Source organism: Melospiza melodia, chromosome 3 (assembly GCF_035770615.1).
Source record: "Melospiza melodia melodia isolate bMelMel2 chromosome 3, bMelMel2.pri, whole genome shotgun sequence".
Taxonomy (NCBI): Eukaryota; Metazoa; Chordata; class Aves; order Passeriformes; family Passerellidae; genus Melospiza; species Melospiza melodia.
The window spans coordinates 16,164,884-16,236,972 of record NC_086196.1 but is presented as its reverse complement, the minus strand read 5'-3'; positions in this window follow the sequence as shown (position 1 = coordinate 16,236,972).

The window sequence follows — 72,089 nt, the reverse complement described above, 5'->3', positions numbered from 1 at the left end:
GAGGCCAAATGTGATTAACCATGGTACATTTATGGTTACAAATGTACTGACATTTGTGCTACAAAACTTTTTGAGGTCCTGCTGCTGAACTGAGTTTGAATTGAAATTCAGGAACATGGAGTCCCTTCACAGATTTTTTATGGCATTTAACTTTTTATATTTCAGCTAATCATTATTTTCTATACCATTTAAATTACCATAAATTTTTTTTATTGTTTCATTTATTAGTACAATGCCTTCTGAATGTTGGACTGACCAAAATCCACATGCGTATTTATTTAGGTTTACATACTCGTATAACTAGTACTCTATTTTGCAAACCAGACCACTATTCCATTTGCTTGTATTAAAATACAGTTTGAAAAGATTGTTTCTATCTCAAACAGAAGAAAATTAGAAGTACCAACACACAGTACTTGAAAACTAACAGATTTTGTAAGAAATCTCTAACCTTGGGATTTGAGTTTTGATTTCTAAATTGTGAATGTGGAAGGCTGGCTGGGGGTAACATAAGAGAAAAACGAGAAGATATATTCACATCATAATAGAAGTTATAATGGTACAGAAATTATGTGGTAAAATACTGTTTTTACTCCCTGGACGGAATGTGATCACTGCACTGGAAACCTATTCCAGGATGATTCCGCACACCCACAATCTGCAGCCACAGCCCCTGCTAAAGGGGATGGAACAGAGCAGGGAGCAGAGCTCAAATCCCTCTCCTCAAATGGACTTGGTTCATTATAACCTAATTGTAACATTAACACACACCTCCAACCCAAAGGTACCACACCTCCAAGGCACAGCCACTCCTCACTGGTCAGGTGCTCTGAATTTTATTGACTGTAAAATCAAAGCAAGAGAATTCTGTACCAATCAGTAACAAAGGTATGCATGCCTGGAGTCACACAGGCTCCAGCTAAACACAAAGAAATAGTATAAAAGTAAGTTGAGAATGGGGAGAATTTAGGGGAGGCTCCCTTATTACTGCTGGGATCAGTCAAAGGGCTGAACCTGTTTTCTCCTCCATAGGGACACCTGTTGGGTAAGAACCATTTCTATGCGCTGCATGCTTTTAGTGGGGATCACACTTTGTCTGTGTTGCTTTAGATATGTTTTTGCAGTCAGATACTGTCACTGATAGTCCTTGAGCCTTAACCTATCACAATTTTATATTAATTTTATACACTCATCTAACCAGTCACCATCTGCTTCTGAAGATGTGTTTTTCTGTATCTCCACTATAACCCTTTCCTAATAAAATGGGAAATAGATGATATCTGAACAATGAAGAAAGGAAGCTCCAAAGAGATACTCCCTTTTTCCAGAGATACTACCTTTTCTCATTACACCAAAGGATCCCTAATGTAGAATGCAACTCTTGGTTCTTAAAGTGTAGCTGCCACCAGGACCCCTTGCAGGGCAAGCTGCTACAGAATGCAAATATATTGTTTCAGTGATTATTCTAGATTTTCTCACTCTAGACAAATTTGTGTTAACTGAAAAAAGACTTTGTTAAGAATTTCTCATCAACTAAAATACTAGAATTTTTTAAAATGTAGCTGTATTTTACCAACTGTATTTTAATAAAGAGTATTTTTCCCTGGGATTCTTGGATGTGGCAAATGTCAGTCTCCATGCATTCTGAGGAGGTTTTGTCCAAATTCACACAACAGACATTTTTGACATCAAAGCTGTACTTATGTTTTCACTTGTCGACACGTTCCGAGTTCTGAAGTACCATAAGACTCTCAGACAAAGCAGAAAACCTTGTGAAGATATGGAAATGCATGACTACGGTGACACTGAAATAATAGAGTCTTAATAGACAGTGTACTGTATGTTGCCTCTCAAACAGATTTTATATAAAGTGAGAGAACTTAACGTGCTCATTTAGATGACCATGGAAAAGGTGTTTCTCAACCCTAATTGGATACACATACCAGTCTGCAACCTCTAAAGTGAACATGTAAAGTAGCTACAGAAACATCAATACTACATAGCCAATTTTTGGGAATTGTCTGTTTTTTTTCTTTAAGCATATAAAGGAAGGTTCTAAAACAAAAATTAAACCATTTTTTTTTACTTTAAAAGAAAGCACTTTAAGTACCTTTTTGCATTTTTTTAAAGTTTATGAATATAGGAATTTTGCAAGTCTTGCTTCTTGCAGACTTGACAGCAAAAAAAGAATATGCAACATTTACAATACAAAAATAAGTATTATTGATGTTCAGGACAATTAGGCCTTGAAAACGAATAAAGAAAAGGAAACCCACTTATTTTAAGGCTCAATAAATTTTTCATCTAGAAAAAAATAAATGCTGCCCTTGCTCCTTATATCAAATAATTTAGTTTCTCAGGTCAGCTTACATGTTTATATAAAATATGTTATTAATAAGGATAGATTATTTTCTTTGAATGCAAGACTGACCTCTTTAGACTACTCATTTATATTCTAATTAGCTGATTAGAATTGCAGGCATTAACTCCTCAGCTTGGAAGCAGTGGAAGGAAGGGGGGGACCACGTCCAGCCTTCCCTCTTGCCTCCACTTTTGAGATTTAGTACTGATGGCAGAGAATATGAACTCAGAGGAATGAATAAGCAAAGATTATCTGTTATTGTATTTTCAGATATATTCCTTCTTGTTTCTCGTTTGTCTAATTATGCTTTAAATATCATAACCAAGACAACTAAACAGGGCTTGTGCACAGGTTTGACATTGGTAGATTTATCCGAGTTGTAAGTTTGTCAGCATGGTTCTTGATGAGACTTTAACTGCTGCTAGACACAGTTCAAGCCCATGGGGATAGCATAGACCATTCCCACAAAGTAATTTAAATTTAACTAGTCTGGTACTCAGGGATGAGGTGAGAAAGTTAAGTGTAGAGAAACAAATAGCTGATGAGAAAAAATTAGTTAAATGTGGTGGAATTGTTTTTTAGATTTATTCTGGAGAGTAGGAAACCTTGGAAGTCTTGGTTTTATTGCACTTCTCCCAGACTTAAATCATATTTGGTCTTTCTTACATATCTCTGACTCTTCAGCCATCTTCAATTCCTCATTTTATTAGGAAAATATTATAATGGAGATAGAGAAAAACATATCTCCTGAGGCAGATGGTGACTGGTTAGGTTGCATTAGAAAAGTGCTATTTGATTGTGTTATTGTAAAAATAAGTTTAGACAAGAATATCTGCTTGTTTTGTAAGCTTTTCCCCTTTAAAATTAAGAAACAGAACAGAACGTATCCAGCTGATATTTATTATCAAAGTTTGGAAAGGACCTTTAAAGGTTATCTGGTCCAAGCCTCTGATGAGAGCAGTGCCAAGTTTGCAGTTAGATCAAGCTTTAAAGTTAGATGGGATTGCCCAGGGAATAGTGAAATTGAGTTTTGAGTATCGCTGAAGATGGAGATACCTGAAAAAGCTGCTCTTCCTCCTTTTTCCTCTAAAACAAATGTTCAAGAGTGTTCTACAGGATCACAGTGATCTTCTGAAGAAAAGGCTGCAGGCATTTGGTTTATTGCCACTGAGGCTACAACATTTGCTGCCTGAAGAGGAGTATTTTGATATTCTGATACTTCCACACAAAGTTTTGCTTGTCTTGTGACTGTGGTAGGCAAAGACCACAAGAGAGGGAAGGTTTGAACAAAGAGGGCATCAAATAGGTCACCTGATGGACCTGGAGGGGAAAAAAAAAAGATGCAAATACAAAAATGCTTCTCATAGTTTTAACGAGCTCAAGAAAACCCAGTTTTACTGATATGGGAATATGTCAGCCAATACATGTATTCTGGTAAAGTTTGAAAGCATAGAAGAAAAACCCAATTGAGAAAATCTCACTAAAACCAGCAGTTATTTAAAAATAAACTAACATAAATTAAAAAAAATAGTCCTAAGTGCAATATCCTATCACCCAAAAACTGTGTGATTTATCAAGTAAGAAGCCTCCATGTATAGAAATGCACAAGTTTTCCAGTGTACCTTCAGTGTCCTACCAAGAACACTTCAGAAATGAGACCATCTGAAATGGAAATGCATCTTGGCATAGTAAAAAATGATTGATGTCCTGTGCATTTTCAGGTTATTTAATAGTAAAAGACTGAATCTACACTGTTTAGAATAAGTTTCAATGATTCATCCCTTAATAAAATGTCACATGAACTCCTGTAGACTTCTATGAAGGACTCAGTAAAGGGTGAACTGAATTTTGCAAAGCTCTTACATTTCAGATACACTTTTTCTCTGTGTGTACTATATGTATAGAGAAGGAAAAAAAAATCTTCATATAAATTGTTGATAAGCTAAAGTTATGTATTTCTGTTTTTCTTAAATAGTTCTGAGAATTGTTTTGAGCTTTATTCCTACTAATAAACTCTTACATGCCTGTGAAATGAAGTTTGGCTTGTGGCTTTGTTGATAACGTCAATAGGAAAATAGGGATGTACCCACACCAGCCATCAGTAACAAACTCTAGTTGGTTCAAGTAAGGTCAAAGAGTAACCATATATTATATTTTCATTTAACCATTTACCAATTTATTTTATGCTTTTTTTCTTCCCCTGTATTGAGAACTGAAATTAATAGGAGGTTGGTTTATTTTTTCTCCAATGTCATCCAATATCCAGTTCTTCCCTCTCTGGTAGGCTTTTCTCATAAAATAAAATTTGACCCAAATTTATGTTTGGATCCCAGTGGATGACTTCAAGTTCCTGCAATTTAAATCAATTTTGTCTTGACTACATATTTTCTTGAAGTTATGCAAACTTTTGAGTCACAAACTACAAGTGATAGAAGATTTACCTACAACCTTCAGTATCTCAAAATGTGCAACATCCTATTTCCATATGTGCTGGAACTGGCAGACCAAATCCTGACATTAATGATATCATGCAGTCAGAAGAAAAGAATAAGCCAAGACTCATTAACAATTTTTTAAATGTTAACCTAATTCCTTCCAAAAAAACCCCCTCTGAATTTGTGAGAACTTTCAATGTGATATGTGCTGCATTTCTGTATTCAAATGAAAGGTTGACATAGCATTAGAACAGCCAAATTGGTGCAAAAAAGTAGGACAGATGAAAAATTGCCTTTTTGGCTGCACTGCTGTCCTTTTATCATCTCTAAAAAACAAAAATAAAAATTAAGTAAAATAACCTAGTCTTCTTTAAAAAAAAGTGAATTTTTCTTGATTGCCAATTGAATTTTAAAAAATACATCAAAGTGATAAAATTTATATTGGTATTTTCTACGCATATTTTCTGGATAACCCCCTTTGTCCAAATGGTGATATTGTTTTGGAGTGACTGTGCTGTTCAGTGATGTGAAATCACTCTGATGCATTTGAGGGTGAAAAGTAATTTCAAGGGATACTTCTAGAGACTGAAAGGAGAACAAACCCCCAGTTTGATGCAGGGAAATTAGTCAGTAATTACATGGAAGGGCTAAATGCTAGACAGGTATCTTACATTATTCACAGGTGTGCAGATGTCACATTAGAGATAGTCTTGCCAGCATCCAGGGAAGATTTTTCTCATCTGGTCTAGATGTCTACCTTTTAAAGTGATGAACCATATTTGGAGTTATGCACTCTTTGAAATGTCTGTTGTTATTTTTTATGACTTAATGGAGTCAGTGGAACAAAGCCAACGTGAAGATGGGTGTCCCATCCCTGGCAGTGTTCAAGGCCAGGCTGGATGGGGTTTCAAGAACCTGGACTAGTGGAAGGTGTCCCAGCCCACAGAAGGAGGATTGGAATGAGATAATCTTTAAGGTCCGTTCCCACCCAAAACATTCTATGAACTCCTTAGGCAGGTATCAGACCTGTGACCTGTGTTGTATCTGCCACCTGTGAAAGGATGTTTTCAGGCCTGTAAAACTATGGGAATAGCAAAGAAGAGTTGACATTAAAATGTGGATAAGTGGATCAAGTACATTGAGTGAGGATGTGATCTAGTTAACTAAGCAGGTCTCCAGGTGATTTTGTGTTACCTGGTGTAATTTACCCTGCCTGCAGCTCCCATTTGAGAAACACATGGAATTCTTGGGAAAACAAATTGCTGCAGCATGTCATCAAAAAGGGTGATGAAGCAGTGAAGGATCTAGAGAACATACCTTATGACAAGCAGCTGAAAGAGCTGGGGTTGTGTAGGATGGGGGAAAGGAGGCTCAGGAGAAACATTATCACTCCCTACAGCTACCTGAAGGGTGGTTGCAGCAAGATTTCAATCTTTCTTTCCAAGTACCAACCCATACAATAGAGAGGAAACAGCCTCAAGTTCTGCCAGGGGAAATTTAGATTGGGTATTAGGAAAAAAGTCTTCACTGAGAAGGTTTTCAAGCATTGAAACAGGATGCCCAGGGAGGTAGTTAATCACCACCCAGGCAGGTATTCAAAAGATGTGTAGATGTGGTACTTAGGGCAATAGTTTAGTGCTGGCCTAGCATGGCAATGCTGGGTTAATGGTTGGGGTCAGTGATCTTTAGGGTCTTTTCCAATCTAAAAGACTTTATGATTCTTAAAAGTAGCTTGACAAATCTGTCAGACCTTTGTGTACATTTGGATATATGTTACAAATGACACAATCCACAAAGTAAAATGAACACCAGTAATTTCATAAAGTTTTTCTTTTTTTTCCTTAATTTTCCAAAGGGATATTGCTGTAGCATGACAGTCAATACACACATTCTATGACACTCCCCTCATTTACTCTGGCAGTCATAACAGGTTTTTATAAATTACCATGCTTAGCTGTGCTTAGCTGAGTTTAGTTGTCCTGATATCACCTGGATCAGGTTTTCTAGAAGTGTGTAGAGACCATTTCAGCTGTAAGGGACTGTGCCTGTGTGATCCCTCTCTCCCTTTTCTGCTTAAGTGAGAGCCGCCAGTGATTGTCACAATGGCTGCATCTGGCTCACAGATAACAACGTGAGAGTTAAGGGTCATAAGTCTTGGTCAGCAGCTAAGGGCTCGTTGAGCACGTGCCAACCCAAAATAAGTCAATTGTCTTACTCAGTGGCCAGCACGGGGCCTTGAGCTCCCCTGCAGGGCAGTGTTCTGCACACTGGGATCTGCCCTTGGGCAGAGAGGCCTCTCCAGTTACTCCTTGAGGATGAGCAGTTCCTTGCTGTGGCAGATTCTCTGAAAGTGCCCAACAGCCCACAAGGACGCTGAAGCCTTAGCAGGATGGTGTAAAGGATTGGTTGTGCCCACATAATTCTTCAGCTATAAACTGTTAACCAAGTCTAGGACTAAGCCTGGATCCAGCCACACCTAAATCCCCCTAGGAAAAGAGTTTGGAAAACAGCGTCCTTTCTGAATCTCATGACTCAGCAGGAGGGTCTCCCTTTCAATTTTGTCTGACCCTGTCCTCTTTGTAGACAATAATCAAGTTGCTGTCACAAGGGGTAGAAAAAACAGTTTGGTCTTGGTGATGTCCCTGCTGTGTGCAAGTCCTAGGAAACATGGGCTGCTGTGCCAAGAGGGAAGTGTGGGTTTCCCAGTAACCTCTGCCACACGTGTAAATAACTTCTCAGAAGCAATAATTACTATTTCTGCTCCTCTTAGTGTAAGAAGTGCCCAGACTTCATCTTCAAGGTGTCAAAGCTCAATTATTCTTGCAGAGTTGAGAAAACAGAGGTAGTTTAGGACAATTCATAGAAAACCAAGCAAAATAACTCCTTACTAGAAAGATTTTTCTCTTAACACACTTTCTGTGTACCATCTTTGCTGTGCTCCTCTAAGTGAACCAATCTGCTTTGTGGGAAAGTGCAGAGTGGAAATAAATATATGAGAAATGGGCAAAATGGTACCAAAATCCAAAGTGAAGTGAAAAGTTCCTTATACTGAGTGTTACTTTTTTTTTTTATTGTTTTGCCTTATCAAGAAAAGAATTATTTTGCTGCTACAGTTATTTCACCTCCTTAGCAAGTTTCCAGAGCAACTAAAATTTCAAGGGATATAGTATTGTAATGATGTATTTTCCAATAAAAATGGTGTGGAAAATAGCAGGATTTTTACAATTATAGCTACAAGTTATGAAGTTAATATTTCAGGTTATATAGAAGAGTTGTGAAATCTTGTCCATGAGAATGATTTATAAAATCTGTGACAAAACAATTTTTTTGAATATTTGAACTCCACAATAATATTTTAATAAGATTGCTTAGAAAACTAATGTTTTCCCATATGATTTAGCTTTCTAGCTTTATGATACCAAGATTTTGTTATATTAAACCATTTTTCTGAGGAAACTGTACATCTGGTTTGAAATGCTTAGAAGCCCCATTTCCAAGGGAGACAACCTTGTGCAGATGGCCAATGTCCAGAACAATGTGTCAGTGAATCCTTACAAAAAATTAACATAAAGAAGTTGATGAAAAGCATTGCAAAAATGTTGATGCTATTTACTTATAGCATTACCTCAATTGTGTTACAGATGCCATAGATTCTACAGTACCTAGTGGTAGGAAAAAGCTACAGAAATGGGCACTTGTAAGTGATTCTGGAGGACTGTAGCAGGACCACAGTTCTGCATTCAGATCTGTGCTACTGTTTGCCATGAGGCTGTTCCGTTTTAAATAGAGTCTTTTAAGATCACTTAATTTTGAAAATTCTCTGTAACCCTAGGTAATAAGCCATTTCCAACTGATCCATTTGAGTCAATGCCAGGCGCTGGTCTCTGTTATAAGCAGAGCAACTGCATAGCGATGGTGCCTGGTTCTGTCATCAAAGGATGTTTTGAATGTTGTAAATCTCCCAGTAGAGTAAAAAGCTGTGGACCTTGGCTGTTTCATAAGAAAAGGATTTTCTTCACCCCTACTAAGACTAGTGTATGGCCATTAGAATACAAAAGACCCCAAATGCTCTTTAAATTAAAACTCTTTACTCTTGCTTTAGGGATGGCAGAACTGACATCAGATAAAGGGATCTGTGGTAACATGCAGAAACAATGCTGGGAGGTTGAGATTCATCTTAAGATGAGATAGATAAGAATTACACATCTACATTAAACCCTTAGCTCCTCCTGTCATCAGTGGAAAGAGCTGGAGGCTCTGGAGAGTAATTCATCTCAGCTGTCCTTGACGTATGTCGTGGTGACATGAACTGCATTGTGAAGGTGCCTGTTCTCTCCTGTGACGACAAATGAATCAAAATGTGGCTAAATCAGACTTAAAATCTTAGACTTAAAACTTATTTTTTGATACCTAACTGGGATGAATCCCACTTCAAGTGTCATTTTGTTTTAAGACTTTTTAAACATAAAGAAAATAAACCATATCAATCCAATCTTTAGCCTAGATATAAGCCTTTTCTGTGACATAATATATATTTTCTGTGGTTTCCATCAGACCTTGGACTTGATGTTAGCGGTATTTTCCGATCTGAAAAATTCTATGATTCTGTAAAGGAAAATTAATACAAAGAATAAAGCTTGTAAATGATTAATAGCTGTGCATTTGCAGCATAATGTAGCATAATCTATTTCCTGCTGTGCTCGTGGTAAAATTCATCACATTTAACTTCATCAAAGCTAAAATTTGCCTGACAAGTAGAAGTAGAACCCTCTAAGATAAACTATATATGTAGACCCTAGTGAGAGTCACTGTTGAAATAAAAGCATCTCCAGGTGATTTATCCTGCCATAATAACATACCTATCCATTGCAGGCAGAAAAAATTAAACTCCAGAGAGAGTTTAAAAACTAGGTTAGGATGGATTATCAGGAAGAGGAAGCAGCTGGAGCTTTTTTGAGGTAACTGAAGAGAACCTCATAACCCCAGACCTTGATACTTGTTGGCATTTTTAACCACACCAACACCTACAGGAAGAGAAAAGAAGTCTGAGCACAAACAATGCAGAGGATATTTGAAATACAGTAAAACAATTTCTTGATAAACATGATCAATGAACTGGGTAGTGAGGGTGCTCAGGAGGACCCTGCTTGTCAGGAAGGCTGGACCAGGTGGTTTCCAGTGGTGCCTCCCAGCATCATTACTCATTCTGTGATTCTGTGTAGCCAGCAGTGATCCAATCAGGGCAACAGAACCAACTCAGCCGTGCCTTGACATTGGTGTGTGTGGGCCCACTCCCACAGCATGTGACACCACATATTGCATGCATAATACCCACAAAGGCGCTATCCAAGAGCAAGAGCTAGAAGAGCATTACTGTTGTGATTAGAGATTCAGGTAAGTGAAATAAATAAACAAAATCCCATTAGGAAATAAGCTAAAAAAGGCCTGGACAACAATTAGAGATCTTCAGAAATTTATACTCATGAATTATTGTTTTAGAATATCACTTCAGTGAAAATATAACTGTGTTAACACAGAAAAGACTTTGATGATCTTTCTTCTACTTAGATTGGCACAAATATCCTATTTAGGCATTTTTATGACTTTTTAGGATTAGTGCCAAAATGAACCCAAAGTGTAATTGAATTAAATTTGAATTAAATTTACAATGCTGAAATTTTGAACAGATATTCCAGCCACAGGTTCAAAGTAAGTTCAAACTTTAGAAAAACTATGGAAAAAAATAGGTAATAAATAAATAAAGGGCCTGAAACATTTTTTAAGAATCTCTTTGCAAGTTTGGACACCTCCCAAAAAAACAGTCCTACAATGGGATTGCTTATTGTAAAATCAGGTGACTCCAGCTCTAGGAATGATTGCAATCTAACTCCATGGCTTTGGAATGCTGAACATTTGCTTTATTAAAACTATATTATATTACATTATACTACAATAAAGAGATACATACTATGCTACATCATACTTACTTTTAACTAACTACTGAAATGGTTGTGACTCTCTACCCGAGGGTCCCAACCCACACATGTGGATCCAACAGTCAGTGAATTAAAACACCATCACCAGAATCTAATCCAGCAATCCCTTCAGGTAAATAATCTTCCAACACATTCCACATGTTCAAAAACACAGGAGCAGCAAATGAGATAAGCATTGTTTTGATCATTCTTTTCTCTGCCTCTCTCAGAGCTTCACTCTGTTCAGAGGGCATGTGACCATCACAATCACTTCACTTTTAAAATTTTTATCTTGTTTGCTTTCAAATATGGGATGACATGGAATCTACTTTCCAGTCTTTTCATGTAAGCCAACATAATTTTAGGGAAACCTTCAGTAATTTCTGACCATATAGGCTATGGACTCTTTCCCCCAGTTCTTTCCCACTGGTGATCAGTGTCAGAAGTCCAGCTTTTACTCCTTTCTAGAGCATTCTCTCTAGAATTTTTGCTTTTCCTAAAAATCTTAAATTTAACAATACCTTTAAAAATACTTGTAATGAAAGTCCTCCTAACGATATGAATCTTCATTTCTACTCAGGCTTGTGTTCAGTTGTCTTCTGAGTATCAACAAGAGTGGAGGCTTCATAGTCTCCCAGAGAACCTGTTTCAGTGTCTGACAATACCCACAGTTTTTTATGTGTAAATGGAATTTCTCGTGTTTCAGTTTGTGCCCACTGGCTGTTGTCCTCCCACTGGGCATCACTGACAAGAGTCTAGACTCCGTTTTTATTTCCTCCCATCTAGTATGCAGATAAATAGGTAAGATTCTGTCTGAACTTTAACTTCTACAGCTGGAAGCTGTGACCCTTCAGCCTGTAACCATGGGACAGACATTTCAATTTGTTGCTCACTGTCATGGCCCTTGGCTGGACTCACTCCAGCGTGTCTCTTGTACTCTACCCCAGGTGTGTCCCACCTGTGATGGGCAGAGGGGAAAGATCTCATCCCCTATCTGCTGATGACACCCCACTTAAGGAAGCCCAGGACTGATTCCTTTTTTTTTTTTTTCCACAGGGGTGCACAGCACTGTCCTATGAAATGACCATCAGGTCCTTGGTTCATCCCCAGTTTATACAAGTACATGGGACTATTCCTGCCCAGATACAGGACTTTGCATTGCCCTTTATTGAAATTCAGGAGATTCCTGTCAACTCCTTTCTTCAATCTGTTGAGGCACATCCACTGGTATGTACATAATATGACATGGCATATGGTATATCAACCACACCTCTCAGTTTTGTGTCATCTGTAAAATTGCTGAGGATGCACATTGTTACAGGTGTCTGCTCATCTAATTTGCACTTCCTCGGTTTTTCTGTGGGACAGACAGTCTTAAAAGGCTTGCTAAAGTTAAGGTAAACAATATCTACTGCTCTCCACTAACCCCCCAAGTAATTAATCTGGTTTTAGAAGGCTATCAGGTTGGTCAAAAATGATTTTTCCTTCACAAATCCATTCTGACTACTCCCAATCACCTTCTTGTCTGTTCTTCATACATTTTGAAACTGTTTTCAGGATAATTTATTTCTCTGCTTCCCAGGGTTGGTTTTCTTCAACACTGCTTTATGGTTTTCAAAGTCTTCACTCTCTCCATCACATCATGTCCTTTGCTTGCCAACCTGGCCTTCACTTCCTCACTTGATTTTGGGTCATTGTATCTCTCCTGAGCTCTCCCTAGCTTAAAACTGTCTTTACCAGGCTGACCACATTTTGAGTGCTTTGCTAATAAGAAAATTAGCTCCCTTTCCAAGAAAAGACTTTACAGTAAAAAGTCATAAGAGATTCATGAGACTCTCCCAGGGGTCAATGGTCCTTTACTGAAAAAAAAAAAAGAAAATAATAAAATGCTCTTTAGAAGCCAAACTAACAAGACTGTGCTTCCCACTGGGTTTGTGAATGCTTTGCTTGCTGTACCTTGTTAAATGTAAATTTAAAGTGAGTCAGTACCTGCTGAGAAACATGTAGTTTCACTGTCTAACTGGGTCATATCCGTATCTGAAGCTAAGGACATACCTGTTAAGTAATGTAAGAAATGTATTAATGATCAATACTCCTTTTATAAACATGCTTTTCTGCCACTAAATTTCCCAGCACAGCCCCACCACAGAACTTAGACTGAATTCAACATTTGCAAAGAATGAAAGAGGGTTTTCTCTGATGATTGCATTTATCTCACCTAAATTTAGAGACAGAATTCAGCTGAGTGTTAAGTTACCTGCATTTTGATATCTGTATGTAGCTGTCTTTATTAGATTACATGTGTCTGCACTCTTTGCCAAAGGAAACCATAACTGTATCAGTGGATTTAGGAGATGATTAGCTGATCAACAGCCTAAGATGTTATTCAGTTTCCTTAGGCTGTGCAGTTACCTGACCTGCTCAGGTCTGCACAACCAGAGGTACCAAATGCAGAGGCTGGCACAGCAAACACACGAGAGCTGTTTCTGAAACGGCACTGGAAGCTGGGACTGCCACACAGGGGTATCCTGGCAGTATGATGAGGTTAAGGAGACAAGGTGGCTAATTTTCCTGCCCACACTTCAGCAAGGCAAATACTTGCCACAACACTGTTTCACTGATGATTTATTTTATTTCCTACAGAATTTTAATGATCCAGCCTTCTTTTTTTCTGTCATAGAGCAGAAGTTGTTCTGCAAGAATCAACGCTAATGAGAAACCTACAGTCTTCTCCTCAATCCTGTAAACCTTCCTCTGCTGAGCATGAATGAAAGGATAAAAGCAGGACTTAGCATTTGTTTTTGTACTGGTAGATTTCAAGCTCTGCAAACCTTCATCCATTGTTAAGGTTGTTAATTGCTATGTAGAGTTGTTTATTATTATTTTTATTATTATTATTATTACTACTACTACTACTACTACTATTATTTTGATTATCAAGAGACACATTCATATATTTCTGTTGCATTGGCACTGCTGTATGAGAGTTATTGGATTTATTCTGAACAGTGCAAAGCTGTTACGATTTTTGTCAAATGTGGTCTGCTTCAATAATTCTTATTGACATTCCCAAAAGGAATGATTGCTGAATTCACAATCATAGGAAGACACTATATCTATTTGAATATGGAAATAAATGTCTTTCCTTATGTAAAATCATGATCAAGCAAAATATTTGCATCTATTCAGAAATGTGAAATTTCAGATAACAGTAATTCTTATGCTTGTCTGCTGCTTCACATCAGTTGTCTTAAATAAGCCTTGCCATCTAGTGTGTGTAATCTTAATAATACCATTGTTCAATTAATGAAATGTAGGAAGAAATTGTTTCATTTGCCACAGCTACAAATGGTGTTACCTTAAAACCAGGAGTTCTTGAAGAGCTGAATAAATAATTATATGAATGTGGAAATAGAGCAACCTTAATGTTTACTAGTAAGTAGGTATGCCAAATGCTCCTGGTGTACTTCAGTTTTGGCAAAGAAGTATTTAAAAATATTTTTGAAGTACTAAAACTTAACTATATCTGTACAAGTATGTAAAATACTCATGACACCTACACTTTTTTTTTTTTGTTTGGTTTTTGTTTTGTTTTTCCTTAGATTCCATCAGTCCATGGAATTTTTTCTTAATTTATGTTAATTGAGAATGACAGACTGAATACGTGGAGTGTCTACCTTTCAGGTGAATTGATATAAGCAAAATGATCAGGGTGACACAAATGTTTTCAGTGATCTGTTCTGCACCAAACACACAAACCTATACTGTTCACAGTGACACAATTGTTGTGCTTATCAATCATGCACATACAGTTAAAATACAGATTTCTTAAAAGCAAAGGGATGTATTTGATATATCAGCAGTTTTCAGCATGCAACTACAGCTCTTGACTCCTGCTTGTGTATTACATTTTACATTGTCCTTCCTGTCCAGTCAACTGCTCCAGTCTGTTTAAAGGAAAAACAGACATACTTTGAGCTGCTGAATTACAATAATAGTAATAGTAATAATAATAATAATAATAATAATAATAATAATAATAATAATAATAATAATAATAATAATAATAATAATAATAATAATAATAATAATTTCATTTTGTTTTGTGGCATATTGCACAGGTCATGAGTTCTATCCTTCCTACTTTAAGGAAACTGTAGGGTGTGAGCAATGGGTGTTGCAGATTCATTGTAAATGTAACACCAGTTCCAGACCAAAATTTTGAGAATTAATATTAACAAAAAGGTAGAAGTGCCTGACATATAAGCTTTGGCTGGGCCTCCCCTTGGCCAGTTTTCTAAGCTCTCTGGAGATGTTCTATGTTTTTCTTAGGATTTGTAAAATGGCAACAGTCTCCTTTCCCAGGAGGAGATTATTTATGATTTCTTCCTTAGACACCTGAATTCTGCTTTCATGTGCAGTGAGTTTGATCCCTCTGGACACCTTGGACTACAGGTAGTCAATGCCAGCTGATTGCACTGGAGATTTAAAAACATAGACGATTAAATATCTCAGTAATTTTTCTCAATGTGAATTTCTTCATCTTCACTTTTATTTAGGGTATAAAAAGACTAGAGAAATATGTTGTAAGAGATGACACTCTGTAGATGTCTAGGTGAGATGACTATCAGAGGTAGCATGGACAATAAACCTGTCAGAATTGCAGCAGCTTGAGGCCAAGCAGTTTGTCATTGTCATAGGCAACCTGAGACAGCACGATGCCCATGCAGTCTCCACATGGAGAATCCACAACAAAGCCACCCATCCTCTCAAACAAAAACACACTTTAGAAGCATAATTCATTAGCAAAGGAAAAATTGTCTGTGTTGAAAGAAGTGGAGAGTTGTTATCCTTCTATTTTCAAATAGCAGTGGGAAGGGGCTGGGGTATGGCTTCCTGGCAACTGAAATCATGCAGGCATATTCTTCTCTGTCTGACAATCTGAGCATGCAAATTCAGTTCCTGAAAAATGGCAGCAGCTAAAAAAACATTTCTTTCTTATACAGACAGGTGTTTCTGGTGTGGCTGTACCTACAGAAAATCTCAAGAGAAACTTCCATGCAACCTCTTTTCAAGAAAAACAGTACATTTGGGTGATTCAATATGTGTTCTAGCAATATAGAAGCAAAAGGAAGACATTTGTTTAGGAACCATATACTAAATATAAAAGTTATAAGATTATTTTATGCTATCCCAAAAAAAAGCTTAAATAGGCAGAATATTAATCCCTTTCACAAAACACAAGTCAAGTGAATGATCTTTACCATTTTTTGCTTTTTATTTCAATGCATACTTTTGCTAACTTAGGGGTCTTGTAATTTTCTTAGTAGTAGATTTTGTAAGCAAATAATTAACCAATAGCTACATGTGTCTTGCTCTATCTTTTGTTGTTATTGTCCATTTATGTATATTCTGAGATCAAGTTACGTGGTCTAAAACTGAACTCATTTCTAACTTCATTTTGATTTCAGGTTTTCAAACTCTGTTGTTTTGCTCAAATTCAGTAGTCTTGTATCCATGGCAACAAGAAGATGTGCATACTCTTAAATATTATCCCACCAAAAAGTCAAACGATTGAAATGGAAAATACTTGGCATGTCAAAGCTTCACTGTATTTCAGATAGAAAATTATGAACTAGAAATCAAATGTGTAGTGACTTTGCTGCTGGATGTACTGTAATTACATCTCTGCTTCACAATGTACTTTTATGGCTCAAGGTTCTTCAAAATGAAAGAGTGCTGCATCTTTATTTATTAAATGCTAATGCATTCCCAACAGAAAGGCTTAACTCTACAAATGTTTAACAATTATGCAGAATGCACTAAAGTGCTCTCATCCTAATCAGTTTGTTTTCATTGGTTTTTATTTTAGTTTTCACTGATATTCAACAGCAAGACATTGTTTTTAATAAAAATACAGGAATAGGAGTCAGCAGGTTTTATAAAGACTCCAACTCATCCCAAAGTTTTGTTGAGTCAGAACAGTAAAGACCAGTGCAGCCAGGGAATTCTCCTTCTATGTGATCTTCCCTTCCAAAATAAGTCCCCAAATTCAGTTAAACAAAGCCAACTTTTAGAATAAATTCTGACACATAGCCAGTAATTTCAAACAAACTTAAGACCTTTCTTGGTGATGGTCGGCTTCGTAGTCTTTTCAAAGGTCATGGCTCCACACATTTTTGAGTGATGATCTGTTCTAGTGCTGCTCTGAAGAGGGCTAACATCTGGAAAAAAAAAGTTATACTCAGATACTGCAAGTGATGGAAAGTACAAAAACTTTAAAAAAGAGCAGGTAGGAGGACAACCACACTGTTTTCCGGGTTTCACTCCTGCAGAAACTCTTTCATATTTTATGGAGCTTGTGCTTTCTGCTTACAAATATTTTCCCCATATTTCTTCTCTGAAAACATTAATGCTTAACAAAAGAACTTTTGGCTTAATGAGGGTTATGTGAGGTAGAGTTACCAAGAACTCACATGCTGGGACAGATAAGAGAAACAAAATGACAATGGGTTTGAAGCATTCAAAACTGCTCCCTGGTGGATGAGCAGCAGGACCAGCAGGGAAGGAAGATGCAGACAGGGAGTTTGGACACTTGGGAAGGGATTCTTGCTCCATGCACTTAATTTTGTATTTTTCTCTGGTGATCTGATAAAGATTCACACACGGCATGAAGTGTCAAAGCAAGATCTTGCCTCTTCCAGACAGACATTATCTAAATAACCAAGAATAGGAATCTAAAATACAGATACATCTGCACCTAACATAAACTTAATTCGTACTTCCTTCCTTGAGGAAAAAGTGCAGTTGTAGGCTAATATATACTGAGAAACATTATAATTATATAATAGCTATTAGACCTTCTAGTTTGCATTGGTATATTTTATTAATTGGCTGTGTTGTTTCCTCATTTTATTCCTAAAAACCTCTATAATAATAATATATTTGTTATAATAGTATATTTGATATAATATAGCTATTTGTTAACAAGAAAGCCATTGGAAATCTATATTGCATTATTCATATCTGCAATAATTTAATTTTCATGTACACAGTGCATATTCAGTTGTGAGTAATTAATCAAAAAAACCCTCAAACAACCTTCTCAGTTCTCCATACCTGGTAGAAAGAATTTTAATTTTTTTTAAATTGCATTATGACTTCTGATCCAGGATGAACATACAGTCGCTCTGAAGTCAGTAGAGAGGGTCAGACACCTCCTTTGGATCTGTAGAGATGACTGGAGACAACTCAGGCACTTCTCTTTGAAGGAGCAAAATTGTTCCCTCAAAGATGATTCTGAGACTAGATGGTTAACCAGATTATCTCTTACCATTGTGTTCAAAAAATCATGATAATCTGAAAAATCTCAAATTTTAACAGGCTTCCAAAGTGCTTAATGTGCAGGGAAGTAGCTCCCAGACTCCATGGAGGACTGACCTCTGATCTGTGTTGTTCAACATATTTATGAATATTAGCAATGAGATGAAAAAATTTGCTTATGAGACTTGATTTAATTGGGATATAAAAACTGATGGTTAATGCTGGAGAACTGCAAATATTTGCAATATTGATTCAGAGGGCAACAGATTGCTGACTAAAGTCAAAAGTGATAAGTCTCACAGGAAAAATAAAAGCACTTTTTTTGGTTTTTATTTGCAGGAATGAGTTCTGAGCTAACTATTACTGCCAGGAGATGAGATTTTTGAGTCAAAAATCATCATTGCATAGAAAAATCATCTCAATACTCAACAGTAGTCAAAAATCAAGTGGGACCATGAATTAATAAAGAAAGGATCAGACAGCATGTCAGAAAGTGTCCCAGCAGTGGTGTGTAACTCTGTGGTGCACCTACATTTGGAGGCAGGTAGGATCCCTGCTTCTGAGAGGAAGAACAGCCCAACTGGGAAGATGAAATGGAGCATCAAAAGTGAGGATGGGTCTCACCCTGACCCAACACTCAGTGGACCAGGACACTTCAGCTAGAATGAGACAGCTGAGAAGAATTTGATACTCAAAACAAGCAGAAAGAGAAACTTCTCACAAACATGGCTACATTGCAAGACTTCCCTTTGATGTGCAGAAGTTTAAAGCTTCAAATCATGTTTATGAATCATAGAGGAAAAATACATGAGGGCATTCTTATTTAATGAGGGCATTAAATAAGAATACAGTATCTGAGGAATGGGCAGCTCTTGAGCCACAGTCTGCTGCACGATGAGAAAATGTACAAGGAAGTCTCATGTGGTGCTTTCTGGGTTGTAATCCTCCTCAGCATCTGCTACTTGTCCAGTGCCAGGAACAAAATACTTTTCTAGATGTTCTGTTATTTCTATTCTTTTGGCTACTGCTAAATCCTTTCCTCCACAATTCTTTCCCTACCCAGATTGTCTAGACTGTAAATTGAATTCTGAAAGTTTCCATAATTTCATTAAATATCACTTCTGAGATTTAAAGAAATAAAATTGTTGAGGTTTTTTTAGCTGAAAAATCCATTCTCTTCCCATTTTTTTTCTCTTTTTGTTATTTCACATTCATGTGTTGTGCAGAATACTCAGCTTAGGGGATAAAACTTTCCACTTTTTTGTTTGAGATTAAGTTAGTGAAGAACTATGAAATAATATTTGACTTTCCAAAGCTCTCTACATGCTGTGCTTTTGCAGGATTCTGTATATTACTGGATTTGGCTGCAGAAAATTGACAGTTGTATTTATTTTTTTAAATTAAAATTGATCTAGCGGGTCATGTTGCAAATATTTTTGAAGTCACTAAATAAAGAGAAAAAGTGTTCCACATTTCATACTTGTACATTATTTCTTTTAGTATTTTGCCTGTTACAATATTTTCTTTGTCCACATTTTAACAGTTTATATACAATTTGCTGTTCAACTGCTGCTGTCATTGGCCCAGTGGTACTTTGGAGCAATTGTAGTACTTCCTACATTTTTTTGTCTTTATGGTGAATTAGAAACACTGAAATTAGAATTTTTTGTTTTACTTTGCCTTCAGGATCATGCATATATACACATCTCCCACATTAAAGCATTTTTTCATATAAACACTTTAGAAGTACACTCAAGACAAATAATTACTGTCATATCTAGAACGAACAACACATTTTTGCCTTCTTTGAACAGTGCAATATGCTTTTTACGTGTTCACTTCAGTTTGTCATGTTTACATATTTTTAAAAAAATTTAAGAAATAATTATGTTCAATATCAGATGAGGTGTAGAGTTATGTAATACAGTAACTTATAAGATATTTTTTTAAACTTAGATTGGCATGGATGAAAAAATAGAAGTTGGGTGATTTGGTACCAAATATTCTTACAAATTTCACCTCACAATGTAATTAAAAATTCAGTTTCAAATTTAATTTCCACTTGATTTCAAGTGAACTAAATCCCTAATACATTAACTCTCATTATCTGTCAATCCTGCTTAATCATCATCCTTTATTGGATGGAAAATAAATTAACTCCACAAATAATCCCTCAAGATCTCTTGTTTCTAAAGGAATCCTCTCTACTTCTCCATGTATTATTCCCCCATCTGTTCATTCACCCTTTTGCACAATAATAAGTCACATTTGCAGGAAACAAGTGTAATCCTTCAGTGTGAAATGTATTAAAGAAGCTACACTAACAAATCCCTATTGAAGGGTATGGCATCCTATTTAGAAGTGGTGCCAGGCTTTGTGGCAATAAACTAAGGAATTTTATTGCAATAATTTCTATTGGGAAGTACATAGGCAAAACAAAGTCAATAAAGCCTTCCTTAAAATTGTTCATATCCTCTCCTTTCTGGCTCATTGCCTCACCTACTAGATTGTGTCCATAGTTTCTTATTTGCTTTTCTTCTGTGCTGTGACTCTTGTATTCTTGGTTGCAGAGTCCTTTAGGCTTAAAGGATCAAGGATAGCTTTCCTGTCCCTTCCACCTTTGTATAACAAGATTGAAGAACATGTGAATAGGGATTTTAATTTCATTTGATTGCAGATATATTTGATCCATAGCAGATGAGTGCAATTGGCCTTGAGCTCTTTCACAAGCTGTTCTGCTGCTCCCTATCTGTGCATGCATGGGCTTTTTGAAGAGGACCTGACACTGAGGTCTCTCTCACTGAGGCAAACTGTTTTGTGGCCTTTTATTTTTCTCTCTTTAAATGAAGGAAGTGTCACAACACATTGCTATAGATCTCATCACCAGGTGCTAAGTACTGTTCCTAAAGTTAGAGATTATCCATCTGAAACCAAAGTCTCTCCAAGAATTATGCTGCAGACTTAAGTGGTCACTCAGATAATTCACTTTGAATCACCCTGCTAGTCCAGACATCAAGTTTTGGTTCACTGCATCATCCAGGCTGGTTGATTGCAGAAGGTGGTCTGACCCACCCCCTGCTCCAACCCCTGTGCTTGCTACTCTCACATCATGGTGATAGAATATGACAGTAATTTTATTGAAGTGTCCTGTAGCTGAAGGAATCACACTACTTAGTGGGCAGTTGAGCATCTGTGGAAAGTGAGAAATAGATTTGTTGAGAGGTATCTTAAATTAACTGCTCTTCTAACGCCTCCCCTAGGTGCAAAATTGTGTCTCATATTCCAGCACATTCTCCAGCTGGAAGTTATGGCATCCTCAACTGGATTGCAAGCTTAAAGCACTCTAGAGGCTTCATTTGATGTATGTAAACAGAGATAATTGCTTCATTGAATTACTTCATTCTGGTATCTTGTTTTTAGTATTTAGCTCTTAGAGTATAAACTAGTTGAAACAAATGCATGGGCTTGTGTTTTTGCTTTTTTTCTAAAGCGGTGGAAAAGATTACATTTTCAGGAAAGAAACAATCTATCATCTTTTACCATGGTGCTATTTTAATCTGAGTCAGCATATTCCATAAATTTACAAAACAGAGATGCTTTCATTATTTATGTTTGCAAATCATTTACATTTAGACAGTACAACAGACTGGTGGGGTTTCCACACTGTGATATAACAACTTTGCATCGTTTGGGGGCAAGAACTGCTTTGCATGCTCTGGCATCAGAAAACTCATTACAGTGGTTCATTTGAGGGCATGATATGAATAATATGAATCTCAAAACTGCTCTGGGTCTTCGGTGGATTCTTTCTGTCAAAACCCATTATCTGATCCATTTAGATCCATTTACTAACTTTTTTAATATCCCTAGATACGTTTTTATTAACAATTAACACCTCTAAGTTGTACTCTTGAGAGAATGTTGGAAACATTTTCTCCATGTATATGGAGAGAAGTGTGTTGGGATTTAAAACAAATGTCAAGAAAATTGCAGTCAAGTGAAAATGACTCTTACTGCATTGCAGATCCTAAGCAAATACTTCATGAAAAACAGCAGACTGCAATGAACAGCACAGAGTCAGGCAGCATCCAAACATTAACCAGTGCTGTTAAATTGGATTTCATAAATGATTCCTGCCTGCTATGTTTTGTCTGCTTTACATTCAAGCCAGTATACATCTTCATCTGTTTTGGGACTGCAGTGCGCAAATATGCAGAGAAGATAATCCAAAGTAACCCACTAGGTGCATGGCATAATAACAGGTAAATTAAATGAGGAATGTAACAGGGAGACCTGCTGGTGCTTGAAGGAAATATATCCAGTTTCACGAGCTGCAAAGATTATTATGTCCAAAGAATGCTATCACCAAGAAAGAAACTTATAATATTTTAAAGATAAATATGATTATGGATGTTTCTTTCTCATTGTGCAGGGTAGGCAGAACAATGTGACTGGCATGTTTCACTGGACTTAGATGGGCTTTCACCTCTCTGAGTTATTATTTAATTTCAAAAATCAACCTAATGCACCAAACTTATCTGGAATTCTGATACCTTATTTTAGAAAGATGGAAAATTTTACCTGTGAATCCTCAAAATGCAGCTATTATTTGGTACTGGAAGTTTATTTTAACATTACCAGCGACAAGTAATGTTTTCAAAGTCACAGTAACAAACCAATATCTAATTGTGAATGGATGTTTTCTCTCAGAGGTGCTTCCAAAACTGTCCTTCGCTCACTGCAATGGGCCATATTCAATGCAGGCATTTTTCTCAGGTGCTGCCACTGGAAATTTTCCACCACCAAATTTTTTGTCTCCTTGGGAATCAAGCCCACCTGGAGCTCAGAGCAGCAAGTGGGGAGTTCTTCTTGCTCCACCTTCAGCAAATGTTAGCTCTGTGTATTATTTATTCTGAGCACCTTTAGAAACTCAGTTAAGGACTCTTCCCATGTGAGGAAAATATATGTGAAATAGATCAGCGGAGACTGAATGTTTTGACGGCTGGAGAGAGCAAACCAGCTCTGGCAATAGTGTAAAAAAAAGATATCATAGGCCTTTACTTGTTCTCTAGTGAGAGTTTCTAGTTTATCATTACCCAAGTTGCTCTAGGATAGCTTCCTGTCCTCCCACTACCTTCATAAGGGAGGTGCCTCCTGTTAGTTTTGTATCAGGCCAAATAAGCTCTTCCAGAAAGCCTAGACCACCTTGAAAAACAAGGACTGAAGAGCTTGGCCTGTAAAATTCCATTTATGTTACTCTTGCATCTAGAAATGTCTGTGAATTCTTTTTATGGGGAAAGGCTAAGGAGAAAAAACAGAACATGACATTCTGAGAGTTTTCCATTTTTCCAGAGTAAAGGTTGGATGTTGATGTTTCATTCCTCTAATTGAAATGTCAGAGGTACAAGATGCCGCACAGAAATGATATATCATATCTGGGAAAGTGAATTAAGTCTCATTTTTTGAATAACCATCGAACAATCTGGACAGGGCAAAGTGTCAGGAGCTGGCAGGTGTGACAGGAAATTAAGTAGCCAGAGGGATTGTTTTCCAATACAGTTGTTCTCTTCGAACTGTAGAAATTCACTTGTTTGATTAAACAAAAGACAGATACAACTCACCAGAGCTTCACAGCTATAATTGCCTTTTCTCGGGTATGTTTGAGAGCCCCAGCAAAGACAAACTGAAAACAACCAGTGAAAACATTCTCCATGGCTTTGCAAATCTGCCAAATGAAAACACTCTCAATAAGCCCCCATACATGTTCCTGCCCCCCTGGGAGAAGCAGAACCATTTTACAGCAAAGGACATTAATTCCACACAAATCTTGGACTTGTCGAGGAAGTGTGAAAATAAATTGAAATAGTGCTTTAGATCTTGGCATTCTCAGGGATTAAAGAGAAATATCCATAATATTAGCACTTTGGAATACTGTTGAACCAAGGAGAAATGGCGTGTTGGAAGATCTCTACTTATACAGGATAAGTGTTTTGCTTACACTTTTGAAGGTCATTTGCTGAAAGTGCTGACTCTGTGGAAGAGAGCACTTATGTTAGCTCTGCCTGTTCACAATTGACTGGTGCTGCAATATGACCAGCAGTTTCTTACAGAAAACAATCTTTCTGGCAATTTGGTACATTTTTATACAGCAGCCAATCAAAACTTAACCAAAGAAAATTCTTTCTGTCATTATTTTGAAAGGGAGTTTATAGCTGAGTATCTGTACATTTCAAAAACATTTATGTAAGGTATATTACAGAAATGTTTCAGGTTTCTTGTTAATTTCAGAAAAACTTATTCAAGTAGTCCGAGTGCCAAATGGGCCTTCACATTTCCACAAGTACCTGATCATCCCCTACACTAGTGGCTATCAAGCTGATTCAAACATGTAAATTAATCTTTCTAACTGGAGGACTACATCTGAAAAAGTCATCTGTTCTCTCTTGTTATTCAAGGCACAAATATTTTACTTTTCTGCCAAGAATAGCTATGCCCTAAGACGTGTTTATTGATGCCTTGATAACAAGTTTCAAACTCACAATGGTCTAATTGTGTTTACCTATAGCTACATACATCAAATGTATGGCACAACTGAGTATCTTTCAAAGCACAGAACAAATTGATCTTTTCTAGTCCCATGTTGGAGTCATTGAGAACACACAAAAAGATTTCTGGGCTTATATTAAAGCACTGGTCTGAGAGTCTGAGCATTTCCTCTGCTTCAGAATCTGCCTATTCCCAGTAAAACCTATGCTGGGCTTACAGGGCAAGGTTTTGGGAGCAGAGGAAGGGGCTGCACAAGCATCATCTCTGAGGGGACACCAGGGGCTGTCCTGTGAAATAGGGAACAGACAGAGTCAGTTCCTGCTCCATCCTTCCATGAGGGGCCCAGTGGAGCGCTGGAGTATCCCTGGAGGACCTCACACTGGAGAAAGGGGATGTGCCCTGATGGAAGCTGCACCCTTGGAGAGCCCATGAGGAGCAGACTGCTGGCAGAGCTGAGCCTGTCAATGGGAGCCCACACAGGACAGGTTTTCTGGCAGAACCCACACTGGAGCAGCCTGTTCCTAGAGGATTGTACCCTATGGAAATGCTCCATGCCGGAGCAGCTCTTGAAGAACTGGAGCCTGTGGGAAGCACCCCCATTGGAGAAGTTTGTAAAAGACTGGAAGTCATGTAGGGCATATGCTGATGGAATGGAGGAAAAATGTGAGGAGGAAGGAGCAGCAGACAGGAAGTGTTAGCCTAAACACAACCCCTATTCCCAGCCATCTGAGCTGCTTAAAGGAAAGAGGCAGAAGAATTAGGAGGGAAGTTGAGTCTGGAGGGGAGGGATCATGGGGAGAAGGCTTTTAGTTTAATTTTAGTCATTCATATTAGTGAAAAAGTCTAGAGTGCAGGTGAGAGGTCTAATGTAGATAGTGACTACTGTTCATTGTTATCATGGGTCTACACAGGATGCTTATTTGTAGGGCAAAAAATGAAAAAAAAAGGTATGGAAAGATCACTGCAGTAGCAGATCTGGGAGTGAGACCCAAATGTCCTCGCTTCCTTGGCTTTATCTTCACTGAAAATATGTTTATACATAGTGAAAAAAAAGAATGCTTATTAAAATTATGGTGTAGATTATCCATCAATATTTTAAAAAGGGTATGTTTAGTCTAAAATTCTGTAATACTGGATTGTATTTGCCTGATTAAAATAAACTTTACACTAAACCTGGCAGGCAGGAATAAGATCTAGACATGAACAGGAAAAAAAGCAGTGAGATATGGCCAGGATTTTGTATTCCTTATTGACAGACACCACTTCATTGACCCTCATGAAAAGGAAGAAGAGAAGCTCAAAGGAAGTGATGAATTATTTTGTCACGGGTGGGAGAGCCCACCTGTGCTCAGCACAGCTCTCAACTCTCATACACCACGAGCAGTGCTGCAGTGCAGGTCTGGAGAGAGCTCTCAGCAGTGCTGCATGCCATTACTCACATCAGGAAACTAAACCAAGCTGAGATTAAAGCAGAGGCAAACGTTTCAAAATATTCAGAGGGAAAACACAATATTTTTATTTATTTTTCATTATCTATTTCAGAAGAGAACTTTTAGCTCCTTAACTTAGGTGCTTAATTGTACCATTAGAGCCAGCAGAAAGCTCCAAGATGGAAAAGAAAGCTCCGGTGTGGATTTACAAGATGCCTTTTGTACTGAAAATAATGGATGTTTTCCCTCCTGCATATCTAGAAGTCTAGAAAAGAGTCAGATAATAGCATGTTAGACTGAGTTAGATCCTTTGCACACCTCAGTAACCATAACTAAAATCTCTGTAAGACTTAATGTGCATTTATCTTGCAGCATCAAACAGTGCCCTTAAATTAGCATTTTGCTTATCTTAAGTGATAGAGATTAAAATAAATTTGAGTATCTTTTTTTTTCTCCTGGGAGATGACTACATGTAGGCAGGAAATGCAAAATTTAAAATCTAGAACATTTTACAACAATTTATTAATTGCTGTAAGCTTTCCATGGTGGTAATGTGATTCAGTTCAGAATAATTGTCAGTAATTTCCATTTCTTTCCTATTACGGTCAGAAAATAATTCCTGTTTAAAAAACCCCAAAACCTGCAAGAATAGACCTATTAAGTCATGACAATAATGTTTCTGCTTAAAACTTTTGTCCAAAAGCTAAGGCTTGAGATATGCAATACTGAAGGAAATGATCATGGTTTGGAGCTATCAAAGCTTTAGAGAAACATGATGTCAGTTACCTGTAAAAATGACGTCTTTTCCTTTGAGGATGAGCTATTAATAAGGGCAACACAAGAACTTGACACAGGAGGTAACCTAAATACATCTTTGTGCCCTAAAGAGTCCTCTACATTAATGTCATGTAATGTAAACTGGAGAGCCAGACACAAACATTCAGAGAAACAGCACGTTGCTCATGCTCCTTTAAAGATTTCCTTTGATCTCTGTGTCTAAGCTTTGATAGCTTCCCCACAGAACAAATCATTGTATAACATGCACAGCATTCAAAATTAATAAATTACTGTGGAAGATAAGCCACTGACATCAAACATGTCTAGAGCTTTGATGCTGGATTTGTCCTGCTAAGGCTCTTGTTGGAACTTTGCTAATCGCTTTATTTTCCTTCTCCATCTCTCTCTTTTCTCTCTCTTCTTTTTTATTTTTTTTAGCAGAACAGGATATTTTTCCATGGAGAGAAACAACTTCATCCTCCAAATCTGAAATGCTGGAAAATTTTAGAGAGGCTTGAATCCCAGACTGAGATCTAAGATGTTATGCTTAGCGTCCTTTTGCTTGCCTGTCTGATATACTGGGTAGCTGATGGACTGATAAGCATCACCAGAGGTATGCTTTTCAGACATGCCTAAAAGTTCAAGAAGAGGGATTTTGTGTCCACTTTATTTCTTTTTAGATCTCAGACTCAGGGGATCTTCACTTTCCAAAAACCACTGGGATTATTCTGTGCATAAAGACAGATTTTGACTGTGGAAATTGGAAATTCCTGCTCATGTTCATGACAACTAATCTAAATTCCATGACTATTTGCAGGGAGTAAACAAAGATACAGGGAAGACCACAGAAATTTACATCTAATGGAAATGAGGAGGGAATCTTTAGTGCAGTGTTTATCTTTTGGTATTTTATTATTTTAATCCAAAACCCAATGTTGTGGAAAGGTTGGTCTTGAAATTCTGTCCTTGTAGATTAAGCTTAAGCTGTAATAAATTTTAAAATGCATAAATTTAAATTAATATTAAATAATTAAGCTGTAAATAAATTTTTAAAATGCATAATTTTCCATAAGCATAAGTATTAACAGTTTTAATTCATAAAAAATAATGAAGGTATTCTACCCCTATAATGTCTCTTGTTTTTTGATGATGATATAGACCTCAAGATTGCACTGAAATATCCTCTTGTTCTGTATCACTTTGGATATGGCTTTTCTCACCTAACTTGAATCATTCAACTCCAACTGACGGATGAGAATCGCTCTAAGGACCACAGCCAGAGGTGGGACCACTTTGAAAGTGGGTGTTAAAATAGGTGGAAGAAGTTACTTGTGGAGGCTTAGCTGTCCATGTGTGGAAGTTGAGATATCCCAGGATTTACAAGGCACCCCCATGTTACCGGGAAACCTTTCCCTGGGTCAGTCCAGTCATGAAACCCCAACTGATATTAGATACCAATGTTTAAGCAACTGAACTGAGTCCTACAGAGGTGTTTCTACACCTCTGAACACCATCTTCCACACACCCAGTCTCCAAATAAGGGACCACACAATTTTCAATGTTTATTCTTGATCTTAATAAAACATCAAAATTAATCTCGCCACACTTTAAAAAACAAATGTCATTTCAAAAGTGGTGCTTACCTGCTACATCACACAGAACCACCAGATGTAATCACAGGTAACATTCTTGTCTCCTAAATTCTCAAAATAACTATTTTTTGTAAGCCTCATTTTTGACTGCAAGAATTAAAATTTTAGTACATACTATAGTTGTAATATTGACTGCAAGGAAAGTCTAATTCTCTCTCATGCCACAGGTTCTACCAAATTTTTAACTTCCAAAATAATGTCACTTTGAGCTTCACTACTCACCTCTTTCTGAACCCTTTGCTCAGCCAAGGGGCAGAGAGTTCCTGTTGCAGGACAACTTTATCTTCTGAGCAAATGGCAAAATTCACTGCAAGTAAATAAAAATGAATGTTCTTTCAGAGTAATATGATAAGAAGGGGAAAATTATTTGTCAGTTGAACTGCAGGTGTGATTTTTCCACTTAGCTGCTCTATAAAGATACTTATAATTAAAAAAAAAAAAGCTGAACATATTTTTTGAATTAATTATAAACCAATAGGGGGAAAAATGCATGCATAATATAAAAGGGGATATATAAAAAGTATACTTGAGTTGAACAACTAAGGAGCTGTTTTAACCTCGTTTGAAGGTTACAATTTTTATAGAGTCTGTTAATGGTGCATTTTATCCTTTTATTTGTGCGATTCAGGTAACTGCAAGTTAGCACTCACAAACAGTGAATAGCACTGATGGCCTAATAAGGCTCTGAAAACTTCCACATTGGCATGGAAAACCAAGTTATCAGACTATCTCAGGGAGGTTTTGGTGTAACCAAAGATGAAGTCCTTGTATAAACTGATTAATGTTACAAATTTTATAAGCTGAAATTTAGTTGTCAATAATATTTCCCACCAAGGTTGAATATTTCATGTATGATTTAAGCAACTATGTTGAATATCACTAAAGTAAGAATTTTTAAAAGGAAATCTTTTCTTCGTAACTAAGATGCGAAATTTCCTGAAGCCATGATGTCACTGTGGCAGAAACACAGAAGAGCTGAATTTGTGCTATGTAGTCCTCTGCAAGAATGGGTAATTAATACAAGGTGTCTTTTAAGCTGTCCACCTAAAATTTTCTCTGTAGTTTGTGTAAGAGAGAGGAATCTTCAGTGAGTAACTCATCCTCCAGAGAAGTCAGATAGCAAGAACTGTCTCTCAGGAGGTTTTGTCTGTTCATTGAGTCAGAACAGTTAATTGCCAAGGCCCTGTGTCTGGTGATTAGGGGGGAGGACACTTTTCCATGCTGAAAATTGCTGAATGTCACTGGAGTGTTGTGCTGCCGTGGTCTAAGGCAAGGTAGCAAAAATTCAGTGATTCTTGGGTGAGATCCGGAGACTCTTGCCTGACTTCTGATTAAGACTAATGCAGTATTTGCTATGAAAAAACTTATATCAGCCCACAGGTATCACAAGTCTACTCTTGGCAAAAGTTGTGCTGTTGAAAATATCAGGGGAAGAATGCTAAAATTTGACCTTTGCAGATGACTGTTGGCACTATTCCATGAAACAGTTTCTCAAATGTTAATAGGATTAAATATTCTGGATTCCTTCCATTGAAAAAATTTTTGTAATGATCTGATAAGCAGTTACTTCTAGAAAAGATTGTCTTATCTTTGTGAAGTTTCATTGAATAACCTGCACTAAACTCCATCTGTTGTTCTTTGATTTTCAAGGTATTTAATGCAGTACAATTCTTTTTCTCTCTTTCTACCTAGGCTATTGTAACATGAAAAATTACACCCCAAAATGTGGAAGAAGAAATCAAATAATGAAATTTAGTTGCTGCCTTTTTCAATATCACTTTTGTGTAATTTTTAAATCTAACTTTATAAATATATTGTACTTAGTTGAAATTATAACTTTCTAGGCATTTTCTGTCTGTTGAAAATGTTGATGACTCTCCTGTCATTTTTGGCCTTTTAAGGACCCCTGCACAGCCTAGAAAATTGTAGAAGAACATTTTAAAATATATCGATGGTGGAAGGAAAAACAAAAATGCAAAACATTGCAATCATTGCTTTATATAACAGCTTTAGTTAATGCAATTATGAGATAACCATTAAGGAATAAATTAAGTGCTGAAATGAATGTTAAGGTAAGTGACAGAATGTAAGTTAGTCAATGATAGAGCTGGTTAAATAGCACCCAATGAATAATAGATACGACTTGAACTCTCTTGAATGCATAATGCAGAGAATATTCTGTTGAATTATTTATCCTGTCAGAAAAAAGTTACATGTGCCAAATTTGCAATAGTTCTCTGAAAGGATTCAGACTCCTGGGGTATGAGGTGATTTCTCACTGGGAAACCAGAGAGCAGCCTATTGAGAAGCTGATGTGCTGATGAGATTTAGGAAGGAAAGTCTCATATAAGCACCATTGGAGGTAAAATCTGAGGTAATGACCCAAGTGATAACATAAGGCCAAGTGTCCTCCCATCCATTAGAATGTGCACCTGGGCAGGAGGCCGCATAAACTAGTGCTGCCTTCACGTCCCAGAGGAAAGGCCTCTGCAGTAAGATTTGTTTCAATATTGAAGCATTAAAATCATATAAAAACCTGTCATCCTTTTATTATGTGAACAAAAAAAAAAAAGAAAATCTTTATAAATATGCAAACTTATCATTAACTTGAAATTTTTAGATAAACATATTTCTTTTTAGATCACTTCAAATTCTGATGAAACTTGGATGCTTAACTCCCTTAACATTTACAGAAATCTTTTATTTCCCATATTAGCCTTAGAGTCTATTAGGTATCTGAAAAATGGTGTGATCCTTTGGCATCCCAGCTCCAGAGTGATTTCATTAAGCAGTGCTGAATGTTTGGTTGCTATTGCAGATGTCTGACAGCTAAAGACATTTGAGGTCTACAGATCCCATTCAGAAACTCCCCCTGCTGTACAGTTTTGGCTCACTTTATATTACACCTCCCTCCTATACAGGGAAATCTAGAAAGATTATTAATCATCAGAAGAATAATTACTTTGGTATACTAATACTCTAAGAAACAGAGCAATGTTTATGTAAACTGCTTCAAGGTTTGATCCATCAGGCTAAGCCCAAATCTGGGTCAGCAACTAAAAGGGCAAAAGCTGTGTCACAGTGGCATGGGAAGGATGGCAGGAAATCCATTGTTGTTGCATGGCAAGTTAGCAAAGGCTAATTAAATATTACCTCTTATATAGAAAAATAATTTTCAGTTAAAAACAGCTTTTCAGAGGCAAAAGCATTCCTAGCATTTGAGATTGTTTATAGTTGGTTGGACATAAAAATGTTTAACCTGAAATTGAAATTAGTGCCATCTTCATGTATTTATTCAAATCTATTTATTGCAGCATTTCTCTTTTTTTCATCTATTTATTTCAAATCTATTTATTGCAGTGTTTCTTTTTTTTAAGAAGCAAAAAAGTCATTATGGAATGTAATTTTTTACTTTAATTTATTTTTGAAATGTTATTTGGTAAAAATAACCACATTTGTAAAAGTTTATCATTCATCAGACCCTCCTGAGAACAGAAGGTGAAGTCTGATTTAAAACTCCAGGTAATAATTAGGCTTTGCAAGAATGGAATAATAATTTAAATGCAACTGCTCCAGTTTAGCTCTGCTTCCCATACCTTTAATTTTCTACGGGAATGATAATAAAATGAAAAATATTCAATTGAAAATATGTTAAATCTGAAAGCCAGGTCATCTTTGCACTGTTAATCTAATGGCAGAAATATTTATGTTTTATTTGTACTATCCTACAAACTAAATCAAATGACTGGAAGGGTCATTGGTGATTCCTGAGATAAGAAGTAGATCACAAAATTAATTAATTCATTTACAGCCACCTTAGTGTTTGGAAATCACAGATGTTTGGGGTTTGCTGTTGGCACTGGAATAGGTTTTGGAATAGCACTGGAATAGCAAATCCAAAATGCAAGGCAATTGTTTTATTCTCAGAGGTGTTTATTGCAACATAAATAAATAAATTTCGATTAGATTTAGATTTAGATTTAAACTTAGATTTATAATCCTGAATTGACATATAAAATAAATTTTTAGACCCACTGCACTGCAGGGTCGTACAATTTAGTCCTTGTAGGATTAATCTTTGTTATAGGTTTTCCTGACTTTTGTCCCGCAGTTCTTGTAAAGTCCTGAAACAAGGCCAGGTTATGGCTCAACTCTTTTGTTTAATTAAGGAAAGATAGGGTTTGGATTCATGAGATGTTACTTCCACTGCATTATTTGCTGTCCTCAATAGCAAATGGAAGTGTATTTTTTTTTTCTGAAGATTAGGCTTCCTTTTACTTGCCATAGTTTAATAGTTAGACTTTAAACTGCCATGCCTTGAATCTGATTATCAGTGCTGTAGGGTTAGATTCACCCCAAAAGATTAATTGGTACCATCTGACGCAGGATAAAGACTGGGAAACGCATTGGAAGGAATGAAATAAATATTTCAAGACAACAGAGGTTTTTTTTGTTTTTTTGTTTTTTTGTTTTTTTTTTTTAATTTGGTTCGGAAAGTATAAAACAGCTCTGATTTTTCAGATTTCAGAAGAAGCTGTTAATACAGTTCTCTCAGTTATTATTAAATAGCCAGCCTGACAGAAGTCAAATGTTTGACATTGTACAAGTGTCCTGGATTTTATCCTGTTATCAGAGAAAACAAAATAAGGGAATTGAGATTGTAGAGGGAGTGATGGAAAGAACTAGGGAACAATGAAAATTTGTTGATAAATTTATATTTTGAGAATAAACTAAAACATGAATATAATTAGAACACTGTAGCCTTTCCTCAAACTAACTACAGGCTGAATTTGTCTGCCTAGCACATAAGGGTTTCCATCAGGACTTTGTACAACACCCTGGGATCAACTGCTAGCCCTGTCTCAGCAGTGCATTTCCCAATGAAGTCCATGCCTGTCTGCAGCCCCCAGAAGGGCAGCCTCTGGATTGGTGTGGGTACAGCCTGTGCTGCCTTTCTGGGGATGAATCCTCAATGGTGCAACACCTCAAGGCTCTCCCTGTCTCAGTGAGTCAGTCTAGAAATGAGGCGTGCTTTTATTTCTTGTTAATGCCAGGCAAAGCAAAGCAAGAGCAGAATAACAGCTTTTATGACATGAGAAATCATCTTTCACTCAGAAAATATCCATTGAAGAAGGGTGTTTCTAAAGAAATATTTAATACTATTAATTTTTTCTTCAGGTTTTCTGAACAAAAGTAGAATGCCTCCAGTAAATGTTAAAGTGAAATGTCAGTTGAGTTGAGGCTGCCCTTAATATTCATTTATCATTTTAATTATGGATTTCTTTTTTTTAATGACAAGGAAAAGCAGAGAAGACAACATTTAAAAAAGCTTCCAAAACTTTTGAGCAAGCATTGGGCAAAATATAGTTTCCAGTTTCCAGTTTTTGATTTGGGTATAGGTGATACTCTCCTCCATTTCTCTTGATCCCCAAACAGAGCATTTGTGCCTGTACCAACCAGTGGGGCACAAGGATGGGAGGAGAGGGCTTCAGCTTGTTGTGATACACTTTGATATTTGCATTGTGAATGTCTTTGCCAGCACTGAAATTCTTTCCAGTCCTCAGAGAAAGGGAAATGTTCACAGGGGGTTGCAGTGCTGATGAAAACAGGAAGCCCTCAGTGGTACTTCTGTGCATGAGTCCATCTGTTGTTTCATCAAGAAAGCCCCACCACAAGATTAAGCGCCAGGCAAAATCACACCTCAGCTCTACTTTCAGGGCACCAAATGAGAAATATGGGCACACTCAATGTTTCCTGAAAAGGTACCATCCTGAATTGTAATTAAATGCTTTTTCATTATGTTAGACCAATTGAGCTTGCCACCAAAATATTTAAATTTCCTCAAAAAGCATACAAGGATACATTGATTATGATTAGATACTCAGATACTCTGGGATTGGTCTTTCTAGACCAATTTCTATCACTTTCTATTGCTCAGCCATGGGTGATTCCTACCCAAGTGCATGCTATCTAATTGCATACTGTGTGACAATACAACTTTTGATGTAGACAGTTAAGGAGTTGTGAGACCATTTTGCAGATTCATTTGAAAGACAGAACATTGCTTGAGATAAAACTTGGAGCAGCAGCAGCACTGATGCTGACTTAATTTCCTCCACATAATCTTTGGTAAAGCAGCATGCCTGGCAGGCTTAGAACAGGTTGCTAGGGAACATGATGCTGTAGTGAAATTAAGTAGGCTACTCAAACTAATTAGTCTAGGAAGAATGTGTGTTTTTTAAAATTCATAAGATGGCAGTTACAAATAAAAAGATGACAGTCAATTATGTTTAAAAAGATCTAGTATTCAGAGGGGTGGTTCAGATACTCTCCAAATAAAAAGAGCTTTGAAAATTATTTGAACTGAAAATGAGATTAAGTCCTTTGAAACAGAATTAAAAACGTAAATCAGCCTCACCTAACTTCAGCAACTTATTTAGAGGCCAAGAGTAAGTAATCTATCTGGGTTGATTGTATAGTCTATGGAGACAGACAGTTGTCTTCACAGAACATAGACTCATAGAGTGCTTGGAGTTGGAAGGGATCTTAAAAATCATCCAGTTACAACTCCCCTGTCATGGACAGGAAGACTTTTACTAGAACAGGTTGCTTAAAGTCCCATCTAACCCAGCCTTGAACCTGCCCAGGGATGGAGCATTCACAATTTTTTCCAATGCCTCTTCCAATGTCTGAGCACTCTCATATTTCTTTCTATTATCTAATCTAAACCTACTCTCTTCCACCTCAAAACATCCCCCCTTGTCCTGTCACTACAAGCCCCTGTTAAGAGTCTTTTGCTATCTTTCTTGTGGGCTCCTTGGAAGGCTGTATTAAGATCATTCTCTTTTCCAGGCTGAGAATCCAAATTTTCTCAGCCCTTTCCTCATAGTGCAGGTGCTCCATCCTTCTAATCACACGTGTGGCCTTCATCTGGACTCATTCCAACAGATCCATGTCCTTCCCATGCTGGGGACCCCAGAGCTGGGTGCAGCACTGCAGGTGGGGTCTCACCAGGGCAGGGCAGAGCAGAGGGGCAGAATCCCCTCCCTCCCCTGCTGCCCACACTGCTCTGGATGCAGCCCAGGGCACGTTTGGCTTTCTGGGCTGCAGGGGCACATGGCTGGGTCATGTCCAGCCTCTCACCACAGCACCCCCAAGCCCTTCTCAGCCAGGCTGCTGTGATCTGTTTGTTCGTTCCCAGCCTGGATTGATACCTGGGGTTGCCCTGACCCCAGTGCAGGCCTTGGCATTTGATGTTGTTAAACTTTATGAGATTCTCATGGGACCAGTTCTCGAGCTTGTAATGTCCCTGCAGATGGCATCCTGGCACCCCACTCCTCAGCTTTTGGTCATCTGCAAAATTGCTGAGCATACCCTAGATGCCTTTGTCTGTGTCATTAAGGAAGATATTAAGTACCACTGTGGGGAAGATCAGAAGCTGGGCTGGGTAGCACCGCCAACCACTTGGCCCTGGTACAATGGAAGCCATGGGAGAGATAAACTCAAGGCAAGAACAAGAGTGAAGACATCGTGTCTGGTCACTGTGACCACTCTGGGGAGAGAAGGCGTAACAAGGACATTGCTGGCACAAAGGAGTGTAACAAGGGCCTGATAACTGAAAAGACTGTGTTGCTAAGGGAACAGAGGCAAAGGGGTCCGAGTGGAACATTTTGTATGGACGTTAGAGAACTATAAATACTGGTGATTATTATAATAAACTGGCTAGGCTTGCTTAGCATGGTCCCTTGCATAGCTAGCATCCTTCAGTCACTGCAACACTGGTCCCAATACAGACTCCTGGGGACACTGCTTGGTACCATTGTCCATCAGGGCTGAGACAGATAAATGACCCCTGTAGCCCTTCCCTTGTCCATTCAGGTACTTACTCCATCACAGAAGCCCACTGGGTTGGTCAGGATGGACTTTACTTTGCTGAAGCCATGCTGGATGTCTTGAATCCCCTCCCTGTCCTCCATGTGCCTTAGCAGAGCTTCTCAGAGAGGTTGTTCCATGATCTTCCTGTGCACAGAGGTGAGGATGACAGGTTGGAATGTCCTAGCATCTTCCTTTCTACCTTTTTTAAAGATGTATATGTTGATTCCCATTTTCCAGTTACCTGACCTATCTGAAGCATCCCTTTTTGTTATTCTTTGTGTCCATTGCCAGGTTCAGTTCCAGCTTTGCCTTGGCCTTCCTCACCCAATTAATAAAAAACAGAATATCATCTCTGTACTCTTCCCAGGTCACCTGTTCTTGTTTCCACTGCCTGTGTATTTGTTTCTTTCCTTTTCATTTGACCAGCAGTCTCCTACTCAGCCATGATGGTCTCTTGCCCAAATTCTTTCTCCTGGGAATTGCAAGCCCGGCTCTACGGAAGATTTCCTTAAAGGTCTACCAGCTCAGTTGCACTTGCTTGTCCCCAAGGACAGTTTCCAAGGGGACCTTTGAAGAGCTGGAAATTTGTTTTCCTAATGTCCAGGGGCCGAACTTTACACCTTATCTGAGCCATATCTCTCAGAACTGCCAACTCCATCAGCAGATCCCTGCAATCCAAGCTGCCCCTAATCTTGATGTTCCCCATTGGCCTGCCTTGATTCAGAAGACCCTAAGAGCAGCATGTGATGGATGCAGATGTTGAGTTGATGTTTCCAATGAAATGAGAATCCTCAATTGAGAATTTTCATTCCTCTCATGAGGATATTTAATTTGATTTTTTATGTAAACAATAAAATCTTTAAAGTGTTAAAAATGTTCCATTGTGTATAAACTAAATGGAAAATACAAAGGAAGCTGAGCCATAAAAAAGAGAAAAATAATTGTTTCATAATGTTTTTTGTGTTGTCATTTAGTGTTTGCATCTATCTGTCTTATTTAAACTATGCTGTATGTTTTGGAGAGATAAAACAATACTGACACTATGAAAAGAAATGCAAATTTAAGAAAATAAATAAAGAAGGATGTGTAAATACCCAAGGGGTAGACATTTCACCTTTAAAAAGGATTGACATCTTCATTAAATGCTTCATCACATATTCCATTAACATTTGCACTTTTTCCATTTGTACAGTCTACTGTGTAGGGCAAAGCACTGGTAATTCTTGGATTTTACCCAGAGCTCAGATATATTTTTCTCCATTTGTGCTATTGCCATCTCTCATTAGTTTGGCAGGCTGTGTTTCAGTGCCCTTTTCTCTTCCTGTTCTAGCTCTAATAGCAGCTGCAGTAAAGAGTTAAACTTGGCAGCTGCCCATTCCAGAGGCTAAATTCTTAGTTTTCAATCTCAATAGAAGATTTTGTTTTTAAATCTGGCTTCACATGCAGGTCAGCTTCTCTGCAAAGCAGCTGTGGAGGTCAGATTGGTACCTATGAAAGTGTCAAATTTTACCTTTTAAGTAATCACACTTGAAAGTTTATATTCCATGACTACTCTCCAGTAGCTGTGAATTACTTCACAGGACAGAAGAGCTGAAAGTAAATATAGCTGCTTCTCAAGAAAATGATGAAAGAGTTCACATCGAGATAAGAAAAATTCACTTCCAGATAAAAATAAAAAGGTACATTTCGGAGATGGTCAGCAATGATTTTTAGCCTTCCCTTTAAAATTAGTGATAGCAGACGTGATAATACTGCACTAAACAAAGCATACAATAAACAAAATTTATTCAGTATATCTTTTTTGTCCTATCTCAAAAAAAAAAAAAATCCAAAACCAAACCAAACAAACCAACAAAAAAAAAAAAAAAAAAGAAAAAAAAAAGAAGAAACCATAGAAAAAATAATATAAGAAGAAATTTTGCTGCAGAGTACTACAGAGGTAACAGCCTAGCAGAATGGCTATTACATTTAGACTGGCAATAATCCCATACACGATTAAAATAGAAAAGCACATCTCACAAAGGAGTAAAAACATTTGTGCTTTGCAGATTTAATCAATGGTACTGAATAAAAGAAAACTTGCCTTTGGACAGGTTATTCTGCAGGTGCTCACTGTGACCTTTCTCTCACCTCTTTCTTGTACTGAATTTTGTCTGTTGCTTGGGTATTGAACTGGTCTATCAATTCCTGGGTGAATGACCTCCAGATGAATTTTACAGTTGCACTCTGTTATTAGCACTAGGAATTACATTTCACTCACTCCCCTCTTTGGTGTTTTTTTACTTTTCATTTTTCTTTCTGTAAGGAAATGTAGCTCATATAAACTTCTGCATATATTTCATATATGTGACAATCTTCAGAACAGACCAAACAGACCATGTTACTAGATAAGAACTGCTGCATTCTGCTTTTGATAAATAAGATTTTTCTTTCTGTCCTACCAGCTACTTTCTCATAAATTTCTTTTTGAACTATGAATCAACGTACACAATATTTTTGACCATAGGACAAGGGGTAATGGTTTTAAACTAAGAGAGATTAGATTCAGGTGAGATAGAAGGAAGAAATTTTGTACAGTGAGGGTGGTGAAAGATTGAAACAGCCCAGAAAGGTGGTAGAGTCTCCATTTCTGAGAACATTCCGAGCCTCTTGGGCTCTGAGTAATCTGATGTAGTTGGAGATGTCCCTGCTCGTTGCCGAGTGGGTTGGTGACCTTTAAACATGCCTGCCATCCCAATGCATTCCATGGTTCTATGATAACAAGTCAAAATTCAAAGGTGGTAGCGAAACTGAAGATCATTTAAATAGCTGATTATGAAATGTGACCCGAAAATTATAATAATTACTCTAAAATCACAAGTTCTGTCAGGCAAATTCTACTCTCATTTGGGAATAATGAACTCAGAAAAGACCCTTTGACTCATCATTGAAATAATCTGAAATGGAAAGGAAAGGGGAGGAGAGCTCTCAAAACAGTCCGGGAAACTTCCTCATTTAGGGGAAAAGACAAACAGCACCAACAGGTGAAACAGCAGATTTGGAGGATTTTTCTTATCAGGGAGTGGAGGACAAATACAAAGGCTGATTGCAGAATTAGTGGAAACACATTCAGAGTAAGCTGCCCTATAAATAAAACAATTTCATCACAGTTTCACAGTTTAAGTAAAACTAATATGTTTTCTGTGTGATTGTTTTGTTGGCTATTTTGAGGCTGGGAAACGTCCTAGGAAAGTTATTCTTGTTGACACTTGGATTATAATGCACTTCCTTCTCTTGGGGACTTAATGCTGCTTCTGTCCTCCTTCACACAGGAGACCATTCTTTGTTTCTGGGACCAAATCACAAATGTCATCACGGCTATGTTGCTAAACTCTCATAGGTTTCTGGGTTTTTAAAAATGAAATGCATACTTAAAAAGTGTGTCCTTTTTTGATGGCTGAGATGACAGTCAAGAAGACTGAAAAAGATGTTTAATGAAAGGCTGTCAGAGGGTTAGGGCATCAATGATTACAAAGGCAATTTGCTTAAAATTATTTCAGTAAGAAGTCAAAATCCATCCTTAAGTTTAGAACAAAGGAAAATACAGAAACATTTTTAAAATTGAATTTTAGTCATGAAACCAAACATGAGAAAATGAGAAAATCTCATAAAACCTTGATTTACAATACAGCTATTCCACTGTTTTTTGGTTTGTTTGTTTAGTTTTTTTTTTTGAAGGTGGGATGTAGCATGATTCAGAGAACTAAAAATTTAGGGATACTCAAGAAGGAAGGGGATAAGACAAAAGGAATGAAAGAAAGATAGCTCTGAGAGTTGTATGTGTGACAGCATAGGCAGAGGAAAGAATTAGAAAAATCTAATGTTGAGCACATGGCGTGACTCCTGGTGATGGTGTTGTGCAGGGGCAGGAGTTGCATTCAATGATCCTTGTGAGTTTCTTCTCAGCATATTCTGTGCTGTTGTGATTACCACCAAGGTGTGCAATTCCTGGTACTGAAGCTGAAAACAACACGAGCACTGGAAGTGAAAATTATCTCTGCTTCATCATGGTCTTGAAGCTAGAAGGGACAAAATTTTGGTAAAGAAAAGAGTGACTTGGCTTCCAATTACCACCAAAATAAAAAATCCCATAGCCAGCAGGTCCAGGAAGGTCTGCTTTCCCCCTCTGTTTGGACTGCTGAATTGAGGTTTAGGCTGTCCAGCACAAAGATAGTGATATGCTGCAATGAGTGCAGTGGAGGCCACCATGCTGAGCAGGGAGAGGCACAGAGCACGCGATGTGCAGGGAGAGGCTGAGGAGCTGGGTCAGTTCTCCCTGGAGAAGACAAGTCTCAGGAGAGACCTTGGCGCTCTCTGCAACCACATGCTGGGAGGACACAAAGACACATTATTTTCTGGTTAGACAAAAGGAAAAATATTTTTGCCCTGAAAGGGGTCAAATTGTGGACCCCAAGAAAGTGTGTGGAAAGAACCACCCTGGAAAATGTTCAACACCCACTGAAATACAGGTCTGAGAAAACTGATCCAGTTAGCTCTGCTTCAAGCAGAGGGTTGGAACGGGTAACCCCCTGAGGGTTCTTTTCAACCTAAATTATTCCATGGCTGTATTATATGTAAAATCAGAGTGCTCCTGCTAGCAATATAAGGTCTGTCAAGGCAGTAAAACAGCACTCAAAGCAGGGGAAATAAGGCAAGAAGTATGTGAGAACAGGAAGCCCCTGCCTCACAAAGAGACAAGCTGCCCTGTGCAAAACTGCATCTCCCTCCCATTTGCAGAACTAAGTGAGGTTTGGGTCCTGTTACCTCATACAGGAGTAAATGGAGTAAATATTCCCTAGGACAGAGCAGCTCCCTCCTTTAGCTGCAGGGCAGAGTGCCTGTAAAGAGCAAACACCTTCCTGCACCTGAGCTGAGGCAGCGGCCCTGCGGCACCCGTGGGATGCAGGAGCTGTGATCCCCAGGGAATCCCGCTGCTCCTTCAGGAGGCAGCAGCAGCTGCTGCTGAGGAACACACCCACAGGTCACCAAAATGTGTCCCACCAGTAACACACACGGCTGTGTATGCCATGAAATGTCAGCTGGCTTTGGATATCCGGCATCAGACATCTGTGAAGTGGGGTTCATGTAATCTCAGAAAAACAGTAGGTACTCATCTACAGCTTTGTTGGCCACTTGGATACCTTTCGTATTCAGTGAGAAGAAGTGGAGATGAGGAGGTGTTTTGGTGGGGTTTTGGGTTCTTTTTTCCTTGCCTTTTGGATTGTTTTTGTTGTTGATGTTGTTGTTGTTTTTTTGGTTTGGTTTTATTCTATTGTACAATTTTCCTCACTGATTTTAATATCAGTTTCACAGTAGATTGAATTTCCCATTCTGAAGCTTATTTCTCCTCATTTATATAGTGACTTATTCAGCTGTGATCCTCCACACTGTAGCTGCCTAGATATTATCAGAAAAATCTCACTGACAGGGCTGTAAAGTGCCCACAGTTCTACTGGGATGGGAGTTACTGGTGTTTAACATCCTCAAAAATCACATTCAAAAAACTCACTAGAGGGCATGAATATGGATTGGATGACTTACACCACAGCAAATAAAGAGGAAGTAAAATAGTACAGCAAGAATGGGTGCATCTGTGTGGGATAAATGGATATGCATCTGATGGGTGCATAAATAGGTGAGGGATAGCTGGGCTCTGTGAGCCACTCTCTGTTGGCACCTCTGTACTTCAGCCTTGTATGGCAAAACTGCTAGAATAATTTGTGATATACTTCCTAAAGGGGGGATTAACGGTTGGGGATGTTTTTCTGTTTGATTTTGTACTCCATATTTTTTATCCTGTAACAGCATGGTATGGGAAATCATGCAAGAGAGGATTGAATGATGTCTGCATCCCACTACTATTATTGCTGGCTTCTTAGTGCTAAAATATTCCCTGTGATTCTGATAGCTCTGCAGATTGGTGCAGTGTTCTTCATGGCCAGTATGTAAAACACTGCTGCTGCTGCTGCAAAAAAAAACCCAACAAACCAACTCTCTCCAAAAAGAGAGAGCTCCTTTTAATAGGTGCAGCAAAAGTATCCATGCTAACAGCACTGTTACTTTATCATTTTATTGTGAGCTTAACATGCATCTCAGTCTATTTCAGCCCTTCAGATTTTAAAAGTTTTAAACCACTGTGTCCTTGAAAAGTCCTCAGTCTTGTCTGTGTAATGGAAAGCTTCCAGCTCTCCTGGAAGCAGTTTGTGGTGTGGCACACCTGCACATTAACATCCAGCCTGGTCGGCAGCCAGCAGCCTGTGCCAGCGAGGTGCTGGGTGTCCTTTGATCCCAGGGAGTTTCTATGGGAACTGAAGGTACTTAGCACATTGCAAGATGCGCCCAGCAGCCTTCAAGATAAGAGTATATGATTCTTAATTGCAAATTCTTTCCTCTTCACAGCTGGTGCAAGAATTTGCCAGAAATGGTTCCTTTCCTTCTGCTTGAACATGGAATCTCAGGCAAGATTTGGGTAAAAAAACAAAGAAGCTGGTTATTCTTTTTGTATCTCTTTTTCTGACATCTCATCATGATCTCAGACTAAGAAGAAATTGTTGCAACTAGCTTTAGTCTTGAAATGTGAGCTGGGTAGTTCCAGAGAAGACAATAATAATTAATCCTTATGTTCTTGAAGCAATAAAAGTATTTTGCTGCATTTCCGAAGGACTGGGAAAGTCTTTCTAAATTAAAAAACAAGAAAAAAAATTACCAATCTGCTCTTGTGAAGTTGTCTCAACTACCAGGACAATAAATATAACATGCTCTTGAAAACTTACAATAGCAAACCCAGCACTCTTTTAGGAAAGGACAAAGCAGTTTGGAGTAGCACAAGAGCAGCTGCCTTATTGTCTTCCCATACTGCAAAAATCTTCAACATTCAAACTTTTTTCCTGAAAACTAACTGTGTTGAGTATCTAACTGGAAATGTCAAAATATTTATTAATACCTTGTGGCAACCACCCCAAAAGGAAGATGGGCAATACACATGTTCTAAAATTCTTTTTCATGTTGAACTTTGGGAAACTCTCTGTTTGATTTCATTGAGGTTGTTTTGGACAGTTTCTTTGTGTTCTGAATGAGAAATGTAGCATGTGCTTCTGCACACACAATGTGTCAGAAATTCTGATTTGATAAAGCTTATCCTGACATTATTTACCAAAAAAATTATCTAGAAAATTTGACTCCAAGATTCAAATTTCTTCTGGAAGAAGAGACTAAGCTGTATGAGAAATTTTAACTTTATGAGACCTGGTGTGAATGTTTGTGTCCAGTTTTCACTCAGCATTTGTGTTGATTTGAGTTTAGCTATTCCTCATTCTTTGCAGAATTTTGTATCCAATTTTTTTTTTGATATTTTGCTTCTTCATGATGACCCCACAAGAAATGGAAGTGCTGACAGGAGCTAGTAGTCAGGTATGGAAATTCAATTTGAGTATGATCCTCAGGCTTAAATTGGATAATCATAGATATTGTGAAACTGTAGGAAAGGCAATTTCCAAATATACCTTTTTCATCAGAGTAAGCTGCCAAAAATTTTTAAGAGGGAATTACAGTAGCTGCAAAAATTAACTGCAGAGTCATGCAGGCTCCTAAGCAGGGTGCAGTAGACTGAGGTGGAAGCAGACTCTTACATAATTTAAATGCAGCAAAGGAGTGAGAAATAGCAGATGATGAAGCTTTTCCCACATTCTCACCACACTGCAGGTGTTTTTCCTTATGAGAGCTGCAAAAGCAACACATTTCAAGAACTCAAATTCATTCTTCTAATAAAAAAACCCCTCTGCTTAACCTATCTGTCTCGTGGTAGCTGTTTTATTCATATAAAAAGTGTGAGGATGGAACAGAGAGCCAAAAGAAACAATCCACAATAGATATGAAAGAATCTACAGTATTTTTAGTAATAGAAAGGAATGAAAGAGTCAAATAAACACTTTTTGAGGATGCTCAATAATTATGGGAGCGACAATAATTTTAAGGAGCTGGTGGCAGAGTCCCTGGTTCACAGCCTTGTGTCAAGTTGAGGATCAAAGGAAACCGGAGCAACTCCTCCCAGCTGGTCTAAGCAAACAAGTTGTCCTTTGTTTTCACTTCAAATGGGCCATGCACAACATCAGGTCTTGGAAGAGAGCAAGAGGAAAGGCAAAGACAACTGGGGGTGTTTAGTGCTTTTTTCTGGTTTTTATAAGAAAATAACAGAAATGCATATAAATCAAATACCTCAGCCACCCTGAAGGTGCTTGCAGTTAATCTGATCTGTGGATGCTGTCCCTTTTTGTGTGACACATTTCTTTTCACCCTGTGGAAATGGCTGCACAGTCAGTTGCACTCCTGGGCATCACAACCTCGTCACATTCCCAAAAACTGGATCTAACAAATTACATGGGTTACACTTGGAGGCTGTCACCTGAGTATAAGGTCCAAAGTTTCTTCAGGGAAAGCTCTAGATAGGCAACCAGGAGCATCTTCAGAAGCCCTGCAACCTAGAAAAGTGTCAAATTATCTCAGTAAAATACATGCTTCAGAAAGGGTACACATACAGTCCCAATTAGTCCATTAATTCCTCTCCCACTCTTTGTAGGATGGATGTAAGACCATTTGTTTTAGAAAATGATTGTTTTTTGTGAGATTCTGGATCCAGATTCAAGCAAAGAAGGCAGAGTGGTAATCAAAATTATGTTAACACTTCCATATAATTGCCATATATAAATTAGTTATAAGATAGCATTAAAAGTAGGGGAATGCAAGCCGTAGTTCAGCATTTTTACCTGTGAAATCATAAATCTTATTTGAAAAGAAAAAGAATAAAAATCCTCCAAAAGTCTTTTGCTGGACCCAGCGTTTTCCCGTTTATGAAACACACTTGTACAAAACATAGCCAACAACACCTGTGGCAAGACTGCTGGGGAGCAAAAAAAATAAAAATTCTTCCCTCTCAATACTGTGCTTAAGAGATTTACATGACATTTTTGTAAGCTAAGGTTAATGTCACTGTGTTGCCAAGGTTAGTGTTGCTATGATCTTTGCCTTGTAAGGACACACAGAGCAAACGTCCTGCATCTGCCCCTCTCTGAGTGTGTCCCTGAGGGTGTCACTTGGCCACCAGCAGCTGCAGAACACTCACCTCTGTGGAAAGGGGAGGTGGCAGCAGTGCAGGACAAGGACCCACACCAAGCTCATCTACTCAAGAGCGGATGAAGGTGACACCGCCCCTTCCATCACCACCTCTCAGTTCCCAGCCTCTCGACAGCTCCCAGGGCAGGGTTAAATTGGTGCTTCTGCCTTCTCTTCTCCTACTACTTCCTCAGCAATATGCTGCACGGTATTTTTAGGGTGGATGTGAATGAACTGTTTTCATCCCACTCAGAATATTGGCATATGTTCAAGCTGCCTTCCAGGAGGCACAAGGTGACTTTTGCGTGATACTTCAGGCTCTCTGCTTCTTGTGTCATTTGGTTCTGCGCAGAGCCTGTTTCACACATGACACATTAGTTAACTCCCTAGGCAGCAGCACAGTTTTGGTTTGTTTCATCTCATCCTTTTAAGGAAGCCCTCTGTGTAGATGAAGGGTTATGTCTTACTGGTATGTCTGTAGGTAATATCTCTGCACATCACAGCTTTTTGGGAGTGAAAAGGAGTCAAGTGGCAGTGAAGCCACACAATCAAGGCTGTTTCCACATCCTGTTGGTTTCAAAGCACAAATCCATATTATTTAATGCTGGTAAAAAATCTTGTCTATGGGTTTTAGGTATCGTTTAAAGAAAAGGGATTTCATTCTTGCATACAGCAGCATATTTCTGTCTCAATTCCTATTTTTTGCAGGAATTTTAATGATAGAGTGTGGCATGAACTGGCTTACTTCAAAATCTGGTCATCTTTCTGCCAGTCAAAGAGTAGACATATATTTTAGCATGTGAATTCTATTTTCCACTATTACTACCTTCTTTTTTCCTTTTTTATTTTTTTCTCCCATTACATTTCCTTAGAGGAGCTGAAAGATCACTCTTTTGTTAATTAGGTATATTCTTTTATCTCCGTCACCACAAGCTGCCTACATGAGTACTAGCCAAAAGTTACAGTGACAAAATTGTCTGTACTAATTTCTTTGAAAAACAGATTTTGAAATAGATTTTGAAATCTCCTCATAAGTAGGATAATCAAGCCCATTAATTAGCTTGTTTTCATCCAGTCTTAATATCTAAAGCAAGGATAGGAAACACGAACATGTTTCATGAGGGCTGTGAATGGTTTAGTGGTGGAGGGCAGCTGTGCTCTGGAGAACCAGCCTGAAGGGAAGCTGCAACCCTGCTTAGGGAAATGACAGGACACAGATCACAGGAACATGTGAAAACAGTTTTAAAATGCAGTTTGATTTATTTTTGTGGCATTACAAAAATTTTTTGTGTCATCAAATTATGTCAGAAAAACCAGTCTGTGGTGAAGACAAAAAAGTTGATGCATATATTAATGATGGATTTGATCAGTAATCCATTAAGAAAGCTATTTTAATTTTTTTATTATTATTATTCTTTAATTGCACAGAATCCCAATGATGGAAGAGACATTTAGAAAATTTTGTCAGAAGCATTCTGGAGGTTTTGATAACTTATTAAGGAGGATTTTAATCTATTTTACTTCATATTATAAGCACATTTTTCATCCTTCAAGAGGGGAGGAGGGAAATTCCTCATTTTAATTTAATTTCCTAAAGGTCAAAAGATTGTGCTTTAGGAAATGAATCTTTTGGATGGGAAAAAACTGAAGAGAAGCAGAAGAGGATGTGTCATATGGTTACTTCAGCAATTATTTTATAATTATTTATTTTCTTATGAAAGAATGTTGCTCTTTTAAAATACAAGCAAACTTAGAAATCAATATCAGTTATCCATAAAATAATACACTGTGAAAGAGAAAGCCTTTCTAGCACGTGATGATATGAAGACCCCTCAAATGACTTTGTGATGCATACAGACATGAAGGCATAAAATAATTCTTTGGGAAAAAACCAGATGGGCAAATCTTAAGCTTTGTGACACATTTTATATATCTAATTTTAGTAACACAAAACTAAGCATGAGTTCCTTAAGACTGTTTTCCTGAAAGCGATCTCAGACCATCTTGCCTTCATCCAACTGTAGCGAGCACAAGAGATTTGCAAAATCTTTAATTGAATATCTCAGAAATATTAACAAAACATCAATGGTAATTTTGGCACTGTGCTGATGATTTTCTTGAAAGGTTTTATTTATTTACTAATATCATCTCTTTAGTCACAAGTGTTTTATTCATTAAGAGGTGATTTCAATCACATTAACCTTGAAATATTTTTAAATGAAGTGAATCAGTCCTTTAATCTCTAGGGCATTATGAAAGGTAGGGAAAACTGTCATAACTTTTCAGCATTGAGTTATATTTTCAGGCCAACATTAATATTGTTTATTGCTTATGCTAGAAAATACATAATTTCTACATTTTCCCATGTGGTATTCCATATCAAGAATTTATTATAACTAGAAGTTTCATATTAGGACATTCTAAAAACTGAGAGCAGCCAGCCATCAAAAGGATTGCTAAGTATATCTATGAGAAAAATTAATTCTTCCCATGTGAAAGGAAACACAATATGCTATATCTTAATAACAGCAACTACAAAAATGTTCAGCAATTTTTTTCCAAGCTCAGTATTTAGTGGAATCCAGATGTAATTTCTGTGGTCCATGGCAAACTCTTCCATTTTGTTCTTAATTGGCTTTCTGCAGCTGGACCCTGGATGTTGTAAATGTGGTCATTACAAACCACAGAAAGTCAACTAAACCTTATCTGTGAAACTGGACAACAGGAGAAGACAAATCACTGGCATGTTGAACACACAGAAATGACAAAGTTTAAATTCTGCAGTGAGGTGATGTACACTCTAACATGAGAAATACTGAGCTGCAGCTGCAAAGGAGGGAAAGGAGAGTCTGCTGCACAGAGTTCCCATGGCTAAACTAAAGCCACTCACATGAGAATAAATTATCATACTAAAATAAAAGCCCATCACACCATTGACCAACTCCTTACTGAGTCACTTTGCAAATTAATTAATGAGGGTAGAGTTATATAAAAAAAGAAAAGAACTGACTCATAAGTGGCCAAACTGAGAGTAAAGGATGTCAGAGTTGTTCATAAATAGGCAATATGGCATAACACTTTAAGAAGAAATATGGATTTCTCCTAATAAAACTTTAGCCTATGAAAATCTCTGTCCTGAGACTCTGCTCAGAGAAGGAAAAAAAGAATCCAAATTTACTACTGAAAAGAAGGACTAGCAACAGATGAATCTTTATGAATCAGGAAAATAAGCACTTTCAGGTTCAACTCCCAACAAGTAAAATTAAGTATTTAAAAAAATACTTACTTCCTTTTCTATAGCCCTCCACAGTTCATGTAGATGCAAGTATTTGGTTGCTTTAAAGTGATAGGCCTAGGCAATTTACTCTGTAGATATTTAAAGCAATGGATAATTCACTGGTTAGGTATGTCCTGCCTCTCCCATTTGATTCTAGATGGAGAAAATTTTGGCATAATGCAGGGGGGTGGGCTGGATGACCTTTAAAATCCCTTCCAATCCAAATGATCCTCTGAGTCTGTGATTCCACGACATCTCAGGTTTTTCACTTGGGTATTCCTCTTTTTCATGCACCAGTTCTTTTCTCTTTGAAACTTCCTTCCCTGTCTTGCATCTCTCTACCAGTAGTGAATAAATAAAAAAAAAAATACTAGGGAAAAGTAAAGGTCTTGAATTAGACATATGTGTCTCACCTTCATGCATTTAACCCTCTTAAACTGGAGTCTTCCTGGAGAATACAGATTTCTCTGAGTGCTTGATTCAAGGAGGTTTTGATGCTGACAGTAGTCTGTGGGACACCCCACAATAAAATTGTATTTCAAGAAGTAGCTAACACCTCTATGAGGAGTTTGGTTATGATTCTTGTCTGGAAACATTATCTGTTAAATGAACAACTACAGTGAGATGTTACACACCTACCAGTTTTATTAATTTAGTAGAGTTGTTCTGGGATAGCACTTCTTTATCATCCTCCTTCATTTTCCTTTCCAAGGAGAACTCAGTGCAGATAAAATATACTGTCATGCAGTAAGGTTTTAATACTGTCAGGCATTGGTGTTATCCAAATCCCACCTTAAAAGATGTTTGCCCCACTTATTTTATCCTTCTGTACTTAACCTGTCAGGAGAACAATTAATTAAATCCCCAGTACTCTTCTGAGATCAATATGTAAATCACACGACTGCTCCCAGGTAAGCTTCGCTTGTTCTGCCTGAGTTAGACCAGGAATGTGGGGTATTTCTCTGTCCATTTAAATTAAGTGATAACATTTCTAGCTGAGAGTTTGAAACTGAAAAAAATCCCTAAAACTTCCCTTCTTCAGCTTGAATACTTAACTTCAGAAATGTAGGTCATGAACATTCACAGGGTGATTTCTAAAGTGGCCTGCAGAACTTAAGGACAAATAATTCCATTGACCTCACTGAGATTTATGCTTTTCCCTTTCATTTTTTTTTATAATCCTGACTTGAAGACACTTGCTCAGTTGTACAGTATGGTACATTCCATGTTTCTAGTCTTGTGCCTTTCCACCAATATAAAAAACCTGTTTCAGTTTGGTGATTTAGTGGCCAGGTTCATCTCTCAACTGAGACAGGGAGCAGGGAGGACAGCTCTATAGCCTGGAAAATGCATCCCCTATGAATGAGTGGGAAACATCTCCTTTTGCCATTTCCCAGGAAAAATGGACCTGTTAGCACAGTAGCTGCATTGCTTTGAGAAATCCCAAAATTTTCTCACAGAGCTTCCTCAGCACTCTGAAGAAATTATTCAAGCCCATTTGAACAAGTTTGCTTCACTGTCCTGGAGTCAAAGCTGCCTGCTGACTCATGAAGGATGCATTGCTTGGTAAATAAAAGTCTACCACCAGCCACAGATCCTACCTGTTCTACCTGCCTCATAAACTCAAAGGATTACATGTGAACAGCTGCAATTTGTTCTCCATAAAATTGATCACAAAGTTTTTTTAGTCTTAACTTTACTTCCTGGCGTATTAATTAAACTGTCATTGGGAAGATCTTTAGTGACATTTTTGTCTGGTTTATGCTGACATGAGTTCATTTTTAGTTTTATTAAGACTGGCTTATGATAATCCTGATATAATTGAGTTGCTTATCTGAGAAGCTTCTGCCACTGTGTTAATGCCTGTCACTTTGGCTCCAAAAAAAGGTCTAGTTTGAATCCATTTGAGTTCTCTGCATCCTATAAGGGATTTCAGGATTTTTAAGGATTTTGTTCTAGTCTTATATCCCTTTATTTCCAACATGTCATTTGGCTTACAAAATTTCAGTATCCTTGGTTTTTTTAAAAATAATAGATTCTGTTTAAGGGTTCAAAATGGCTTGATCCAAAACACGAATAAACACTAGCCCAAGTCTTTTTCTAGGTTGCATTTCTGCTCAGGAAAGTTAATTTCTGATCAGCTGTACTTTTCCCTGCCACAAACACACAGGATAATGTCTGTAATGCTATGCCTCTTGGGAAGCATAAGTGGGCAAATGGTTTATAGAAAGTCAAGTGAATACTTCTTGTGCTCGTGGAACTGTGCTAAATTACAGCCTGAGCTCTTCCATTGTGTTGAACTTTCTTTTCTGTGGTCATGATAACACCCAAGAGAATTGAGAGAAATCTGCTTTCTTAAAAGACCAAAAGCACTAAAAACATTTTCAAGGAGAAAAGCTTAGTTTTATTAGAAAAGATAATTTTTAAATACAAAAATCCCCAGATTTTCTGGGTGAGAGAATACATCTGGTCTTAAAGAGCAGTTCATGCTTCCCAGACAGCTGCATCCCCTAAGGTGTCTTCTCTTGAGTCTTGCTCCCTTTAAGTCCCCTCAAAGTTTGCCTGTTTATTTCTGGATTAAAGTTCCCTATCCGTCTTTGCACAGGTTAAGTTTTATATTTTCATCTCAGGCATCTCCCAGTGTCTTATTCTGCAGATTCCCTGTTTGCTCTGCAGGACCACCCTCACTGTCCCATCCCCCAGGCCTTCTTCCTGGAAAATGCAATCCACACCTCCCTCTGTGGGGTCTGCACGGCTCAGTGAAACTGGCAGAACGAGGGGGCTCCTTCCTACCTTGGCAGCCCTTCAGCCAAAGCAAACGCAGAACCACATTCAACATACAGTGAACAAACCAATAAAAGAATTTGTGAACATCATCTATAACAGTCCAGGATACATTTTGAGGAGGAAACCTTACTTTCACAGAATCACAGTCAGAGCTTTCCCAGCACTTGTCCTCGCAGACTGCTTCAACTTTGGTCAAAGTATGGAATGAGCTTCAGTGTTCTGGAATATTGATTTGAAAAAATCCATTACAAAAAAAAGTCCATCAAAATGAAAATTTTCTGGTTCCTAATAAATTATTAAGCTTTAATTATATAGCTATTATTTTAAACACTATTAATTTCAATCAGTGGTGTCTGCTTTCATATTCTTTGTGTTTGCCTCATGAAATAGATGTATGTTCCATATTGTTCCTACCAAATGGTGGATTCACTGTGCATATGCAATAAGACAGCTTTCAAGGAGTGAAATGTATTCCCATGACTTTCACAGATGCTGCAGTATTAATGTATGGAGAAGACAGAACTCCAGAACAAGCTTCATGAATCCAGGGTCCTCAAGAAACAGATTTGCAGTGCATCTTCAGCATTCAACTGCTGTACAGAAAACATTGTGTGCAGAAGTGACAGATTTCCTTCCCAGAGCCACAGTCATACATTCTTCTTGTGTTTGTGCAGGGTGTGGCAGGGAAAGGCCATTGAGGAGAAGGATGGCATTAAATAGTTGCTGCTGTTCTTAAGAGATCTCCTCTGGGCAGTTTTCACAACCATTCCTCTGTTGCGTGCGGAGGGCAGGTGCCCAGAGCGGGACAAGAGGTGATGTGCAGTGCTTCAGCACTGGATTGCCAGCTCAGGCTCTCTATCCTAAACTATAGGACAAAAAGAAGTCATCTGAAGCCACTGGATATAATTCTTTTTCTGCTATTTTTGGATGAAACTTGATGGAGATGCTTCAGTAGTTATAGTGCCAGATGCAATAACAGAAGCTGTGATAATGGCCCACTTTTTTATTTCTTGAGGAAAATTCCAAGTACTCAAAAGAATGTGAAAACAAACCTCATGGCAGTAAAAACTGAGATGTGCCACCATCCAACAACAATCCTGACAAGCCATCACTCTACATTACATTCAGTAAAATTCCAGCATAAAGCAACTTTCTATTCAGACAGGAAAAACGCCACAAAAATGGCTAAAGAAATCAGTAGAAAACTGGAAAAGATGGGTAGATTTCTGGGAATTTCCCAATATTCCTTCAAACTGGTATGACCATAATTAATCAGATTTAACCAATCTATTATTTGTTATGTTTAATTAGGCCAGGGTAAAGATGTCATGACTCTTAAGTTTGCGATTCTAATGTACCTTGGTGAAGTTTTGAGACTGGGTGATAGATGTTGGATGAAATTTTAATTTCTTTTTTTCTATTCCCTTTTTCCTTTTTTCTATTTGTAGAATAGAATTTCTATTTCTCAGTTTTAGTTTGCTCAGATTGTCTCCTGTCTGTTACTCCCTATTTTTTCCTTCCATGTTGATGTATGTAGAAACAAAGTTAGGTGGTGTCACAGGCTTTTGGATATGGAAAATAAACTACAAAACTGCAAAGTATGAAAATAGTAAGTTAAGTTCTTTATTTCATATATACATTGTTACTGCAAATGCATTGAGCATTATGGGATATGACTAGTTGGTGTGACAGAATGCTGGAATGATTTCACATTTCACAAAAGTACTTTTGTCAGAAATTATTTGTGAACCTACATAAACCAGCTCCACCCCCCCCTGCTCCTCCAATATATTTTTAGAATATAAAGTTCCATAATAAAGCTTGAAGTAAAAGTCTGGTTTTATCAGGTGTTTGGGTTCTTGGGGTTTTTTGTGTTTATTTTTTCCTTTGTTTTGATTGGGCTTGGTTGTTTGTTCATTTTTGTTGTGTTTGTTGGGGCTTTTTCTTCATTTTTAAAAATGTCATGCTGCGTTTTTAAGATGAACAATATGAGTATTTAAATCTATTTCTTGCCTTTGACAAATGCACAAGTTTCTTATATACTTCACTAGATTTTTGAAAAATGTTAACAAATTTTTCACTAATTTTTAATAAAATGGTACATTATGTTCATGAGGAGCTTAAAAGGAAAAAAAAGTGTTTGAAGTCTTCTCAAGAAATGGAATGCAGTCAGAACTAGTTTTATCATACAAACTAGGGTAAATTATCTGTAAATAATAAGTGTCTGTTCTGAACACAATAGGAAAAATGTAGAAGTGCAAGCTAAGAGTTTGTGGTAATAAGTGATCCTTCTTAAAACATACTATAGGGTTTTATACCTTCATTATTTGGTTATGGTCAAGAGAGGGAAGACAAGGGAGAAGGGAGGAGGGAAGGGGGAATAAGGGACTATAATAGGAATTTTTTACAATATTTGATTGCATAAACATCACCCGCTGTCATCACACTGAGATCTCTTTTGAAATTCTAAGAAATCTATCTTAATTCCCATCTTCATTTCTGAGCAGCTGGTACTTAGTGGTTTTTACTGAAGTCTGTGGCATCAGGTCTGAACTGAGGGAAGATATTAATACAAGCACCCTCTTCATATATCCTTAAAATGTGGGTCAAAGTCAACACTGCATTTTTAAAAATTAATTTTATTATTATTTATTGAAACTGCCTCATACTGTTAGGGCAGTATGAATCAGGCAGCCTGTAAACATGAGGCTCCGTGCTCCAACCAGCAGAGAAGGTGAGCTGGTATTCCCAAAAGCACACATACACCTGTGTACATCAGATATGACATGGGGAAACACTTTCCAACACGGATGGCAGCAGAGGCCTTGTGCACTGCATCCTCTGGTCACCTCCTGCGACAGCCTTTGTGATGATGACTGCCCTGTTTGTCACTGTTTTTCTGTACACCTCTGTATTTGTGGAGATGAGAATTCAGTCACAAAGCAAATTAAAACTTTTTTAAGAAGACCCAGCTAAATTTTTTAAGTGGTAGAGAATCCACTGTAGAAGCTGTTCCAGCTGGTGTGTATATCCTTTTTACTCACAGGTGACATGGACAGATTTCTATCTCATACCTATCTAGTTGTTTCTCTATTAAGCATATCTAATTTTAATTTCCAGGCACTGGACAAATTACCTTGGTGAATTATATACTAGAACCTCCTGTTTTCAGATGGTTTGTTCACTTACAAAGGCATCAATCTATTTCATGCTTTTGTTTCTACAGATGCACCAAATGTGTTTTAATTGACACAAAGTGCTGTTTTGAAGGAAATCAACTGTCATTCCCACTTAATACTCCTGGCTTCACCTCATAAGACAGCCTTTAATTGCACAGACTGGACTCTAGATGGATCCAAATCTGGATGATTCATGCTTCAGAGGATTTTTTGATTTGACCTTGTTCCTTATGGGCATGCAAAAAAACCAGGATCAGGCTGGAGGTAGCATTGGATAAAACTGTCATCCATTTGTGGTGTGATGTTTGGTGCCCAGCACTAGCTGCATTATTCTGCAGATTCATTGCTGCAGTTTGCATATTACTGCTTGCCAATGCAAACTCATTCACTGGTACCTCATCTCCATTGGTCTCTTCCAAAATTTCTAATTTTTGCTTCTCATGTAATAAGAAAAATCTTTTTTTTCCCCAGTAGTACCCACATCAAGGAAAATGCATTATAATTTATGGAGCACTCACTCTCTCAGTCCAAAGTGTTGACCTAACCAATCATATGCAAATTCAAGTTTCCCGCGCTTTTAAATTGTTCTCTAAGATTTTTCTGTCCAGATTGGTCTTTCATCCTTCAAATTGAATGGTTTTGCAGATGAAAACTTTAATTTAAACAATCTATTTGCATATATTAAATAAAGCATTACATCTAACTGTTGACCCCAAAGTGCTGCTTTTTCAGTAATTCATCATCTTCATTATTAATTACAGCATTGACCTCTGTGTCATCTCCAACCTTTTACCAAAAAGTGCTTTTCCAGTCTAATCCAAGTCACTGATAGAGATGCCAAATAACAAAGAATAAGCTGAGAAAGATATACTAATTGCAGCTAATTAGTAGAGCAAAAGTAAAACTTAGTGGTTTATCAGTTGAACACTAGAGAACTCTATTTTTTCAGTTTTATATATGAATTAATAACACAAGAGAGGTTCTTAACAGAGTTATAAAGAGACATCTGTGGCACTAGCATCAGTAAGAGTGACCACCCACCTGTGGCTGGGTGCAGATTTGCCTGCAGAACACCTTCATGGCACAGACAGTGACATATTCTGTCTGTGGGTTACAGCTTGGTGATAGTGCTTTGTACCTGTTTGTTAGAAAATATAATTTTTTAAAATTTGCTTCTGTTTCAAGCTTTTTGTTTTGATCTTGTTAATCAAAATTTGCAGCCATCTAGCTGGTTTTCTATTAAAATAAAGGTCCTCAATTATCTTTTGGAATCCTGACAAGATATTAGATGGTTAATAGTATTTTTCCAATTGAAATCATTTGTCTTTTTTTTTTCTGAGAGATGTGTGCATATACTTTTGCTTCCTTTAGGTCTTTATAGCACATCAGCCTGAGAAACTATTGACAGGAGGAATGTGAGCTGTTGCCTAGTTACAGTTGCATGATAAGGGCCATGATGGTAAGGGCTCATCTCTGGAATTGGGTATATCTCACCACCTCCTACTGAATCTAGCAGGAAGGTGAATCCACCTTGAAGTCAGGCATCATGTGAAAAACCCTACTTGGCATCAGAAAGAAATGGAAAGGAAAGCAAATTTAGGAATTCTCCATTCCTCTGATTTTTGGGTCTATTAAGCTTTAGTCAGACTGGAACGATTTTGTACTATGTTCAGAAATAACTCAATATTTAGGGTTAGATGTTTTTAAACTAGAAAAATTAATTGCAAAAGGGATCCAAATTATGAGGCACCAGACCCAGCCTGTACTATCAGTGGGTTGCTGTAAGAACTTTGGAAATCTGGTCCCTTGGCCTAATAGCAATTCTTATCCATACGAAAATTCTCATTGCTGCTTGGTTTCTATGAGCATTCAGGAAGATAAAACAAAAATTGGTGGAGACAGACACAAAAACTCTAGATATCACAAAATTCAAGCAGAGTTTCATGTAACATATTCATTGGCTTTGCTTTTCATCCATGCCTACTCTTCAAATAAAACCAAACTGCAGAGAGAGAAAGGGCTGAGGTTTCACAACAAAAGCACATAAATATTCAACAATGTAAATATTGTTTTTCTGGCATGCTGAGTGAAAGTTAAAACAATTTCTCTCAGTTTCAGTGATACACAAGGTGTACTGTGTAAGCAAGATATGTAGCAGACCAGGCAAGAGTGATAAGCACATTGGAGAGGATTTCATCCCACTCTTGAAGTATGTGAGAAAGACAGAGGGGATGAATCAACCTCTGGTATCCCTTTTTTCTCCACTGATTTAGGAGGAACACCAATGCTTATTTGGACAATTATCTTGGCTTACATTGGGTGAAATGAATTTCCCAGCAATTTACGTAATGATTGTGGTAAATAATTATATTTTCAAGATGTGTATGTGAAATAAATTGAATCTATAGTGTGAACTCTATGAATAGTTCATGATTTTGTCAATCAGTGTTTAAAACACTGAAAAAGTGACAGCTGGCAGAGTAAGATTTTATTCTGAGTTGCTATCATTTCCCTAGGGAAATAAGCCCACCATAAATGATTTCTCAGAGATATGACTAAGAAGTACAGTAGTTAGAAAATTGTTATATTTAAGATTTTTATTTACTTCTGGTGAAACCAGAAAGATTTTAAAGTGAGTGGTATTCACATTCTTTGAACAGAGAGAGATATAATTCTCTCTCCCAGGATTTTTCCTGAGGAAGGCAGTGAGAAAGCTCAGAGAGAGAAGAGAAAACAAAAGAGAAAACAATTCTTGTCTCTACTTGCTGCTCCTGTTGTTTGGCACATGTAGAATGTGTTATGGAGATTGTTTACTGAAAGGGATTTGTTAATTGGACATTGCTGATGGTTGTTTGGACTGATTGCCCAATTAGGTCAAAGCTGTGTTGTGTCTGTCTGTAAGGGATCACAAGTTTTTTGTTAGTAGTAATTTAGTATAGTACTAATATAGTATGTAGTATAATATAGTACAGCTTAATAAAGCAATTGTTCAGCCTTCTGAATCATGGAGTCAGAGCACATTATTTCCTGGCTGCAGGGCACCCTGCATCAATATACTGACCCCAAATTGACTTTTAAAACTTTTTTTTAATTGGAAAGGACATGTTTGACTCTGGATAGCAGGTAGGCCCACACTGCCTCTCATAGTGTTAATACAATAGCTAACAATAATTTTGTTAATTTTTAGTTTAGGCGTGACTATATTAAAACCAGGAGTTACCTAAGTTGAAATTGGTAAAAGGAAAAAATATTAATACTAGTATATTAAATGAAGGAATGAGGTAAATTGGGGGTAAGCACATATCCACATGGGAATCATGGGGAATTTTTTTGGAGGGGAATTAACACGCTCATAATCCATATATATTTATACTTTTTTTTCAAGTCTGTTAGTCTGGAAAAATGATAAAGAACAGTCAAACTGAGTAACAATTAATAGCAAATTTCTTATAGATCCAGAATACTCAGAATAAATTTCAGAAAACCTGAAGGAAACACTTCTTTAGGCAGAGACTGATCAATGTTCATGGCTTAGTTGAAGAAGTTTTCACTGTTGTTATTTGTGCTATGTTGACTCTGTTGATGAACAAATCAGCTTCATCTCACTTTTCCAGTGAATATAAACTTGATAACAAAATGTTTTAAGACCTTTTGTACAAAGATATTTTTCAAAATGGTATGTACTTATTTTTCCATTGGGTTATATAACCAATCCTATTTGAAATGAGATAAATATCCTATGAAATAAAGATAATATTCCAGAATGATGATGAAACCAGAGGGAATATGGCTGGGCACTGCAAAGATTGGCATTTTGCATTAAGCCATGTGAGAAAAGGAACTAGCAGGAGAATAGATAGACACTGTGGCATTTCCAAGTACTGACACACACAATATCCCTTCTGCTCTGTTAATCAATCATATTCTGCTAGATGAACATATTATCCTTCCAAGAATAGAATGCAAATAACAGATGCCAAGGAGAAGGCTGAAATGCTTTCTAAGACATTTTCTGTGATCTCTTTCACTCACTCTCTGTCTCACTCTCAGACACGTTTTCAAATACTGGCAGAACACTTTGTGTAACAATTTCTAAGAAAGCTGAAGAGAAGGGAGTGGTCACCATGAAGGGAAGTGGAAGAAAAGGATTGGCATAAGTGCTTCAAACAGCATCAAATACAGTACCTTGTGCAGCTATCAGGAGTGACTTTATTTCTCCTAAAATTCTGTGAGACCTTATTATAGTGCAAAAGAAACTATCTAAAACAGTCAGAGGTTCAAAAGTATGTGAGGAGAGATATCAATAGAATATTTAGTAGCTAGTTTTGAGAAAAAATAATATCAAAATAGTAGCAGTTTTGGAGACCAATTGGTTTGTGAGGAATAACAGAGTTCATATAATTAAGGTCAAGATAATTACATGGCAGTGCATTTAACTGCAATGCTCTCTAGTAGAGCGTGGAGGTTTTGTAGATCAAGGAAAATGAGGAATTATTAATACAAAGCCAACATTTAAGACTACTCTGACTCAGTCAGAGCCAGATTAGCTGTGGTTAAAACCTTGCTCTTTCCATTTTTATGTATGAAAATATCCTAATAAAAATTAGAAAATGTGAGTAAACAATGAGCATAGGATTGTTCTTGTTAATTTGTTTCCTTCTGAAAGGTAATGAAGACTGGAAACTGAAACAGATAAAAATCCTGAGCATGAAATTATCATGGTTCATTATTAACGTGGCAAATTATTTCAAGTCTGTTCTTCTAAAAATCAGTAATAAAGATTTCTTCCAATTTTTCAATGCCAATACTGATAACAATTGTGTGAGCTGATATGAAGTCAAAAGAGAGAATGCCCATCAGATAAGCCTTGTAAACCTCAATGCCTAATAAAAATTGTAGAAAATGGGATTCAGTGAAGACAAAGCTTTATACAAGAAGCAGCTCTACTCCTCTGCTTATCACATTAGCTCATTTGGATGTTTACCCTGGTGTCATTCTTATTCATAATTCTGGCCTAATATATTTTTCTAAGGCTGAGCAATTTTTCAAAAACTTGCAAGCATTTTGGGAAAAAAACAGTATGGCATAGATGTGGAAAATGCATAAGGGTGAGGGAGAAAACTGTGTGTCCACAGTTAATCAGTTCTTTCTCATAAAATTGGTGATAGTTTTGTCATTCATCGATGATCAACATCCTGAAACATCACACAATTTCCCACATTTTCCTAAGCTTTTTCTTTTATAACTAGAATACAAAGTCAGATGTTTTTCTCACAGTGAAAGCAGAAAATCTCCGTGGGCATTCCAATTTGCCCAGATTGTCATCTGAATTATTTAGCTGATGCTATTTGCCACCTCAGATGCTATTCAACACTACATGTACTGTACCTCTGCATCAGCAAAGCAGGACAGAGCAGGGCAGGTATCCTCCAGAACCTTTATTTGTTTGTGAGCTTGGGACATCACTTACGGTCTTGTACAGTTTATGTTTTCTAATGCAGAACTTTTCTCTGGCAGAGTGCTGTCTAAATTCTTAATACAACATTTTAATCTTTATGATTGATTAAAATAATTAAATAAATTATTATAATTAATTAAATTAATCTAAATACATAAGTAAATATATTCTTAATATGAGCTAAGGCTACATTTTCACTAAAATATTGGAACTTTAGTTCAATCCCATATATTGATCCTTACAAAATTTTTGCAAGTTATGACATCTAATGCCTGAAAAAATAGTAGAGAAGAAATGTGCCCAAAAATTACTCATAGTGAAATTGTTGATGGTGTTTGATAATCTTTGTAAAGGTAGAAGTTTAAAGTAATCAGGGATTACTCTTACCCCATCAGCTCTCTTAAAGAAAGTCTCGTCTTAAACTTTCTGTTGTTGGCTCTGGACAGCTTTCCATTAGCAGAGTCCCTTCAGATTAACACAAGAAAATTGCATAGAAGAGCATTTTAACAATCAGAAACAGGACAGCACTTAATAAAAATGAGAAATTATTTAATTAGCCTGCATTTCTCACACATCTGACAACACTTGCAGAAGTAGAATTCACTTCTAAAAATCTAGAAATAGTTAGACTTGGCTCTAGCTTGTTGGCTTGAGTTCAACACACAAAATGTGAGACATTCCCTGGTGGAATAACTTTCATCATTGTGACTTGGCAACAAATGTTTGTGAAATATGAATATGACAGCTTCACTCATTATGCTGTCAAAGGATGATAAATGTTCAGAATTTTGCAGACTTTCTTTCTGATGAGACTAAATTTCAGGAAGAAATGGTCTTCCACTACGATTGCCCTGCATAGGAACCCTGTAATTTCTTCTTGTGTGTCAAAGGCACAGCTTTCCTGAAGGCCAACTCTGGAGCAAGCTCATTTTAAAAATAATGTAATTTGTATTTGTCTTCTGTATCAAAGTCAGATTTGGAGTAAAACTGATTCCTAACAGTGATATCATCCTAACTGGATCTTCCCAGTACACCCCTACTCCCAATTTTTATGTAAACACAGTTCATACAAACAGTATGAAAACAGAAAACAATAGTAAAGACTAAAATCTCCTGCATGTATGGAGGTGATGTGATTCCTGGTTTCCAGTGCTAATCATAGTTGTCACAGAGGCTCTGAAAAGTGATGGGAAGAGGTAAAACCTTGACCACAGTAGATTTGCTTCAGGTATTTCCTCTGACTTACATGCTGTAACAAAAACGCAGCTTTATAAGAAATTAGATTATTTTATTAAGTTTTTCTCAGAAGGTAAACAATTCATATGTCTTCATCTTGTATCTGACCTCTTCTTGGGAGGAGGTCTGATTGTATGTCTCCTTTGCTACAGCTAAATATTTGCTGGGTTTTTCTGTTTTATCAAAGTCTCTTCTGTATTTATCTCTTATAGACTTGTCTTCTGTGCAGCTGTGCCTGCCAGAAAAGACATGTAACAAAATTTCACCTTCTGCAAATGTAAGCAGCAGGGGTATTATGCTGCGTAAAGACAACCTTACTTCTTCCCTTTCATCTCTTGAGGAGCTCTTGGTTGCTTCCTAACCTGATAACATAAAATGCAGTTTTCAATGCAGTTTCATGATTCAACTGATTTTTTTATGGCAAAATCCTCAGAACTAATGTATCACTGGATTTCTTCCTTTTACAGGTGGTTCCTTAAGATGAGTTCTTGTGCTGCCTCAAGAAAGGCTTCTGCTGACTGATCATGCATCAGTGTGATAAAGGGATTTAAGTTGCTTAATCAATATGTAAAGAAAAGAGAACTAATTGCATTTAGTTTGGAAATTCAAAATGCATATTGCCTATGGAAGTCATTGAAGCTAAAATAAAGCTTCGGGCAGGGGAATGGATGGGGTTGGGGGCAGCTGCAATCAGCAAATTTGGGAAATGAAATGGGAATTGAAAGTGCTCTGGAGTTTATTATTACAGGAAAGTGATTCTGTTTGGTAAACTATGTTAATTGACTGAAATGGTGAAAAGAATGCAGCCTTCTGCCCAAAGCCGAAACTCTGACTGCTGTTTTCAGGCTGAGTTAAATGTAAAAAAGGGAATTAAATGCTACCTCATGAACATCATGTCTCATGATTCTTCTAGTCAGAAAAACTAAGATAAACGTAGTAAAAGAAATAAAAGATTTTAGATTTGATAGGGAAATAGAACATATTTTTTATTGTATTTGAAGGCACATATTTTGAACCTTGAGTTTAAAAATAAATACTGGAGTTGCATCAGCCACAGAATGCTATCTTGTGACTTTTCAAGAATGACATAACTAAGTCCTTTTTTAAATTACCAAGAATTTTTGTAGCTAGCTGAAGACATTCAAAAGGAACTTAATACATGGAGTAAAAACACTGTGATTGTCAGAAAACATAACGTAATAATAAATTCTAGTAGCTGTTACCTGAGAATATTTTAAGGAAAAATTAAACATGATTAGATCTGTCAACGATATCAATGTGTTGACACTGCTCAAAAATGGTTAATAAACGTTTTTTCTCAAGAACTCTGTTCTAGAGTATTTTTCATGGAGTTAAGAAGAATCATCCCCACAGAGGATCTGTTGCATAATTTCCTGTTACGGGAGTTCCTTATCTGCCTGTACAGAAGACTGTGTCCAGATTCAGTATAACAATTTATGTTCCATTTATTTTCATGCCTATTTGTCTGCCCCAGAATTCTGTTTTTCCCAGAATTCTCCTAGCTATGGCTGCATATGGGGTTTTGTGTATCTATGTCTTTTAGGGACTCTCAGACTCTTTCTCTTGCACCTTAGACATCCTTGTCTATGGCTTTTCTCGTGTCTTATCTTACTGAAGAATATTTTCTCTGAACATTGGAAACATCCACTGCAGTCCTGCTGCATTCTCTGAAAATTTTCCTGTTTACTCTTTTCAGTCTGTGGTCAGCTCTGTTTAGGTTGAGGAAATATTTACCAGCCACACGTGATTGTCCTGATTGGGGAATTTTAAATTGTAGCTGCCTATGCATAAGGTTTCAAGTGGCTGTCACAAAAGGCAGTGAGATGCCAAACAATTTACATTCAAAGTGAACAGTCTATAATCAGCAGCCCACTGAAAAGAAACTGATGACATTCATGGAGGTAGAGGGCAAAGTTTTAGTGGGGGAAGAGGAGCAGCTGAAGGGTGGCCTCTCACAGATCAGTTTCCTAAATGTCCAGCTGTCCAGCATTGAGGAACTTACTGCAGGTTAAAGCTGAGCCTGTCAGGGAGGTTTGAGTGAAGTAAGTGAAAACAGGTTTTAAAAAGGAAACAAAAAAACTCCAAAACTAACAACAGAGAAAAGAGGACAGAGTGAAAGAATGAGAAATAACAGAGATCACTGAGACCAGACGAGGAGGAGGAGAAAGCACTCCAGGAGATGGGCAGATATTCCCTCCAGCCCATGGCAAACCCATGCTGGAGCAGATTTCCTGCAGGACTGAGGCCCGCAGAGAACCCGTGCCAGAGCAAGTGGAAAAGGGAAACCACTATGAACTGACCATAATCTCTTCTTCATCCTCTCTGTGCTGTCTGGGCTGGGGATAGAGCAGTCTGGAGTGAAGGAATGAATCTATTTCAGTTGTCAATATATGAAGTTCATTTTCCCCAAGTCTGGTTTGCAGTAATTGTTAAACAATCCCCCTCTTCATCTTAACCCATAAGATGTCTCTCTCCTGTTTGTCCACAGTGTTTTCCCCCCGTTCTGCTCAGCAGAGGGGGTGAGTGAGTGGCTGGATGGGAGTTGAGCTGTTAGACCCACCACAGGAACATACAATTCGTGTAAAGACAGAATGGAAATGTGGAGGGTGCTCATTTCACGCAGTCTGGGGTAAAGATGAGGAAAAAAGGATCTATAGGGAGTCTGAATGATTTGATTTTATATTTTCTTGTTTTCAAAATTAAAAAAAAATTAAAAAGTAGCAAATAAAAAAAATAAACCAAAACAAATACAATTCAAACAAATGAAAACCTAAATAGACATTCAATTACACTGACAGGAATGCTTAAAGATGTAAGAAAAATACCCTAACAGTGGAAAATCAACTTTTAAAACTTGTTGCTCTGAATGCTGATAATGCAGGTTTGTAAAAAGAGTTAAGGATTTGCATAGATGTTGAGGATATCCACATTTTGGTCGCAAAGGATTAGGAGAAAATCAGGAAAAAATGGCTGAAAGCCATTAAAGTCTTCATGCCAGCTCCCTACAAGATTTCTTGCACTTTCCTTTGAAGAAATTTATACTGGTGTCTGTATGAGACACTGTGTCAATGCTCTGGTTTCCTCCATTTTTTTCTGTACTTTTACTTTCTTGGTGAATAGTTAAAAATTCGCTAGCAATAACAGGATTAAGTTCCAAATGGCTCACCAGGCTGATTTTCTAATGAGGACAATTATTCTTTAATCAGTGCAATGCAATTTTATGTGTGAGACTTTGGAAAAGCAAGTTGGGCAAAGGAATCTGACAGAATTTAGCAGGATCTTGTTACCAATGGTAAGAATTAACTACTTCTGCTTCACAGAATCTGAGCAAAGATGGCTAAAAAGGCTCAAAAAATATTCTCATTCATTCAGGACCAAATCCACCCAGAAAAGACATCTGACCTGTGCCTTGTTTGTGTGTTTAACCACCCTTACCCTGTCCAATGACAGCACCCAGTTTGTGTCCTAATGTCAAACCTAACTTCCTCATGTCCTGCCTTTGGTGAGTGAGGAGAAAAAAAGTATCAACATCAGTTTCATGTCTTACAAGATATGTCAGGTTTTTCTTTTATAATCTAAACCAGCCAGATTCTTCAGCATTTTCTCATGGGTTGTGTCTCCTCTATCTGTTATTCTTGTGCTGTCTAAACTCTCTCTGATTTACCTGAGTTTTATTTAAAAGTGCATTGCCCAGACTGAGCAGATTTTTTTCAGATGATTCTTCTACCAGAGTAGAGTGTGCATAAAAATGACCTCTTTTATCAGATGTATAATATTTGTAATATTCCAAATTAGCTTATGTTAAGATACATTAATTCTTTTTACAGTTCAGCACCCTGATAGAACAGGGAAGTTACATTCACAGTGCAGCTTTTACAAATTTAGCAACCAAATTTAAACTTTCTTATTAAAGAATGACATCCTACCTTACTGTATTGGTCAGCAGCACTCCCTTTGAAGACTATTAGGCTTAAGTGTCTAAAAAAGTCAACATGGTTTGCTTAAAGAATTCAGTTTATTAAAAAACATAAGTTTTACCATAATTTTGATTGCAGGTTCTAATTAGGGGAACTTTTTATTTAATAATATTATAAGAAACTATATGTATGATAGGAAAAATTATTTAAAACTTTCAGCATCACCAAACTTTTGTTATTTTAAGCAATTTTTATACAATGTACTTAATTCAGCTAAATATATGAATCCAAGTATGGTCCCTTTTGAAATAAAAAAAGCTACCAAATTTTCAACATTTTTTCTGAAAAAAGAAAATACCCTGCTTAGTAAAAATCTTTACTTTCCCTTGCAATTTCTTCTTTGTCTCACAGGATTCAGAGGTGGGAAGAGGTGAAAACTGTGGCCCACAGGGATGATTTGTTATTATCTAGGTAACAGTTCTTGCCTCTGACTCTCACACCAGTGGAAGCAGTGGTTATTACAAATTTCAACAGTTAAAACAAAGGAGCAAGAATTTTACACCTAAATATTTATCTTATGCAGTCACTGTACAGGAGATGGAAAGAAAATGGACCTGTGAAAATATTGGGGGTTTCTCTTATACAGACATAACACAACCATGAATCAAGAAAAGTTTTCTGCCTTCCTTCAGATTGAATCTGCAGTTGGGAAATTTCTGTACAGTTGTCTTCCATCGGGATCACCATGAACCTGAATGACAGAGAATCAAGGTTATTCTGTCATTTACTGTGACAATTTAGCCTTCATGTTTATTTCTATTTTGAGAGTGATTTCCTGGAGAAAGTAAGTTTATATGATCATGCTGACTGGGTATATGTTTGTGTCCTAGATAAATCTCTTAGCCAGCATCAAAAAAAAAAAAGGCAAAAGCCCTCACTATTCTTGGATTAGTTCTTTTTCTACAATTTCTGGGACTGGTAGCTGGGAAGAAGACAGAGACCTCCTGAATATCAGCTGTGATGAAAAGGCTGCAGCGTGACCCAGGAACATGACTGACAGGTTAGTCTGTCACTCAATAACTGAACTGCCTTGAGTCTGCGTCTGTGCTGCAGCCTGGCTCTGGGGCTGTGGTCATCATGAGCACCAGCATGAGGGAAAGGAGAACAAATTGTCCATCTGTAATGACACAGAACCATTCCACAGCTCTGCAGTATCACAAATGTGTTTTGGTGAAGATTAGTGCAACAGGGATTTGTGATTGGACGAGGACACATCCAGCCTGTCTGTCATTTCTCAGAGAGGCTCCTGCTGGCCTCACATCCTAGTGTGCTCCTTAATTCATTATCTGCTATATTATACAGGAGAGCAGTGATTTCCTGCCATTCAGTCTACAATAAATTCGGTAGCAATTAGCTTTATGAGGAACTTGATGAAAGAGTGATGTGAGAGAATGCTATACATTACAATGGGTTTATCAATTTTTCTCAGCTTAAACAACTCCATATTGGATGCAATTTCTCTCTAGTATCTTATTAAAATATTATGTCATTTTCACTTTTAAATTTTTTTGTCAGGGAATTTATCCATCTTTTTTCCTTCTTCCAGTGAGAAAAAAATTTTTAAATCCAATTCCAACCCTCTCAGCCTGTCTGCATAGCAGAAATAGTCCAATCTTTCAATCAACTTTGTGGCAAATTTTATTAGAAGAATGCTTATCATGATTTGCAATCTTGAGAATGCAATACGGAAGGCTAAAGGCAAAGTACAGAAAATTCTGAATGAATTTAAGATATTAAAATAAAACTGGTCACAGATTATAAGCATTCAATATTATAGAATATATTAACACTATAAGGAGTAGCTGAAATGAGAATGAACTACTTCACTAGAGAAAAAAACATCTGGTCTTGAAGGAATGGAGAAACTAGTTACAGAAGAACTGCCTTCACTTGTTTAACAAGGTGAATATACAAATTAATTTCTTAGCACATCATATTAGTACTTCTGCTCTATCAGTTAGATAAGGGATACAGAGTGTGTTACAGACAATGCTTACATTGTGCAAGGGTGCTATGAAACAAGGTAATATTTTACACAGAGAAAGAGTACACAGATTAAACTACTTATCTTAGTGTAACAGAGTCAGTGATACAGATGAGAACAAACAAACACAAAGATAATTCCTGACTGCAGCTCCCAGGCAGTAATTACCAGGCAAGATGAATTCCCAGCTTTGCAAAACTGTGAGGAAACTACATGGTACTTCTGAAACCAAATAATTTCACTGTCTATATTTCCTAATGAGAGAGAAAATGCAGACAACCCCCAATTTGTGAGTTTGATTTGTGTCATCTTCTGTCACCTTGAGAAGTACACACTAGATTTTCATGTTAGGTCCATGAGAAATGTGGGAAAGGCCCATTCATATTAAAGTGAGAAATCCCTAACTGTCAAAAGAGCTGCTATAGCAACAAAAAGAATATGAAGTACATAAAATGGTGGAAAAATAATTGCTTGAAAATAGAAATAAAACTACACAGGTTGTGTTCATTTCTGTGTTCATTCACTATGACCTCAGTATGTTCCACAATAGGAATTTTTGGTACAAGTTCTATAATGGTTTTAATGAAAATTCAGTAGAGCCAGAGTGAATACAACACAAAGTTATACACAGGCACCACAAAAGGCCATAGTGCACAGTTCTGTGCTGCAACATGCAAAAAATCATGTAGGACCCCAGCTAAAAACAGTCAGTCATCTTAGTGATTCTTTGTGTCTCTTTTTCAATTTCTAAATATTTTGGATTACCATATAGATTCATTTCCTTTGGGAGCAGCAGAAAGAAATTTTTCTAATGACATCATTTTGCTGCAGTTTGCCTGTAATAGTGCAGAGCATATTCTTACTCCACCTTCTATTTTTTTCACATTTTCAAATACAGAACTTTTTTTGCCCTTGGTAGGAATGGGAATAATATTTTAAATCTTTACATTGTTCACAGAAATAAAAGGGGTTCCAGTAAGTTTTTTCCCCTCCATCAGGACCCTATGTATTGCTATTCCCACTTCAAAATAAGAATAACTTAATGCACTACTACAGTAGTAGTACTACTGTAGTAGCACTACAAATAAATATGTAGTAGTACTATGTATTTTCTTTCACAATTCAGATCTGCCTGTGGGGCACAAGGCAAAGAAACACAAATAACTAAAGAAGCTCTGAGCAGCTCCCCATTCTCACTGAGTTGTTCAGTGGATTCACATGCCAACAGTGCTAATAAAGCTCAATCCAGTTCTGAGCATCATCTGATATATTGGAACTAGCCTGTATCAGGCTCTGCATTATTAAATTGCTACAAGAGAAAGATATTCTTTCTTGATCTCTTCAACTATTACTGCCAATCAAATGTAGTTACAGAAAAAAGTGGTTTTTTTTCTGCAGCTGTTGTTGCCAGAAGAAAAATATTGACTTAATGTGACAGTCCCTATGAACTCTGTTTATGTTCTCAAATATCCTTACCAGGATCAGGTACCCCTTCATCCATTTTGAGATTCTACCATACTCATTTCATCACCTGGAAGTATTTATCTTTTTCCATGATTGCAATTATGAGAGAACTATTCATAAATTTAATATTACCTTACTAATGATAATTTTTATAAATTCTTCTTTAAGTTTTTCAAAATAATTTCTTCAAAATGTCTGATTGCTTTGAATAGATGAAAAATAAATGGGAAATTGAAGCAGAAATAATTTTTTAACCCTGCCAGATACTTTAATTATTTAAACACCTTCACTCCGAGGACTTCCTTTCATTAGTGTAATGTTTTTGCAGGCAGAATTCTCTGCATGAGGATTTGTGAAAGACTGAATTCTCTACATTGTATGCCTCACAGAGATTTTATCCTCATGCAGTCAATAACAATAAATAAATAAAAAACTAATAAAAACTCATCCCGAAATTTCTGTTACTGAATCTCATCTTCCTTTCCCCAGCATTACGATAATGACACCACTTTTCACGCACATACTGGACTTGTTTTCTTTTATGCTTCCTCTGTTTCTGATGGGTTTATGGCTACTTGTATAATTCCAGCTCTTGTGAAGGGGGCACAGAATCTCTGAGTATGGATAAGGACAGTTAATAATGTTCCTGTCTATTCCTCTGGTATCAGTTAGAAATAAATCCTGGATTCAGCAGTTGTAGAAACAAGACTCTCCCACGAGGGAGGTCCTACCTGGCCTTTCCCCAGCACCTCCACAGTCCCACACAAGCACCAGCATCCTCCCCTTGAGCCCCACAGCCACGGGAGCACCTCCTGCACACCTGCCCGTCCCAGAGAACCTGGGGCAGATCAAGGCCTGGAGGAGCTCCACTGCTCTGCCTTCACTGATCAGCAGCTCTGGTTTCAGCCTTCCAAGGTGCAAACACATTCAGTTTCTTGCAAATCAAAACTCAGTAGCTGCCCTTTGAGACATCATTGGCATCTATTAACCCTGAAGGGGTTGTCAGAGGCTTGCACTCTGTGGGAGAAGAAATTTTCAAAAATAACCTTTCAAAGTTTCCCCTTTTTTGGCACAGACTATGAAGCATAGCAAAAATAAATTACCTTTTCTGAAGTTAGGAATTATTTTAGTCTTCACTGCCCTTTGCCCTGGAGAATAAAGAGAGCTAATTGTCAGGGTAAGGTCATGGGCAAATTCCTGCTCCATGACCGGAATATACATTTGGCAGACTCCAGACCCTCTCACAAACAGATGTATTCCTGAGGTGCATTACCTGGAGGTAGGTTTTGAAAATACACAGCAATTTAAAATTACTGTTACCATGAGAGAATTTCTGGGCTAATATTTTATGAGATGAATTCACTAAACAAATACTAAATGCATTGTTGTGGCTATAATATTTATGAATGATTTTGCTTTGAAAAAGCAAAACCTTCAAGATGGATTGTTTATCTGGATTAGATACCAATTAGCCAAATATTTCAGGATCCTATGTACATTAAAGAGATATCTTTGAAACATATAGAACATAAATAGAGCCCAGTATAATAAATATTCAAAAATTATGTTAAAAAATGTCAGTTCTAAGCACAGCATTGACTAAATATTTTTTTTTTTTGCTTGGAAAAGAGGGGGGCAATGTCATTTATTGTATCATCCATAAAACGAGGAAATTCAATTACTGAACACAGAAAGTTTGTTAAATATCACTTATCAGAATTTTCAAAAATACCATTAGATTTGAGGGACTGAATTGACCAGACTGACTTTTCCAAGGCTAAATAATTTCTTATCTAATGAAAAAGGCATATCACATGCTTAGAATGTTGAAATATAAATTTTACCTTTTTGAAACATTGTGTGTTGTGTTTATTTTTAGGGAGAGCATTCAGTGAGTAACAAACAGAACAATTATTTGCTACATCAACTCATTGGTCATCTATTTAGAATAAGTGCCATGGGACATGGCAGATTCCTCATCACTTGAAAGCTTTCAATCAAAATAATATTTTGTTTTAAAATGTTTCTTGCTCAAATCATAGCCCTGTGACTTCCGTTATCCTTGAACCTCCTTGAGATCAACAAAGTATTTCTGAGGTTTTTTCCTAGATTTCATGATAAATAGTCTATGAAAAACCAAACAGGTCATGGAATAAATGCATATGTCATGAAGTAGTATGGCTTAACTCCCATATGAAATAGCTTTGGGTTGCAAACAAAATATATTGCATTCTGCTAACAAGTGAAAAATTAGCTGTTCATAAAGCAGAACTTTCCTGACAATATGAGCAGTTTTCTGGTTTCAGGCTAGTTTTATGAATAAATATTCAATATAATGTCGTTGAAGGACAAGTTGGCATTTTAACTGATATAGTAAATTTGATAGTACACATGTAAACTGTGTGTACTATGACAGGGTCATAGTAACAATGCTGGTTTTGGTATAGCAGGCCTTTAAGATATTTTTACTGCTCTAGAGTTAGAGAAATAGTCTAAACTAATCACCTGTTAATTTCCTATTTCAAGTGTTTTCAAAATATCCATATTAAAAAAATAAAAATAAAAAAGGTAACCAAACTAAACCTATCTATTAACTACATTTTTCTACCCCAGAGAATTATGACTAACTGAATCTAGCACAAATTCTCCACTACAAGACTATCTTCAAAATTATTTAGAATGTCAGATGTTGAACTTCACCACATATCTTTGAATGGAGTGACAGTAATTTCATTTCTTCCTGGGTAAATCTGGTTTTAGTGTAAGTTTTTTTCATGTGTTTGATCAATGGCTTTGAATGTACCTAATCCTACTGAGCTGCAAACACTGATTATCTTAGCACTTTAGAACATATGTTCCTACCAGCACAAATTCTCTATTTTGTGTTACCTGACACTATACAAGCTTATGGTGATATACTGGAGAAGAAGTGCATCCTATCTGACATGTTTCAAGTATTTCACCTCTATTTCTTCCTTTAGTTTTCTGGATTAAATAATATTTGGAAAAGGTAAACTGATGCCACAGGGAGAGAAATATTTAAAAAGTAAGAGGGGCAAAAAATGTCTGAAGTTAATGTCATCTACAATATCGACAATGAGAATCCCAAGAGTAATTGATTTTACTTTTTGAGAGACAGTTTACCTCTGCATTGTCACACATCCCAGAAGCCTCCCCTCAGACT